Raw genomic sequence first — 72,089 nt, forward strand, 5'->3', positions numbered from 1 at the left:
ATAGTCATTCTCACCGGTGTAAAGTGTTATCTCATTGTGGTTTTAATTTGCATCTCTCCGATAGCTAGTGATATCAAGCATCTCTTCATGTGTCTCTGTATCTTGTATATGTCCTCCTTGGTGAAGTGTCTGTTCAAGTCCTTTCCCCATTTTTTAATTGGGTTAGTTGTCTTCTTAGAGTGGAGTTGTGTGAGTTCTTTGTATATTTGGGAGATTAAACCTTAGTCTGAGGTATCATTGGCAAATATGTTTTCACATACATTTGGCTGTCTTTTATTTTAATGCTGTTTTCTTTAACCACACAGAAGCTTTTTATTTTGATGAGATCCCATTTATTTATTCTTTCCTTTATGTCCCTTGCTCAAGGGGACATATCAGTAAAAATGTTGCTGCATGAAATATCTGATATTTTTCTGCCAATGTTCTCCTCTAGGACTTTAATGGTGTCACAGCTTATATTTAAGTCTTTTACCCACCTTGAATTTATTTTGGTGTATGGTGTAAGTTGGTGCTTGAATTTCATTTTTTTTTTTTTTGCATGTAGCTGTCCAGTTCTCCCAACACCCTTTGTTGAAGAGGCTATCTTTACCCCATTTTATATTACTGTCCCCTTTGTCAAATATTAATTGACTGCAGAGAGTTGGGTTTATTTCTAGGCTCTCTGTTCTGTTCCATTGGTCTATGTGCCAGTTTTTATGCCAGTACCAGGCTGTTTTGATTGCAGTTGCCTTGTAATACAGTTTGATATCAGGTATTATAATCCCTCCTACTTTGCTCTTCTTTCTCAAAATTGCAGCTGCTATTTGGGGTCATTTATGGTTCCATATAAATTTTTGAAGTGTTTGTTCTATGTCTGTGAAATATGCCATTGGCACTTTAATAGTTATTGCATTGAATCTGTAAATTGCTTTGGGTAGTATGGACATTTTGATGATATTAATTCTTCCAATCCACAAACACGGTATATGTTTCCATTTGTTTGTGTCTCCATTGATTTCTTTCGTCAGTGTTGTGTAATTTTCTGCATACAGGTCTTTTACCTTCTTGGCTAGATTTATTCCCAGATTTTCTTTTTTGTTTTTGCTATATCGAATGGGAATCTTCTTGATTTCTGGGTCTGCTGATTCATTGTTAGTATACAAAAATGCCTTTGATTTCTGGATATTGACTTTGTATCCCACTGTTTTGCCAAATTCGTTTATTAGTTCAGCGGTTTTTTGGTTGAGTCTATAGGATTTTCCATGTACACTATCATGTCATCTGCAAACAATGACAGTTTTGTTTCCTCCTTTCCAACTTGAATGCGTTTTATTTCCTTTTCTTGCCTAATTCCGGAGGCTAAAACTTCCAATACTATATTAAATAGAAGTGGTGAAAGTGGACAACCTTGTCTTATTCCTGATCTTAATGGAAAAGCTTTTAGCTTTTGCCCATTGAGTATGATGTTGGCTGTAGGTCTTTCATATATGGCCTTTTATTATATTGAGGAATGCTCCCTCTATTCCCACTTTGCTGAGTACCTTTATCATAAATGGGTGTTGTACCTTATCAAAAGCTTTTTCCGCATCTATTGATCTGACCATGTGGTTCTTGTGTTTGCTTTTGTTTATGTGGTGTATTACATTTACTGATTTTCGGTATTGAACCATCCTTGCATCCCTGGGATGAATCCCACTTGGTTGTGGTGTATGATCTTTTTGATGTATTGTTGGATGCAATTTGCCAATATTTTGTTGAGGATTTTAGCATCTATGTTCATCAGCGATATTGGCCTGAGGTTTTCTTTCTTTGTTGTGTGTCTATCTGGTTTTGAAATTAGGATGATGCTGGCTTCATAAAAAGAGTTTGGGAGTTTCCCATCATTTTGGACTTTTTGGAATAGTCTCTGAAGAATAGGGGTTAGTTCTTCCTTAAATGCTTTGTAGAATTCTCCTCTGAAACCATCTGGTCTGGAGCTTTTGAGTGATGCGAATTTTTTGATTACTTCTTTAATTTCATTTGCTGTTATTGGTCTGTTCAGGTTTTTGGCTTCTTTTTCATTGAGTTTTGGAAGATAATATTTTTCTAGAAATTTGTCCATTTTATCCAGGTTTTCAAATTTATTGGCATACACTTCTTCATAGTAATTCCTTACGATCCCTTCCATTTCTGTGGTATCAGTTGTAATCTCTCCTCTTTCATTTCTGATTGTGTTTATTTGTGTCCTCTCTCTTCTTTTCTTAATGAGCCTACTTAAAGGTTTGTCTATTTTGTTTATCTTTTCAAAAAACCAACTCCTGGATTCATTGATCTTTAGAATTGTGCTTTTAGTCTCTATGTCATTTAATTCTGCTCTGATCTTGCTTATTTCCTTCCTTGTACTTGCTCTGGGCTGTCTTTGTTGTTGTTCTTCAAGTTCTTGCAGGCATCGGGTTAGATTGTTTGAAATGTTTCTATTTTTTTTAGGTAATCCTTTATTGCTATGAACTTCCCTCTCAGAACTGCCTTGGCCGTGTCCCATAAGTCTTGGATTGTTGTGAGTTCATTTTCATTTGTTTCCAGAATCTTTTTGATTTCTTCCCTAGTTTCAATCTTGACCCGTTCGTTGTTTAATAGCATACCATTCAGTCTCCATGATTTTGGCTGTGTTGGTTTTTTTCCTGTGGGGTTGGTTTCTAATTTCAGTCCCTTGTGGTCAGAGAAAATGCTTGGTAGGATTTCAATTTTCTTGAATTTGTTGAGGCTCGTTTTCTGTCCTATCATGTGGTCTATCTTTGAAAATGTTCCATGTGCATTTGAAAAGAATGTGTATTTAGCTTCTTTGGGATGAGAGCTCTATACATATCAATCAAGTCCATTTCATCTAGGGTGTTGTTTAGTGCAGCTATATCTTTGTTGATATTTTGTTTGGAAGTTCTGTCCATTTTTGAAAGTGGGGTGTTAAAATCCCCTACTATAATTGTGTTGCTGTCAATATCTTTCTTAAAGTTTTCTAGAATTTTTCTTATATATTTGGATGCTCCTATGTTGGGTGCATATATATGTATGATGTTAATATCTTCTTGGTGGATTCTTCCCTTGAGTATGATGAAGTGACCTTCTGGGTCTCTCTTTATGGCCCTTTTTTTGAAGTCTATTTTGTCTAATATTAGAATTGCTACCCCAGCTTTTTTTTCTTAACCATTTTCTTGGAAAATTTGTTTCTAGCCTTTCACTTTTAGTCTGTGGTGGTCTTTTGTCCTGATGTGGGTCTCCTGTAGGCAGCATATGTGTGGGTCATGCTTTCTTATCCATTCAGCTATTCTATGTCTTTTGATTGGAATATTTATTCCATTTACATTTAATATTATTATTGAGAAGTACTTATTCATTGTCATTTTTGTACCACAGTTCCTCTCTGTCTCTCTCTTTTCCTTCCTTTCCTTAAAGCATTCCTTTTAGTATTTCTTGTAGAGCTGGTTTGGTGGAGGCATATTCTTTTAGAGTTCTTTTTTCTTGGAAGCTTTTTATTTGGCCTTCTATCTTGATTGAGAACCTTGCTGTGTAAAGTAGCCTTGGTTGTAGGCCTCGGGTTCTCATTACTTGAAATATTTCTTGCCATTTTCTTCTTGCTTGGAGTGTTTCCATTTAGAAGTCAGTAGCTAAACCTTATTGGGGCTCCTTTGTATCTTACTTCCTTTTTCTCCCTTGCTGCCTTTAATATTGTCTCTTTGTCTTGGAATTTTGCCATTTTAATGATGATATGTCTTGAAGTGGACCTCTTTGGCTTCCTCTTGAATGGGACTCTCTGTGATTCCTGGATTCATGTAACTTTTTTTCTCATCAAATTAGGAAAATTTTCCATCATTACTCTTTCAAATAGGTTTTCTATCCCTTGTTCGTCTTCTTCTCCTCCTGGTATTCCCATTACTCACATATTATTTCGTTTCCTATTATCTTGCATTTGTCTTAATCCCTCTTCATTCTTTTGGAGCCTCTTTTCCCTTTCTTGCTCTTTCTGGGAGATTCTTTCTACTGTGTCCTCCAACTCGGTGATCTGATCTTCTGCCTCATTGATCCTGCTTTTCATTCCTCTACTGTGTTCTTCAGTTCCAAAATTGTATTTTTCATTTTGTCTTGGCCCTTGCTGATAGTTTCTATTTCCTTTTTCATGTTGATAGAGTTTCCGGAGAGCTCATTGTAGCTCCCCTCTAGTTTCTGGTAGCTCCCCTCTAGTTCCTGGTAGCTGATTGTGAGCTCTTTGAATTTCCTGATAACTAGTGCTTTGAATTCAATATCTGATAGCTGACTTGCCTCTCTTTCATCTGACATTATTTCTGAGACTTCCACCTTTTCTTTCATTGGGGCATTGTTTCTTTGTCTTCCCATTGCTTATGAGACTCTTCTTGTGAGCTTCATCTTCTTAAATTGATCTGTTCTGACTCCCTGGGTTTTTGGTGTGAACTTCTGTGGTAGAATATCTGTGAAATTCAGTGGTGTGGTCTCCTGCAGGTATCTTGATGTTCTCCGCTTCCACCTACTCTTTTCTTTGTGTGTGTGTGATCAGCTGGAAGGGGAGACAAAATGGTTTATGGCAGCAGGAGAGTACTTTATGATATTTATATTCACAGCCGGCAGAGAAGAGATAGAAGATCTTTAGGCTCTATATAGTGTTAACTGTAATCTTCAACCCAATTTGCCACTTTTAAGAAAGGATAGACCAAAGATATGTCTCTTGTTGGGGAGGGAAGGCTTGTGAGTTGTATCTAGAAAGCAGTGAGGTTGTGGGTGGTCAGATTTTGAGGTAAGGTAAGAGTAAAGACTAGTAAATAGACATAGCATGTGAGCAAGTAGAGTTAATCACTACAGTAATAGAATTCAGGAACGTGTAAAGTGGGCTAAGACCCTAGAGATGTGTTGTGAAGTATTTACAGTCGCATAGAAGGCAACAAACAAACAAACAAACAGAGAAAAAAAGGGCAAGAGAAGTGAGGAAAAAGCAATAAGTTTGGGGTGAAAGGAAGAAGGACTAAAATAGGAAAAAGGAAAGGAGAGGAACAGAGTACTGAAAGATACAGCAACAATAAAATAAAAAAATATATATGATTCCTGAAAAAAGTTTTTAAAAAAGTTTTAAAAATAGTTAAAAGAAAAAAAAAAACCTCCTTCCTTGTTGTTTTCAAAGTGTCCAATCCGATTTTTCTGGTTTCGGCAGGACCCCTCTGTGGGCTCGGTTGTATGCCCAGGTGAACACCCGCCCTCCTGCCAGGCAGACTGAGGTGCAGGCACCCGCTCACCTGACAGGCTCCCTGGGTCCCAGGGGCTCTGGTACTGGTCCTTCTCAGTCCTGTGGCTGGGTGAGAAGCAAGTCAAGCTGCCTTCGCAGGAGAACACCTCAGTCCACTTTCCAGTAAAAACTTCTCCAGAAAGCGTGCCTCTCAGCCCAGCCCAATCCCCAACCTGACTGGTTAGGACAATGCTCCTCTCAAATTTCCTGGGCTGGCAGGCTGGTGGGCTGGTGACCACAGAGATCGCAACTGAACACGGCCCCAGTCCTTGCCACCCTCCCTGCACACCTAGCCAGACAGGTCTCTGCCACCCAGCCCTGCCTAGATGGTGAGGGAGGGAGCCAGCTCTTCCAAGGACCCCGCAGCTGGCCCAATGCTCTACTGGGTGCTGGGCTCCCTATGAGTCCTCCATGGAACTGGCCGTAGACAGAAGCCTCTGGGCCCTGGAAGCTGTGGCAGCAGCAGCTCTGACATCTTTATGCGCCGGCCAATGGCTGCTGGTCTGGCTGCTGCTGCTTTAGACTTTACTCAGGGGTACCTGGCTCCCAAGGGCAGCTGGCCCTGCCGCTGCTGATTTTGTCTTTACTCACAGGTGCCGGGGTCCGATGAGTCCTCTGTGGCAGATGCCCCTGTCGCTGGGCGCAGGTGGAAGCATCTGGGCCCCGACTGCTGTGGCAGACGCGGCTCCAAGGTCTTTACTCGCCAGCCAATGGCTGCCGTCCCGCCACTGCTGCTGCTGTCACCTCTACCACCACTGCCGCTACCCTTAACTTTACTAGGGTTGCCGGGCTTCCAATGAGTTCTCCGTGGCAGACGCCCCTGTCGCTGGGCACAGATGGAAGGAAGCCTCTGGGCTCTGACCACTGTGGCAACCGTGGCTCCGAGGTCTTTTACCTGCTGGCCAATGGCTGCCACGGATCTGGCCTCCTCCGTCCTTACTCGCATCCCTGAGACCCCAACGACCTGTAGCTGTCTGGTTCGTCACTATCTCTGGTCTCTTATTTTCATAAATGCTGGGGAATTGTTGGTTGGGGAATTGATTATGCTGTTCTTCAGTAATTCTGTCAGGATTTTCTCCCAGGGGAACGAGAACTGGAGTCGCTCCGTCCTACTCCACCGCCATTTTCCTCTCCACACCCCATTTTTCAATTTGGTCATTTTTCTTCCTGGTGTGGAGTTGTGTGAGTTCTTAATATATTTTGGAGATGAAACCCTTGTCTGAGGTATCACTAGAAAATATATTTTCCTACACAGTTGGTTCCCTTTTCATTTTGCTGATGTTTTCTTTAGCTGTGCAGAAGTTTTAGATTTTGATGAAGTCCCATTTGTTTATTTTTTCCTTTATGTCCTTTACTCTAGAGGACGTATCACTACATGGAATATTTTAGATTTTCCTGCTATATTCTCCTTTAGGGCTTCTATGTTGTCCTGACTTATGTTTAACTCTTCTATTCATCTGGAGTTTATTTTTGTGTATGGTGTAAGTTGGTGGTTGAGTTCCATTTTCTTGCATGTAGCTGTTTAGATCTCCTATACCATTTTTTGAAAAATTTTCAACAAAGTCTTACTCCACTTGATGTGTCTGTCCCCTTTGTTAAATATCAATTGACCATGGAGTCTTGGGTTTCTTTCTGGTCTCTCTATTCTGTTCCATTGGTCTATGTGTCTGTTCTTATGCCAGTACCAGACCATTTTGATTACGGTGGCCTTGTAATAGAGTATAATATCAGATATTGTGATCCCTTCTACTTTGTTCTTCTTTCTCAGAAATGCTACAGGTATTCACGGTTATTTATGGTTTTATATAGATTTCTGAAATATTTGTTGTATATATGGTAAATATGTCATTGGTATTTTAATAGGGATTGTGTTGAATCTATAAATTACTTTGGGTAGTATGCACATTTTGATGGTGTTAATTCTTCTAATCCATGAACAAGGTACACACTTTCATTTGTTTGTATCTTCCTTGATTTCTTTCTTCAGTTTTTTGTAGTTTTACATCCTTGGTTAAGTTTGTTCCTAGGTACTTTATTTTTCTTGTTGTTATAGTAAGTGGTATTTTTCCCTGATATCTGTTTCTGATATTTCATTGCTGGTTTACAAAAATGCTTTTGATTTCTGAATATTGACTTTGTATATTGGTGTTTTGCTAAATTCATTCATTAGGCTGAGTAGTTTTTTGGTGGAATCTATAGGATTTTCTAGGTACTCTATCACGTCACCTGCAAACAATGACAGTTTTACTTCATCCTTTCCAATTTGGATGCCTTTTACTTCTTCTTCTTGTCTGATTGCTGTGTCTAGGACTCCCAATACTATGTTGAGTAAGAGTGATGAAGGCAGACATCCTTGTCTTCTTCCTGATCTTAGTGGGAAGGCTTTTAGTTTTTGCCCACTGAGTATGATTTTGGCTGTACATCTCTCATATAATATGGCCTTTATTATGTTGAGGAATGCACCCTCTATTTCCAGTTCAGCCCTCACTCTTTTGGCCCAGATTGAAGAGGGGGCTGTTCTACTCCATGCCCATCTTGGGAATGAGACACAAGCACCCTAGCCCTGATGCAGAAGAGTGGGAACCCCACAGTGTTGTCTGGTCATAAGATGTGTGGGCTGCAGAGTTCAGCACAACCAGAATCCTCCTGCCTGCAGAAGCAGGAAACAGGGCAGGGTGTGAAGGAGGATGAGTCTGTATGGCCACAGTTCCCTGTATGAGCAACCACTGTCTCAGGATTAGAAGCTCAGCTTGTGGTTTGGCTTCATCATCAGCCTATTTTAGAGCCAGAGGGTTCATTCATAAGATGCTTCTTTCCCTTGATTTCCATAGGCACTGCCAATGCGGTGAGAGTGGCAGCCTGTCCCCTGAAGCTGCCTGTCCATCCACCACAATGCCAGTGGGCCATGCCAGCACACCATTCTAGTCTTCACTCCTCATTCCCTTTGGGCCATGAAGAGGGGATACCCTGGTAGCAGAGCCAGCCACAAAGTCCCAGAGCCACACAGGCCTAACTCCTGTCCTTCCTAATTTTGAGGTGTTGGGCAAAATACTGTCTGTCAGTTTCCTCTTCTACAGAGAGGGGGAAGTAACTCCAGCCTCACAGCCACAAGGGAGTGAGCTGAGATCATGTATGCAAGGTGCCTGCTCAGAGAAAGTACTCAGGGAAGTCTGCTGCTATCATCCCTACCATCAACATCTTGCTGGTGATTATTGCCTTCTATGTCACTTCTGTTGTGTGGCATAGTCTCCTGCTTCTTATTCCTGCTCTCTCCCCCTGCTGTGGAATTATCCAGGAGACTGTTTATAAGAGTGTAGGGTAAGTGGAGGCTGTCTGGCTTCCTCACCTAGGTGTCTGGGTAGCCGAGGGAAGCAGTGTTCCCATAGCCTTGAAGAGGCCTGATAACTAGTGTCCTCATAGCTTTGAGACTGGGTTTGATAAAGTGTTCCCATAACATGAAGTGAGCTCACATGCACAGAATTATGTTATGTTATGTTATGTAATGTCCTGGCAATTTTCTGGCTTTGTTCCCCTCTAGTATTTAAACAGGTAGGGACTCCCTGTTGGAGGTGATGATAATCAGAGACACTCAAGGGGACAGGTGGTGAGATGGGTGGTGCCACGCTGGGGAGGGAGGACCATGGCATGAAACATGCAGATAGACATGCAACTTGCAGCATGTGTGGCTCGTCGACCAGTGACTAACAGCATGCCATACATCCCAATGGCTGCATGAATATTTTTCCATTTGCGTGAATACCATGAATCTACCTGGCCCTGAAGGCAACACAAAGAGATAGCTGGAGAGCAATTGTGTAGAGTACCTGTCAGAGGAGAGGAGGCGAGTATGGCAGGAGACCTGGGGCTTCTTAAAGGTAGGTGTAGGTCTTTAAGTTGGTCAAGCTTAGTACCCTGGGAGTGTGTATGGGTCCTCACTCCTATAAGCCTGGGCTGTGTTCTACCCCCTGATCCTGGAGGGCCTTTGTCCATGCTGAGTCACAAGGATGAGGACGTGAGCCATCTCTGCAGCATCTGCCAACAACAGGAGGGGTCCAGGTTGGGGAGAAAGGCCTATGCTGCTGGGACTCAGCCTTGGAGATGGCATTCAGCCTTTTAGGCAGGTCTTGTCAGGAGGAAAGGGTCCTGTCTGGGTCCTGGATGTGAGGTGCTTACTTACTTGTTTTCAGTTCAACCACAAAGTTCCCAAACACAGAGTGTTTCCCTCTTAACTCTCTCCTAAACATTTATATCCATTTTTAAATAGGGAGGACAAAGGGGCCCTTGGAGTCCCCTGACCCTGGCAGGGGATCTAATTCTGGCATGTGTTTGAAGCTTTGCACAAGACATGAATGCAAGGACTTGGGAGATTCAGGGAAGGCCTGGTGTGAGTCTCTCTGGGTTCTCTGAGTGAGGTCATTGCCTTTTCAAGAAAGACGTAGGATTGGTTCATGGTGTAACAGGCCGCAGCCAAGAGGGGGGCCCCAAAAAAGAATTTGGGATGGGGTCCAGAGAGACCTAATTCTGAGCCACATTAGTGGCCTAATTCTGAGCCACTTCCAGTTTAATCAGGAAACACAGAGTACAAACAATTAAAAGAATAAATAAATATATAAGTCAAAGTAAGTAGAGGTAGAGGTAAGTAGTGCCAATGAAAAGTAAATGCATGTGAATGAGAAAATTAAAGGAGAAAATAATTTTAATTTTTAAAAATTATAAGTATTTTTTATCCTTACCTGAAGACATTTTTTTCTTTGCTTTTAGAGAGAGAAAGAGAGAAAGGGAAAGAGATGGAGAGAGGGAGAGAGAGAGATTGTTGTAAGAGAGAAACATTTATTGGTTGCCTCTGGTACATGTCCTGATTGGGGATTGTACCTGTAACCTAGGCATGTGGCCTGACTGGGAATTGAACCTGTGACCTTTTGGTCCATGGGATGATGCTCTAACTAACTGAGCCACATTGGTCAGTGTTAAAATTATAACAAGTATTGATGAGGAAGTCATCAATACAGCCACATACACTGAACATGGGCATGTAAAATAGTGCAGCCATTTTGGAAAATAACTTGACAGTCCATTAATGTGTTAAACATAGAGTTAATATTTGACTGGCGATTCCACTCCTAGGTATATACCCAAAACAATTGAAAACATGTGTCTACACAAAAACTTTTACACTAATGTTCATAGCAGCCATTATTCATAATAGCCAAAAAGTAAAAACAATTCTAATATTCATCAACTGATGAATGAATAAACAAATGTAATAAATCCATGCAATGGAATCATTCAGTCTTAAAGGGAATTAAATTCTGATATAAGCTATGACATGGGTGAGCATTGAAAACATTATGCTAATTGAAAGTAGCCAAACATAGAAGTTCACATATTGTGTGATTCTATTGACATGAAATGTCCAGACTAGGCATATCTATAGAGATGAAAAGCACATTAGTAGTTGTCCAGTGCTGAGTTGGGAATGGGGAGTGACTGATGGTAGTTGCATAACTTTATAAATATACTAAGACCACTGAATTTTATACTTTAAAAAGTGATTTTTATGTTATTTGAATTACATCTCAATAAAAAATAATAATGAAATGTGCATCCACAAATCCAACTTGACAGATAGGAAGTCATCAGTGTTCAGGAAGGCATGCAGACACAGAAATGACTGTCATGAAGGAAGAAATTTTATAATCACTGGTCCTCAAAAACAAAAGACACAGCAAAGCACACAAGGCCACATGGGGAAGCATCAGTCAGTCAGAAAATGAAGTGAGGAGAAACCATGAGCAAGAGCCTTTATTGAGCTTTTTGTGGAAAGAACAGGAGAAGCAGGAGTTTAGGACTGAGTAACTTGAATAATTTCAATTAGCTCTAGGGGAAAGAGATTGTCCCTATATCTGGTATCTGACCTTAAGGTGATTGGGGCAGGTGGCTAGTGACCCTCAAGTGTGAGAGCTATGAAGGAGGTTTAGGCTCTGGATTGGTTGGTTTACATTTGTAAGGTGCACTTGTGGGTGAGTTGTTGCTACCTAGAAATTAGCTGGCCCAGGAAGTGACCATCCCTCCAGAGTCAGCAAGAATGTCAAAGCATCAGAAATAAAGAAAATAAAAGACATGAGTCATGCTAGGGTTAGAGTCTGACTGCCAGCATTTTGGATACAGTGGGCTGGGGGTTTCCACTTAACCACCTGCTTGGCCCAATATTTACATTCTGACCTGTGCCCGGCACCCCTGCTCCAGCCTTCTACTGAGGTAGGGGAGGAGCGGCCCCCAGAGGCATGGAGTGGAGGGCCTTCTGAACACTGTCATCAACCCATTCTTTTAACCTCAACTTTACCCAAGGTTCAGAGAGCTCTGGTGCTGCTGATGTTTGAGAAGTTTGAGCAGTTAGTGAATGGGGTTGAGAGAGCCATGAATCAGAGGGAGGAGTAGCTTATCAGCAATATTGCTTAAAGTTGCCCATGTATGATGGTAATAGCAGCAGATTTACTTTTATTGTGATAGTTACTAAGAAATATATATTTGAACTTCATCCCCACTTGTGGCTGTGGCACAGAGCTTCTAAATTCCTTATAAATTTCTGAGTATTAAGAGCACCAGGAGCATTTTTTGTTCTATCGAGGTGACTCTGGGTGGCTCACAGCTAGGGATTGGTCATCAGAAAGACCAAATGGTTAGAAGCTTGGAATTTTTAGTTCCCTTCCCTCATCCCCTACTTCTCTAAAGAGGAGACAGAGGCTGAAAATAGTTAAAAATTGGTTATGTCTACATGAGGAACCTCCATAAAATCCCAATAATGCAGTTCTGATAAGCTTCCCAGTTGGTGGAGATTTGTGGAGAATAGGAAATAGAGGTCAAGCTGAAGCCAAGCTGATACTCACCATGGTTAGTGTGAAGTAGCCATTCTGGTGCATGTTGATATGCCTACAGAGGAGACCATGTCTGCATCTGCACAAGTGCAAAGCACCTGGACTGCTCCTCAGTGAGTGCTCTGGTGGTAAGCACCCAGCACTGGGCTAGTGAGGGCTTGGAGCCACCACCAGCAACCAAGAGCACAGGAGAAGTGCCATGGTGTTGGGGTAGGCCAATGCCACTCTGATTTTCAGAAAAGGAAGTGTAATGGACTAAAAAAATGTTTGTGAATTCTCAAAATTGCTATGTTAAATTCTTAATCCCCAATATTAAAATATGGGTGTGGTCTTTGGGAGTTGATTAGTTATGAATGGGATTATTTCCCTCATAAGAAGAGACATGAGGGAACTTGTTCTCTCTCTTTCACATGAGCACACTAAAAAACAGCCATCTGCATGCATCCCAGGGACTGAGCTTGGATCTGCTGGCATCTTCATCTGCCTTTGGAACTGTGGTATCTTCCAGTCTGTGGTACTCTATTATAACATCCTGAGCTGACAGATAGGAAAGAAGGCAGATTTCACATACATAACTCGAGAGCTAAGGTCCACCCTCAGTGAGGCTGTCAAGTAAATGACTCAAACATTTTGGTGCATTTTGGAGGCTCTGGACAGAAAGAAGGATGTGTGCCTAGACAGGTGTGAGGTAAAGATAGACAGGAGGGACTGGCTCTTTTCAGGAAGCCACCAGCACAGCAATTAAGAAACCCAGTGGAGGTTAGCAGACCCAAGTTAATGTGCAGCCCTAGAATGGGAGTGGAGAGCCAGCACCTCCGCACAGAAGTCACACTGAGCACTGGTGTCCCTCCTGGTTTAGTTTGGGGTCTATTTCCTCAGAGATGGAGAGTGGTGTTAGTAGGGGAGCAGGAACTGGTTGAAGGGACCTGGGGAAATGGTGCTGCCATGCTGGAAGCTGAGGCAGAAGATGGCAAATAGACACAGTGCCTGTGACACAAATAAAGACAATGCCACACTTCAACAACCTCTGAGGCTGAGGGCGGCTTATACAACTGGGGGCAGTCTTTTTTCCAGTTTCACCCATCACTTAGCCATGAGCAGCAGGTTTGCCCTGGAATCCTAACACTCTGACTTTTGCTCACAGCTTGGTGTCCTACCCTCCCCAAGAAGCAACTGTGGTGTAGAAGTTCTTGCCCCATCCAAAAGTAGGGTCCAAGTTTCAGCAGTCAGGTGTCCTATTCACAATTCCTTCTCTGAACTTTTTGCATCATTGATGCCATCTGTTTGTATGAATTGAAAAAATGAATTCAAATAACTTATTAGTGCAAAAAGTCAGTAAAATTTATTATTTTTCACATTACTCATTTATTCATTTGCTCAAAAAATAGTAAGTAAACATTTGTTAGGCCTGGTGCTGTGGCTGGGGACAGAAGGAGAGGGAAACAAGAAGGTTCTCACCACACAAAGACTGCATTTCACATTGTATGGGAAGAACACACAACACCCTACAGATCCACTCTTATTGTACTTCAGTGGGGGCTGAGGAAGGCTGTGTCAGGGGTAAGAATAGAAATCATCCACACCTCTGTCTTACTGTCTGTATTACTGTGACTTTACTGTTGGACATTGGGCACTGATACAACTTTACTACTGCATGACATGCTTGCTTAGGAAGACAAAGTTGCAAACAACTTCATGGTTTGTTTCAGAAACTTTCAGAAGATCCATTTATCTGGGTAACAGACTGCCCAACTTTCCATTAAAAGTGCAAGTAGCCCTCTCTAAGAAAACATTTTGAACTCATTAAATGACTGTTTTCACTCCAAGGACTTGTTTCACATTGCACTCCTTGCTGTGCCCACTAATCTTATTGTGTCATGAATTTTTCCCCATGCCACTGAGCCTCCCTGATTTCAAAGATCAACCTTGAACCAGGCCACCCAAACTTTATAATTATCCCACCTTTGCTGTCTCCCCTGATAGGAGTCTAGAAGAATATGGCTACCCTCACTGCAGGGAGCAATAAACCTGGCTTTGTTTGATAAACAGGTTATATTGGCTGGTTTTGGGGGGAGTTGGTAGTAAATGCAGGTTAAGTAACTTGTAAGGGATGAGGCAGCTAGTGACACAGGGAACCAGGGTGGCACCCCATCTCAATCTGGCTGCATTATCTGTGCTTCTAACTGCAATGCCTAAGGTCAGTCAGAAGTAGCTCACAGTCCCCAAGTTCATCCTGCCTCTGCCTGACCATTCCTAGGTAAGCAGTAAGTGTCTTGGAGACAGCTGTCCCATTGCTGGGGAGGCAATGGTAGAAGCAGCTTGGTACAGTAGAAGAAACAAGAGTTCTAGGTTGGCGCAAATCCAGGTCATTCATTGACCAGCTGTGTGGCTTTAAGAAAGTTACCCAGCCTTGCTGAACTTTGTATTTCCCATCGCCAAATTAGAGGCAATGGGCCACAGCTCATATGGTCATGGTAAAGATTGAATAGGGGTAATGTTGATCAAGTATTTGGCACATGGTAGTTTCTCAATAATTATGTTCAATATTGTTTTTTTATAAGTAGTTGATATTTGCTTCCTGGTTTATCTTCTTCCTCCCCTAACATTCAACTAGCTGTTTCAGGCATGGACTGGTCCTCACAAGTTAGAAAGTTCTAGAAATTTAAGGCTCTTTCATGCTTAAGGTTCTTTGTTGATAAAAATGGGCACTCCATTGCTTCTGAAGAAAAGCTCATGGCTCAGTACAAAGACCACTGACAAGGAGCCAACAGACTTGTCCTGTTCCTTACCAATCTGCTATGTGCTGACTTCTCCACATTAATTTCTCTATTGGTAATTTTGAGAACAAACTCAACTTGCTCTTGGAGAAGGCCTCCTATTGCTCCTACCCACCCACCCCAATGCCCCAGACTCAGATACAGATGTCTTGTTCTCTTTGCTCAGCTAGATGGAGATATGACATATCACACTGAAGCCAAGAAATACAAGCCCCAGAAAGGAGGCAGAGCTGGGAAATGGAGGGGAGAGAAAGAGATGCACATTTTCACATAAAATGTAGTTGTGAGGAAATCAGTAATGTAAACCACATGGAAAATATGCAGAATATTGTGTCTGTGGCCAGCAACAGGGAGGGGAGAGAGTGATTTGTCTCTCCTGTGGGCCATTACTGCTCCTTCAAAGGAGCAGCCCACACAGCTCACTTTCCTTGACAGGAGATGTTATGCATTTTCAGAGTATGGGCTCAATCTCTAGGAGTGTCTGGGGTTTTCATCTTCACCTGGGCATTTTGATAAAGGTAGTACTCCTATTTTCCATTCCAAAACTACAAACGAAAGTGAAAGCCATCTGAATTTCTGACATCTGAAAGGCAGAGAAAAATCCAGACCCTTAACTGGTAGCAAATATGATGATATGCCTCTTTCTCTATTTACATATGTTTCATCAAGGAGATGGGTCCTAGTGAAACAGTTAGATGCTGTGGTGTCATCTAAACAGTATCATCTAAGAATTTTTTGCCTAGTCCCAGATTCTGAATATTCTTCTCCTATGTTTTATGTTTAAAATGTTTTAGTTTTATGTTTTACCTTTAACCTCATGATACATTTTGGGTAATTTTTGAAGTGTTAGACTTAAGTTCAGGCTTATTTTTGTCTATGAATGACCAACCAATTCATCTAGTACCTTTGTTGAAAAGTCAACTTAAATGTTTTTGAATGGGTAACATCACCTGTATATAGAGCTGCTGGACTCAGTGGTGCTGCCGAGGTGGTGCTTCAACAGACTTTGAAACCTCTTCAGAACCTTTGCTGTGCTCACTGAGGATGACACTGTTGTTCATGCTATGGACTCAGTGTCCGAAGGCAATGGGTCACTATACCCTCTGTCACCTAGTCCCACCATATACCCTTGAATTTGGCACTCTGCATCAGAATTGGGATACAGCACCCTCCAACTTCCCCCACCCATGGATGATAGTCTTTCTCTACCAACAACAGTCCATACATCTGGAAGGCACAATGGCTTCTTCAAATGAGCAGACTCCTACATAATGCTACAGTATTATAAAGAATCAGAAAAACATGACACTGCCAAAGGAACAAAGTAAACTTCCAGTAACTAACCCCAAGAAATGGAGATCCATGAATTGCCTCACAGAATTCAAAAGAATCATTCTAAAGATGTTCAGAAAAGCTACAAGAGGATACAGACAAATAACTTGGTAAAATCAAGGAAACAGCACAAGAACCCAATGAGAAGTTCAACAAAAAAAGACATTTTTAAAAATCAGAAATTTTGGAGCTGAAGAATAAATAACTGAAGAATTCAATAGAGAGCTTCAATAACAACTACTTAGAAGGACAAAACACAGTGAGATCAATTAAAATTATCCACTCAGATGGTTAAAAATGAAAAGGAGTTAAGAAGACCTATGAAATTTATGAGATACCTTTAAGAGAAACAATGTATACATCATTGGCATTGGAAGGAGAAGACAGGGAAAGAGATAGAAAGCTTATTTAAGGAAATAAGAACTTCCTAAACATGGGAATGATTTGTACATCCAAGATCATAAAGTTAGTGAATCATGCCAAACGTTTAATCTAAATGACTTTCCCCAAAGACATCTAACAAAACTCTCAAAAATCAAAAACACATAATTTTAAAAGCAGCCAGAATTTTTTTTAATATAAGGAATCTCCAAATATCAGCAGATTTCTCAGCAAAAACCTTGAAGGCTAGGGCTGGATGTACTGATATATTCAAAGTGCCAAAAGAAAAGACTGATATCCAAGAATACTTTCCTGGCAAAGTTGTCCTTCAGAAATGAAGGCAAGATAAAGGCTTTCTTTAAAAATCAAAGGCTGAGGGAGATAATCACCACTAGGCCTGCCTTGCAAAAGATGCTGAATGAGATATTACATCACATCTGTTAGGGTAGCTATTATCAAAAAGACAAGAAATAGCATGTTTGTGAAGATGTGGAAAAAAGAGAATACTTATGTATTGTTAGTGGGAATATAAATTAATGCAGCCATTAAGGGAAACAGTATCAAATTCCCTCAAAAAATTAAAAATAGAAATATCATATGATCCAGCAATTACACGTCTGGGAATTTATCAACAAAGTATTAAAATGCAAATGCAGAAAGATTCACTGTGGCATTATTTACAATAACAAAGATATGAAAACAACATAAGTTTCCATTGATGGACAAATACATGAAGAGAATTCGATACATATATGCAATGGATTACTATCCAGTCATAAAAAGAATAAAATCTTGCCATGTGTGACAGTAGGGGTGGACCTTGAGGGCATTATGCTAAGTGACATCAGTCAGAGACAGACAAATACTATAGAGATCACTTACTTGGGGAATCTAAAGAAGCCTAACTCACAGAAACAGAGTTGAATGGTGGGTGTTAGTGGCTAAGAGGTGGAGGAAATGAGGAAGTATCAGTTAAAAGATACAAACTTCTAGTAATAAGATGAATACATTCTGAAGATCTAGTATATAGCATGTTGATTATAGTTAGTACTACTATATTACATTATTGAACACACCTAAAAAGGTAGATCTTACATGTTGTCACTACAAAATATAGGTAATTATGTCACATGTTAGAGATGATAGCTAATACTATGGTGGTAATCATCCTGACATATATAAGTATATAAATTCAACATATTGAACCCCTTAAACTAACATAGTGTTATTTAATTTATCACAATAAAGCTGGAAAATATTTTTGGATGCATTAATTTTAAAATTTATTTTAGATAACATCTTTTAGGTTTGTTTCTACTGTCTAATTTTTCTTTTAATCCTATTTTTGGTATGACTGTTAATATTTGTTTTAATACTGGGTATTGTAAATGAAACATGGGAGTGGCTCTAGAAGACATTATTTTTCTCCAGGAAATATTTACTCTATCTCCTAGCAGTGATCTGGAACAAGAATAGTCATTTTTAATTTTGTCAAGAGTTCTGCCGCTATTAAAAATGACTATTCTTATTCCATATCACCGCTGCAGGATAGAGTGAATATTTTATGGAAAAAAATAAAATCATCTAGATCCACTTCCATGTTTTTAGAGCTCCAAACTTTGTAAGAATTGGTCTGCCTCTGGTGCACCCCTTTTTTAGGCTATTCCCTTTCCAGTCAATAGCCTGTAGTATTTATCAAAGTGTGTCTTCTTATAAGGGTCAAGAACTCCAATTTTTATTTGCCTAGCCTACAGATCTCTAATAAATTGCATTTTGAATCCTTTGCTTAATTTCTTGGTCTAAAGTCCTGCGATGTTAACAATAGGCAGGCATCTTGGAGGATGTGGGTGGAAGCATGCCATGGGTTTGAGTTTTCTGCACTGCGTATTTTCAGGGATTTAGACTCCTCACATTTATTTTTATATTTTATTTACTTATCATTTAGAGAGGAAGGGAAGGAGAGGAGAGAAACATCAATGTATGGTTGTCTCTCATGAGTCCCCTGCTGGGAACTGGCCCTGACTGGGAATAGAACTGCAATCCTGTGGTTCGCAGGCCCATGCTCAATCCACTGAGCTACACCGGCCAGGGCTAGACTCCTCACATTTTGTCTGGCAAGCTAGCACTCCTGTTCTGTCTCCTCAGTGTCATGACATTGCAGAAAGCTCTGTTGGCTTCTCCAAACTTGGAGGTCATCATCCCTACCCCAGTCCACAAGCATGTCAGCCTGTACTCCTGAAGCTCTCCCAGGCAGAGGGGAAGTGTTCTGAGAACACTAGCTCACCACAGAGAGCTCACCTTTTCCAGGGACCTTGGACACACAGGAACTACTGCTTCACGTGCCAGAAACAAACTTTTTGTTTTGTTTTGCTCTTTTAATTTGTTTTATTTTTAGTTGCCCCTTATAAGAGTCATTTCCACTATAAGCCCCTCTGTCATAGCCAAAGCAGAAGTCCTACAGAGCCTATATTTTGGCACACAATGTTTTAATTTTTCTACTCTAACAGAACTCAATATCTAGTTTTCATTTAAATATTCTAATAGTAATAAAAATATTCCAATAGTAATAAAATTGTCGATGAGAGATGCACACATACAGACACACACAAACTCATGTTCAGGGTTTCTTATTTTTATTGTGTGAATCAGAATAGTGTTGCTCTGCAACAAACAGCAAATGTTGGACAGGTTGTAGAGAAAAGGGAACCCTAGTGCACTGTTGGTGGGAATGCAGACTGGCACAACCACTGTGGAAAACAGTATAGAACTTCCTTGGAAAACTAAAAATGGAACTGCCTTTTGACCCAGCAATTCCACTGCTAGGATTATATCCTAAGAACTCTGAAACACCAATCCAAGAGAACTTACGCACCCCCAATGTTCATAGCAGCACAATTTACAACAGCCAAGTGTTGGAAACAACCTAGATGCCCATCAGTAAATGAATGGATCAAAAAACTATGGTACATTTACACATGGAATTCTATGCAGCAGAAAGAAGGAGCTACTACCCTTTGCAACATCATGGATGGAACTGGAAAGCATTATGCTGAGTGGAACAAACCAGGCGGTAAAAGACAAATACCATATGATATCACCTTTAACAGGATTCTAAACAACAAAACAAACAAGCAAGGAAAATATAACCAAAGACATTGAAATAGAGAACAGGCTGACAGTGATCAGAGGGGAGAGGGGAAGGGATAATGGGGGGAAAGTGGAGAAGGGTTTCCAGGAACAACTATAAAGAATACATGGACAAGACCAGTAGATGATGGTAACAGGGGAGGGAGGTGGATATGCCTGGGGTGGGGAGGAGGGGTGGGGGTAAAAGACAGAAAACTGTACTTGAACAACAATAAAAACGATTACAACTTAAAAAAAGAATAGTGTTGCTCTGGATATTTTTGAAGTAATGGTTTAAATCCAAATTTAACAGGATATTAAGTTAAATAGGAAAATGACATCACTGCTACAAATTCTGACTTTTCCTATGTCTTGGGTGGAAACCAGCTGTCACAAACATGTATAGAGTACCAGGGTCTCCTGAAGGTCCACAACCACTACCTGCCTGGGGTCTGGCCCAGTCACTCAAAGTGGTTGTGAGTATGTCATCACCATATAATTATAGCTATGTCCTTTGAGTGTTCTATGGTTCCCCCAAACACTTTCATCTATAGACCCCTCCCCAGCTCTGTGAGTAAGGGAGAGTCTGTGGAGCTGGGAGAAAGGGGCATCTTAGCTCCCAGCATGTGGAGCTATGTCTGTCCCCAGCACACAGGTCCTTCCCCACCCCATTCCTCTGTCTCCTTTCCTGGAAACTCAGGGCTGTCACTGCCTCTCCCCAAGGCCCCTGCCTATTTGTTGTCCTAGGGTCCTTCTGTCTGGCTTGCTTTGGGCCTTCATAGGCTCGGAGCCTCCATGAACTTCATCTATCACCACCCTTTCACCTGGGCCTCTCCCTAAACCACACCGCATTTCTTGGAGTTGCATGATCCTATAAGTGTCTCTTGTACATCTACTCCTCTGCAAACCTGAACCCTCAATAAAAATGCTTCTTCCCTTCCTGCCATAGTTGAAGACCACCTCAGGGGAGCCCTTTTGGATCTCCATCTGGGTGAACTGGAGATACCCACGGCTGGCACATTTGGCTGCCATTGGCCATGGTATCCCCTGCTGAGGTTGCCATTTGTGGTTTATTTACATCTCAGTTTCCTACAATCCTTCCACCCCTGCCCAAGGAATGACCCTCACTATGAGATGATGCTTCTTCTGGCTCCAAGGGGAGGGCACCAGCAGAGGGCACCTAAGAAGGCAATAGGGGGAGGACACCTAAGAAGGCAATAGACCCGGTTTTAGGAGCTGAGCTGTGGGCCCCAGCAGTATTACAGTGGACTGCAGGAGGAGAAGGGAATGAGGGCACTAAGTTTGAACTGATAGCACAAGCAAATATTGGAAGGCAAACATGAACCCAGTGGGTTCTAGGGTCTTGGTGTACCCTGGTGAAAGAATTGCATCCCTCCTCTGTGTTCAGCTTGGACAATGGAAATTCACTTGGGGAAACTGAACCCAAACTTAACATCTGAGCCATGATTTGAGTCTAGGTTCTGGGCCACCTGTCTGCAGCTCTGGCCTCAGCCCCCAGGATTTGACCTTCGAGCAGGGCCCTGGTCTTGGCAGTAGCCTCAAGGTTTTAGAGTCTGGGTAAAAGCTGAGAGACCTGAAGAATCAATGAAGGGGGCACAGGGCTGAGGCAAAGTGGCAGAATTAGGCCACAGGGACACAGGTTTCCATTTAACCCAGAAGCCTTGGGGTCCAACAAGAAAAGAACATGGAGGAGATGGAGCAGGAGGATACAAAGTTTTTGCACCTGCTGAGCCAGAAAATATTCACTGATGGCAGCACCAGTGATCTGCTGGGGACCTAGGTATCCCTAAAGTATATGTCTTAGCCAGGTATCCCTAAAGTATTTGTCTTAGCCAAATACTGCTGTTAATGTGATTTGGAGCCTGTTTTTTGGTGTTCTTATATAGTCCTTGCTCTTACTGGGCCTTCAGCTGGCCTCTTTCTGCCCCTGTTTCACACCCAGATACTGGCACCCCTCAAGAGATGCAGGCCACCTGTGCCCTCATCTCTGGTGTAGGAATGAGGTGAGGCTGGTGTGAGCCTGTGGAACTGCAAGTGCTGGGACCAGGAGGGTAAGAGATGGGTGTTCATGGAGTGGAAAGGGATGGGCAGGCAGGGGAGTATGTGAGGAGAAGGTCAAGTTCCTGCATGACCACAGGGGGAGGGTCACATTGCTGGCTACATTTACCCAGATGGTGCCATTTATCAGAATACTGGAGAGTGTTTTAATAAAGGAATTTACGGGGTATGGACATAGGGAAACCATGAGAGACTGTGATCTTTCTGTCTTCCAAACTTCAGAGCTGTGGCCCACCCCCACCCCCAGTTCAGAAAGGGTCAGAGGAGGGAGAATTACTAAATCCAAAGATGAGAGAACTTTCTGGCAGTGCTGGGACCTATGTTCAGCTGTGGAAGACAAGCAGCTTGCTAGGTGCCTTTTGAGAATAAAAAAGCAGGGGTTTCCATCCTGTCCTCCCATGGGCCTCACCTCTCATCCTCTCACCCAGGGCACAAGGGCCATCTCGATAGTCTGTGTTGGTCAGGAAGCAGGTGGAGAGTACCCATTGTAGTGGGTACCCCTGTGGAGGGACAATTACAGCTATGGGTAGAGGGCACTATGTGGGAAACTTGGAGCTTTGTTACCTCTGTGTCCTGGGCCCCTGGCCCCTACTGTGTCTGCTCACACTCAGTGGGGGTGGGGGGAGCTAAGGGGTCCAAACTCTAATGGCCCTCTATTCTAGAGAGCAGGCCCTGGGAGACAGAGTTGGATCCTCCAGCCTTGCTACCCCCAGGGCCGACCCAGCATCCCCTACTTGGGAACTCTAGACTCAGGGAGGGGTTTTCTCCCCAGTACATCTTCTGCCTTCTTCATTTTTTTCTTCTCATGCAAGAAACTGTAGCATGTGGGCCAGGAAGTGGGGTGGAAATTGGTTAGTCAAAGAGTAGGTCTGTTTTCTTGGGGGATGCTGGGGCTTGGAAAAGTCACTTATCCACCTCCAGCTATGACTGCCAGGGGCAAAGTGATACCGAGGCTCATGAGCCACAGGAAAGTCCACTAAATCCCATCTGGAATTGCAAAAAGAGGAGCAGGTATTTGTGGAGAAGTCAGGGCCATCTTTGCTCAGAGAGAAAGCCTCTCTCTTTCTTTCCTTACTTTATTCACCTCCTCACTCAATTGTTTGCAAACACTGAGCACCAACTGTGTGCCCTGCGTATACTAAGATGAATGAGACATGGCTGTAGGAGACCATTCTGTGTGGCGTGGGCCCAGCTCCCAATGGAAAGCAAGGTCTTATGCACAGGACCCATGTCCACAGATAAGTTCTCCTGTGGGGAATTAGGCCTGCAATGTACCTAGGATGCTTTGAGTCTTGCTTTTGCTAAAACTCCCTCACCCTGAATTGAGAGAGCAAGTGCTTACTGTAACTTCCTAAAATCCATACTAAAACTCCCCAGTATGGAGTGTAACTAGTTCAACCACTTTTCCCTTTTCATTTGCTAATGTCCTTCTTCTGTAATGTGATGTCATTAGTGGCATCGGCTTCTTTGTTTTCTGTAAAAGGTAACCACTTAAAGCCAACCTGTGCAACAGTAAATGAGGACCACCATGTAAGGTGCTCAGAAAAGAAAAAAAAGGCCTGTCATGGTGGAGGTCGCGGTTTTTACTCCCCTTGAGAGTGAAGCTGCCTACCCTTTTCCTCCCCAGGACTCAGTAGTCCGTGTGAATGTCTCTCCCCTATCCACAATGTCTTGGATTGCACAAGCCAGGGTCCGCATCACATGGCCCCTACTCTCCAGGATGAAGACAAGCAAACATGGTGTATGTCCACAGAAGGCAGGGCAGGACAAGGCACAGTAGGAGTGATCTTAAGTGGGGCTGATGTGCCAGCCTCAGGGGGTTGGAGCTGGTCAGGGAAGGCTTCTTAGAAAACAAGACTTCTACCTGACTTTGTAAGACAAGTAGGAATTTAATCCAGTTAGTCAAGGGACAAAGCTGTTTTCTAGGCAAAGGGCACAGGATGTTCCAGGACAGAAGCATAAAGCTGTCCTGTGTGGTTGGGAAGACAGAGTATTGGGAGGTGAGCAGGGGTTGCTCACACAAGGCCTCATGAGGAGGGTGGACTTTATCTTCAGGGAGCTACTGAAAGTTATAAACAGGGAGTGCCATAGGCAGATTTTCTTCTTGAGAATAAATTCTTTGATAGCTGAGTGAGATGTGATCAGGAAGGTGAGGGAAACCAGGCAGATGTTGTTATAATACAGGTGAGGGATGAGGATACCTGGAGAAGAGTGGTGGATGTTTGAGTAAAAATATGGCAACACATTCAAGAGTAATTTCATAAGACTTGCTGATTACATGTACTGAGTAAGGGGGAGGGTGATTCCTGGTTTAGGAGGTTGAGGCCTTGAGTGGGGCCATTTGCTAAGCAGGGCCCTGAGGAAGGAGCAAATTTGGGGTGTGGAGATGGGTTTTGGCATGTCTCCAGGAATGCTGACTCTTAGGACCTCAGGGAGATGGCCTGGAGGAAGATGGCTGTATGGTTCTGAAGCTGGAATGTGTAATTGAAAAAATCTCAGGAGGTGCTAGACAAATACTATATGATCTCACCTGTAAGTAGAATCTAATGAACAAAACAAACAAATGAGCAAAACAGAACCATAGGCATGGAAATAAGGAACAGACTGACAGTGACCATAGGGGAAGGGAGAGGGGGATAATGGGGGAAAAAAGGAAAGAGTCTAGTCAAGGAACACATATAAAGGACCCATGGACATGAACAACAGGGTGGGGATTGACTATGAGAGTGAGGTGGGGGTGGAGAAGAGGAGACCAATGGGGTAAAAATCGGGACAACTGTAATAGAACAATAAAAACAAAAGAAGAAAAATATCAGGAAGTGCAACCTTCACCAGTGACAATGGAGAGCAAAAAGAGCTCAGAGCTGAACAGAAGAGGAAGACAATCCAGAAAGAGACAACCACAGACCTGAGGGTGGAGTGGGGAGAGGCTGGAGGCCAGATGGACTGCTGGCCACTAATCTGGGCAGAGAGCAGGGTCTTTGCAGATGAGGAGGTGTCTTCTGCAGTTGGCACAATTGATGACCTTCAGTTTTGAGTGTAGGTCTGTGAGAAGGGGTAGGCAGGATTCTTAGAGAGGGCCATGTGCCTCTTTGGGGACCAGTCCAAGCCCAGGCCTGGTCCCCAAAGATACTCACCACAGGAGTTGTTGCAGGCTGCCCAGGAGGGTGAGAAGGTAGAGAAACTGTGGTGCTTGGGAGGCAGACAAAGCCAGAGGGTGTGACCAGGAATAAAGCTGGGAGGTGTGCAGGAAGTGGGGGTCCAAGGGAGGGACATGGGAGGGAGCTCCAAATGGTTGCTGCTCTCTGCCTCAGGTCTCGAGGGAGGTGAATGGCTGAGTGTGGGCAGGGACAGCATAACCTCTCACCCTTTTCCTTCAGCTCCTCAAAAATGCCTGAGAGGCGTTTAGCCTCTCAGCAAACAGCTGCTTCTGGATATGAATCTCTTCTAGAAGTGATGGTTTATCTGGGTGGGGGTGGGAGCGAAAATGTGCTTTGATTACCTACATCTCACAGGTTAAATCAATTACATAGCTTTCTTAAGACTGGGAATTCAAACCAAGTTTTTCAAACATAAAGGCCATAGAGCAGCACACAGATACTGTGACAGCTCTACCCTTCAGAACACCTCCCCACCCTAGGCCAAGTGGATCTTCTGGAAAAAACATGGAGGGCCAGGCTCTGTCAACTCAAACTTGGGGGCCCTGAAGCATTAAGTTTCCTCACCAACTCGAAATTTCCTAATGGCTTTATCTATGTGATTGAATAATTTGGCTGCTTCTTTCTCCAAATGGTCCTGATCTGAGAATGGGATATGAGAGGAAGGCAAGTCATGGGAGTAATATCTCAGACCAGGTAAAAGGGCCAGCTTTGATCCCTGCTCTTCAGGCTGCACCTCACCAAGGTACCAGGGTTTTGGGAAGACATGAGCCTCCAGAAATAGGGAATGAAAATTTTGGGAGAGCTTCCAGGTGGCCCTGGGGTACCCCAAAGAATCTGCAGGTCATAACCTGTCAACGCCAGCAGTTCTGGCCAGCAGCAGAGGCAGTTTTTTCCCACTGGCATCAGTGGCAGGAAGAAGACAGCCAAGCAGGAGAAGAAGCATCTTCTAGGGTTTCCTTCTGTGTTCTTATTACCCTGCTTGGCAGTTCTGAATGAAACACTGGTGCCCTGTCTCCCTGGAAACCACACTCTCCTTGTAGAACAGTTGTAAATTCCAAAGGGTAAGGTGAGGGCCAGCCATGATAAATACCCAGGCTTTGACACCAGACAGTATTCTCCTGTGAAGATGCTCATCTGGGAGGTTCTTATGATCAGAAAGGTGGCCATGCTGCTCGGTGGCTGTTGCTTAGCTCTCCTGATGGCATTTACTATGGATGAAATAGTTCAGTTGTCTGAAATTTGAGAGGTCAAGAGACAGCAGCACAGAGAAAGGGTTAGGTGTACAAAGAACCTAAATCACTTTTCTACATTGGAGAGGTCAGCCATGAGAAAGCGTATGAGCGCTCCTTTTCCATGATGTATATAAACTGGCAGCTGTCTTGTGTTTGGCCAAGACAGAGAGGTTTAGACAGCTATTCCCACTAAGGTGGAGATAGAGTACAGATAGTTTCAGCGAGTGTATGGAAGCACAGAGTAGGAAGCCATCTTTGAGGCAGCAGTTCTTCTGTGCAACATTCATTCAAGAAAAACCAACTCCTTACTCTTCAGAAAAGAAAGGCCAATGGGACCCTTATCCCTCCCCAGCTAAGAAGCTTTGCCCTTCCCTGCCATGCTTCCCAGCTTTTGAATACCTCAGGCTGGATTATAGGCAGCTGAAAGGCATTTGAGGAATACTGCTAATGTGAACAAGAGGCAAAAACCATAGCAAAAATTCAAAACCAAACCCAGTAAAAACCACAGAAAAAATGAATGATACAAAGATACACTGTGAGAAGCAGAAGACTACTTAGAATGCAACTAGACAATTAATAGAACTGCTTTTCCCAGACAAGAAGAGGCTATTATATAAAAGAAAAGCCACACTTAAAAATTCCATAGAAATACTGGAAAATAAAGTTTCAGGTATTTGCCAGATATACGTATAAAAATAAAACAACAACACAGAGTTGAGAAACTGGAATAGAAGATAAAATTGGATCATCGATCTATGTGGCCCTGTGTTGAACAAATAAAAGTTTCAGAAAGAACAGAGAAAATAGAAGGAAGGGAATCATTTATAAAGACTTTGGGTAAGAAGGATATACAGGAATAAATTCTATCATAAAGGGAGAGGGATGTGGAGGATAGGTTGCCAGAAAAAAATAGCAGTGGAGGTAAATTCAGGCTGCAGTAATCGATGGGCTCTGAGTGGAGAGGAGCTGTTGCTTTTCCACTGGCTTTGGACAGTTTTGGGATTAGGGAATTAGCCTGTTTTTTTTTTTCTCCCTACTCAGGCAGTGCTGGAAATGAAAGGTCTGATTCCCTGAAACCAAGGCTGGGAAAGCAGGTGCTCCCTCAATGCAAGCCTACTGCTTACTATGTCTGCCATCACCTCTGAGGTGTCCCCACCCACCTACATGTGAGGGAGGAAAAAACAGGGAACTAATAGAAAGGATATAAGAAAGATTTTAGAACTGAAAGACATGGATTTACAGATTGAAAGGGCCTATTGAGAAGGTAATCCAGTTGTATAAATAAGTACCACACTAAAGCACAGAGGAAAAACAGGCCATATACAATGGACCAGTAATCAGAATGTCTTTTTTTGTACTTAACAGATTTTTTAAAGTATATTTTATTGATTATGCTATTACAGTTGTCCCATTTTTTCTCCTCTTTATTCTCCTCTGCACTGCACCCCCCTCCACCAGCATTCATCCCCTCCCTTAGTTCATGTTTATAGTTTGTACATATATGTTCTTTGCCTTCTCCATTTCCTATACCATTCTTACCCCCTGCACCGTCTATTTTGTACCTACCATTTATGTTTCTTATTCCCTGTATGTTTACCCTGACTTTTCCTCCTCTCCCTCCCTGCCGACAACCCTCTACGTGATCTCCAGTTCTGTGATTCTATTACTGTTCTAGTTGTTTGCTTAGTTTGCTTTTGTTTTTGTTTTTAGGTTCAGTTGTTGACAGTTGTGAGTTTGTTGTCATTTTACTGTTTATGTTTTTTATCATTTTTTTAGGTAAGTCCCTTTAACATTTCATGTAATAAGGGCTGGGTGATGATGAACTCTTTTAACTTAACCTTATCTGGGAAGCACTTGATCTGCCCTTCCATTCTAAATGATAGCTTTGGTGGATAGACTAATCTGGGGTGTAGGTCCTTGCCCTTCATGACTTTGAATACTTCTTTCCAGCCCTTTTTTGCCTTCAAGGTTTCTTTTGAGATATCAGCTGATAGTCTTACAGAATTCCCAGGTAGGTAACTGTTTCCTTTTCTCTTGATGATTTTAAGATTCTCTCCTTATCTTTAATCTTGGGTGATGTAATGATGATGTGCCTTAGTATGTGCTTCCTTGGGTCCAACTTGTTTGGTACTCTCTGAGCTTCCAGGAGTTCCTGGAAGTCTATTTCCTTTTTACAGATTGGGGAAGTTTTTCTTCCTTATGTTTTCAAGTAGGTGTTCCATGTCTTGCTGTTCCTCTTCTCCTTCTGGCACCCTTATGATTCGAATGTTGGAACATTTAACATTGTCCTGAAGGTTCCCCAGGCTTTCCTAATTTTTTGGAATTATTGTTTCTTCATTCTGTTGTAGTTGAATGTTTATTTCTTCCTTCTGCTCCAAATTGTTGATTTGAGTCCTGATTTCCTTCCCTTCATTGTTGATTCCCTGTATATTTTTCTTTATTTCCCTTCTCACCGCCTTCACTTTTTCCTCTATTTTGCAGCCATACTCAATCATTTCTGTGAGCAACCTGATTATTAGTGTTTTGAACTGTGCATCTGATAGGTTGTTTGTCCCTTTGTTGCTTAGTTCTTTTTCTGGAGTTTTGACTTGTCCTTTCATTTGGTTCATATTTCTTTGTCTCAGTGTAACTGTTACTTGGTAAGGGGTGGAGCTTTAGGTAGCCAGGGGATTGCAACCCATGTTGTTGCAACCCACATTGTGGTGCTACATGTGGGGGAGGGGTCAGAGAGGGAACAATGCTGCTTGCTTGGCTTTCATGGTTTTTATTGACTTCCCCTACTACCTACAAGCAAATTGGGCCCTTCTGGTGCTGATTTCCAGGTGTGTGGGTTTGTGTATGCTCTAGGGCCCTGTGAATCTCTTGAAGAGATCCTGTGAGGCTGGGAGTTTCTTCTGCCACTCCAACACCCACAGGATTTTTTACAGCCAGAGATTTTGAGGTTTTATTTCCTGCACTGGGACTCTGGGTTGCATGGTCTGTCCTGCTCTCCAGTTTTTCCTCCCAGTTTATTGGCATGGAAATGTGGGTCCACTAGGCACTGCTTTGCCCAGCTGGTCCTTCAGCTGCCTGGCTGTGCATCCTCTCCATTCTGGCTGCCCATCTCTGTCTCTCCTACCAGTCTGGATGAATGCTCTTTCTTTAACTCCTTGGTGGTCAGACTTCCATACGGTTTGATTTTCTGTCAGTTCTGGTTGTTTTTTTTTTTTGTTTTCAAATTTGTTGTTGTCCTTCTTTTGGTTGTGTGAGGAGGCAAAGTATACCTACCTACACCTCCATCTTGGCCATAAATCTGAGAATGTCTTCAGCCTTCTCAAAAGCAATATAGGAAAGTATTAGATAATGCAGCAATGCTTTTGCACTCTGAGAAGAATGTTTCCATCATAAAATTCTCTACTGAAAGCACCAGTCAAAGAAGAAGAAGGACTAGTTATATTTCAGCCAGGCAAGCTTTAAAATGGACCTCTGTTGCCTTTTCTCTGAAAGCTATTAAATGTTGTACTTCAAGTAAAGGAACAAATCAAGCCAGAAAGATGATGATGTGAAAGTCAGGAAAGGAGAATCTAATTCTGCAGAGTGGTGAAGAGAACATCTATGGTGACACCTAAGAGACACCCCAGGAGGACAAACAGTCCAAATTGTTTGGCCCTCACTGGGAGAAGAAAGGTCTGGAGTGGGTGGCCTGGGTAAGCTGTCTCAGGACATTGGGTTCCTCACTTGGTCTTTTGTTTTGGGATGAAAAGATCAGGTCTTTAAAGTGCTTTGGCATGAATAAGGGCATCAGGAAACCCCTGCTTCAGTAAAGAAAGTATTCTACAGACTGAAGTCATACTTGGTAGAATTCTATCCCAAGATTTGGAGTAAAGCCCTAGAGCATGCAAGAGTCCTCCTTCTAGGGTTATTGTTTTTCTTTGAGAAATTTGAGAAGAGGGCAGAATTCAAATGTCACTTTGTTTGTTACCTAATCCCATTTCATCTCCACATCCTTAGCGTCAATTGGTAAAGGTGGTACCCACTCTTTGAAATGACACTTAAATGTATGGAATTACAGTGACTATGGGCTAGGAAAGATTTTAATCCAACCTAGGGCCAGTGGTTAGTAGCTTTTCACCTATTCATTTTCTAGTCTCAAGCTTTTGTCCTGATTTCTTCTCTTGTTTCTAATTTAATTCACTTGTATGTTGTATACTTGGATTAATGAGGAATTTAGAATAAATTAGGAGTCCCCATAATAAAGGCAGCCTTTTCCATTTTTCTAGGCACTTTGTGGTACTAGGACTGTCATCCTTATATTGAGATTATATCTACCTTCTTGCTTCCAGTCATTTGAGCATGTTCAATACCTCTGACACAAGACAGCTCACTCAGTGTTTAGAGACAGAAATTAATCTTCTTTTGAGGCCAAACATCTTCTCTCCAATCAAAGAGACCTTTAGGTTCCCATCTTAGAATCTAGTTTAACGTCATGAAAAATTCTGATTGTCCTCTTCTCAAACCACCCCTGTCTCCCTTTGGTGGGATGAGAATGGCAGCTGGATTGCCTTTGGCATTGGTAAGATTGGTGTTTGTGTCTTCCTACTTCCTTCACCAGTAATATTTCCTTTCATATTAGGTTTCTGTTGCCGGAAAACTAATTATCACAAACTTAGTGACCTGAAACAATATCATCTATCAACTCATGGTGTCTACACTCATGGGCTTAGCTTAGCTGAGTTCTCTACTCAGGGCCTCACAAGGTTGAAATTGTGATGTTATATATCATAACCTGATCACAGGAGTAAAATTCCTCATATCCCCACAGTGGGGCCTTATGCTTAAGGGAGAGAGGACTCTACTGAGTGTAGACACCAGAGGACAGGAATATTAGAAACCATCTCAGAATTACATTGACCACATCCCCAAACCCCAAATATCTACATTTTGGACTTTTAATGGTGTCACCAGCTCCCCTCCCTTCATAACTAGTCACCAGTTTGGGTTATAAAACTGCCTTCCCATAGCCCCTTACTTTGAAAATGTGTTGGTTAAAGGCACAGCTGCAATGCTATGCTGACACTAACTACCAGGGATTAGTGCATATGCTGTGGGCTAAGGACAAGTCATTCAGAAGACTTGTCTCACTTTCAGAAACCAGCTACAAGCTCTGGAATCCCAGGCCACCTTCACTTCTGACCCACTGGCTATAAATATGTGGGTTCTTATTATCCTCTCAGCTTTAGTGATTCAGTGGAAAGACTCACAAATCTCAGAAAAGTATGACACTTATGATTACAGTTTTACTATAAAGGATACAAATCACAAGCAGCCAAATGAAGAGACAGATAGGAAAAACTCTGGGAGGGTCCCAAGTGTGAAGTATCCGTGCCTGCCGTATGAATCATCTTCTTGGTGCATTCATGTGCATCACCAGCCAGGAAACTTACTTGAACCTCAGTGTCAAGAATTTTTATTGGGTTTCATCATGTAGATGTTATTGTTTGAATCATTGACTATGTGAATGAGCTTAGTCTCCATCTCCTCCCTCCCCCTTCCCTGTAGATTGGGTTGATATCACTTGGCTCAAAATCACAACCCCTTAATCACCTGGTTGGTCTTTCTAGCCTTGCAAGCCCTCATTCTGAGGCATCTCCTTAGCATAAAGGCAGCAACAAGTCCACCAAAAGTATCAAAGATATTTCTATCACTTAGAAATTCCAAGGATTTAGAAATTAAGACTGGAACTGAAGGTGAAGGCCAGTCACATTTTTTTTTTCTTATAAAATAACAACACATAAAGTAATTATCACTCTAACATTTTGGCTTGAATTCACAAGAATCCAGACTCTGTACTGCTTCTGGGGTTTCTTGGAATCTTCTAAGAGGTTTTCAAGTTGCAGGCACAAGTTTTTCATTCACAGGTACCGAGTAGTAGAGGTACTAGAGTAGTAGCAGTGGGAGAATAGGGACAAGTAAAACATTATGGGGGGCGGGGGGGTGTCTAACTGCACAAAGTGCAGGAACAAATTAGTTCACTTGGTTGGCAAAACTGTCTTAGAGATTACTGACCTGTAATTATGTCCTGTTGTTACAAGGAACCTTGGTAGAAAGAGTGTTTGATAAATCCAAGAAGCTGGTATCTGCTTAATCCCCTTACAAGAGTTTAGATTTAATTGTTTGTTTTTTAATAAAAAATTAGAAAAAATTGTCATCAGTTGACTCACAATAAATGAAATATTCATTTCATTTTCCTTCTGGTTAAAACTCATGTTTTGAAATGCTTTCTTGTATCTACTTAGAATGATCAACAGAAGCACCTGGGGGGATTTCTTCTGCAATATTTTTTGGAGAGAATGTTAAAATTGCATAAAGCCATTGATATAATTTTAATAACATTAAAAAGAATTTTAACTGGAATTAGAAGGAATTTAAAGTGAGGTGCTTCTTCTGGGAAAGGCTGAAGCAATTATCCTTTTGTATTCAAGGAGGCAAGATAAAGCATCTATAAGACACTCTCCCATTTGCCCCCATTGCTGGGCAGAGTCCTTCTCCGCACACAATCAGGGGCCACACTCAAAGGGTCTGTGAACAGGGAGCTCCTGGCCATCTCCTTGGTGCTCCTAGAGAATCATGTAGGTCTACAGATGAGCACGGCTTTAGTAGAACTCAGTGCAGCCCATGCATTCCTCCCAGGAGGAGTGGGACTCTGCCAGGGTTCAAGTTCAGACCTATGCCTTCCAGACAAGTGCTCACTGCTCCACTTCTCACAGTCCCTATATATTCAATTTTCCCCCTATTGTATGGTTACTGAGCTCAACTTCTGCATCTATAAAGCCTACACAGCTTTCTCCATCCCACAGCAATTTCCACGTCTTCTGATTTCTGTGATGGCAGTGCTTGTTTCTAATTAAATAATTAGTTGCATACTAACTTAGGACACATTTTCTGTTGTTGGTTTGAAATATTAAAACTCAGTGTAGGCTGTGTTTTCCTCAGACTTACCCGACTGCTTTTAAATATGGGGTCACAATTTATAATAACATATCTTTTTTCTTTTTTAAAATATATTTTATTGATTATGCTATTACAGTTGCCCCAATTTTTGCCCCTTTGCCTCCCTCCACCTGGTACCCCCATTCCCTCCAGCAATCTCCCCCTTAGTTCAAGTCCATGGGTCATGCATATAGGTTCTTTGGCTTCACATTTCCTATACTATTCTTAACATCCTCTGGCTATTTTATACCTACCAATTATGCTTCTTAATCCCTTCACCTTCCCATTTCCCCCTTTCTCCCTTCCAGCTAATAACTCTCCAAATAATCTTGATATCTATGAGTCTGTTCTTGTTTTGATTGTTTGCTTGGTTTGTTTTTTGGATTCAATTGTTGATAGTTGTGAATTTGTTGCCTGACTTCTCAAAAAAAACTTTGCTGGCTAGAAGGGACTGGCAAGAAGTATTAAAAATGATAGAAAGCAAGGACCTGCAACCTAGATTACCCAGTAAAGCTATCATTTGGATTGAAGGGCAGATAAGGTGTTCCTAGACAAGGTAAAGTTAAAGGAGTTCATTATTGCCAAGCCCTCATATGAAATGTCAAAATGACTAGTTTACAAAAAAGAAGATCAGCCCTGGCTGGTGTGGCTCAGTGGATTGATCACTGGCCTGGAACCAAAGGGTTGTGGGTTCAATTTCCAGTCATGGAAAATGACTGGGTACATGCCTGGGTTGCAGGCCACATCCCTAGTAGGGGGAAGATGAGAGGCAACCACACAGTGATGTTTCTCTCCCTCTCTTTCTCCCTTCCTTTCCCTCTGTCTAAAAATAAAATGAATAAATTTTTTTAAAAAAGATCAAAACTGTGGACACAGTAGCATTTCTTAAGATCATCTTTTCACAGGGGCTCAGCTCTTTTTCCTCTTCTGCCATTAGTCATTTGGGCCATCCTCAGGGCATATCTCCTTTGTGGCCCGAGCACAGCTTATGCAGCTGACTTGGGATGTCTGCTCCTCTTTGTGAAGTAAGCTCTGTGTCACCATTCCCCACATACCACATTCTCAGCTTCTTTTTGCCTGTTTTTAGTGCAGGGGGGATCTGGCCACTGGCTGAGAGAGCAGAACTCTCCTGATTGTCCTTATGAAACCTGGACCCCAACCATTGACCTGAGAAAAAGGGAAAATGGTTCTCATTCAGCCACAAGTTCAAAGCAGGATGCCTGTGTTCTAAGGCTCTGGGTGACTCTGATGTCACTTGCTCTCTTATGATGGAGATGTGCAGTGGCCCTTGAAGCAAACTTGATTATCTCCTCTCTTTCTTCTTTATAGGAAGTATTCTATCCTGAAGATTCTTATGTAGAAGGATGGGGTCTTCACAGAATACTTAAAGATAGGTTTGACATTTTAAGATAAATATGACAGGCAGAGACAATGGCTACATACTGGTCAGAGGTGGTCTTGGAACATGCAAAAGTTCTCAAGTGGTGTTGCAGACCCCTCTGCCTGGTTTTAGGAATTGTATCTCTACCCTTTGTGGCTAAGAGCAAGAGACAGCCTCTGGAATTCAAGCTGCAGGAGACAAAGCTTGTCTGTGGTAGTAAATGCTGCCTCAGTTTCCTCTCTCTACCCCCAAAGCTTGGTTGGAAGTCAATAACGGGTAAGACCCCTCACAGCGGGGGGCAACCTACGCCAGACTCGATCACTTGTGAGGCCATCATGGAAGGACTCGGTGTGGGGGCTGCAACAAAGAGGGAGCAATGGATTCTCGCCCCCCCGCCCCCCCCCACTTTGGCAAAGCCTGAGTCCCCAAGTTCTCTGGGAAAAGTGCTTCCTGGCTCTAATCCCCTTAAGCCTGAATACCTGTTGGGGAGAGGTGCAGCTCCTTGCCTTGCTAGAGCTGTCCTGGGGAAAAATCTGGCACAACAAAGATTTCCTGATAAACCTGTGAAATTTACTCTGCTAAGAGTGCTTTCATTCATATGTTAAGAGTTCGAGCAGGAAACCCTAAAACTCTGTTCCTGACAGACTGACTCATAGTAAGCCCTCAAATTTCTTTGAAATGTTATCTACGGTTTGATCCTTGCTTCCCTGTATTCCTGTGTATTAGAACCCAATAAAAGGTCCTGAAAGAGGGAGCTTGAGGCCTTTTTCTCCTTGGAGAAACTGGCCGCTGCTGGCCTTTTTCCCCTGAGAAACTGGCCACTGCTTACTTCTTCTCCCCATGCAGATAACATCATGTCTCAGTCATATTTACTTTCCATCTGTGGCACTTGGGGGGACTTGCAAGAGAAGTTGCCCCCACAAAGTGGGTATTTGTTTTCCCAGGAGAAGCAGAAGAAAAGATGAAGGACCCCCAGGCTTGGGATACTTCTACCTTTCCATGAGATAGCTTTGATTTTTGGTATTTGTTTGGGGAAGACCAGGGCCCTTGGTTGCTGGAAGGCCATGGCTGTGCTAAGAACTAGAGCACCTTTCCTCTGACCAACTGGCCATTGAAGCTGCGCGAGAGTGCGCCTGAAGTCAGGAGCATGTGCCATTGCCAGGACAATAGGAGCTCTCTGCCCAGGCTTGCTGACATTTTGGTTGCCAGAATGCATTTCCCTTGTCTGTGAAGAATGAGGCTCCAACCTTCTAACACATACTTCAGATGACACTTTAGAAAGTCTGGAGCCTACTGGTCCAGCTGATGGCTGCCCCTCTGTCTGGGTGAGGGAGGGTAGTGAAGCCATTATAAACAGTGTCTTAGAAGTGACAGTGGCTTCTGTCCCTACATCTTAATAGTTATATGTCTTGAGTTATAGGGAATTTTTCCAAAGAAGGTAGGGCCTTATCTCTCATCCACGTATTCTTAGACAATGAGAACCAGCCACTCCCCCGTGAGAGGTGAGCTTAATTCTCCTCCCTTTAACCTGGGCTGGCCTTAGTGACTTGCTGGTTATGACCACTGACTTTCTGTGACTTCCAAGGCTAGTTTCAGAAATGGCCATGCAGCTTTTCTGGTTTTGTTGGGAAGCTTAGTCTCTCTCTTGAAACACTTTTTGGAATGCAGCCTCTATGCTGGGAGATACTACACTGCGTGAAGAGGCCACACTTGGATGTCCCAGGGGAAAGTCCCAACTGAGTTCACTTAGAGTTGTCTCAGCCAAGACACCAACATTTGAGTGAAAAAAACTCCAGATGACTGACTCTGGCCACTTGAGTATTTCCAGTTAAGGCTCATGGAGCAGAGAAAAGCTATTCTCTGGCCTATGCTCTTTTATGCAACATGAGCTAGTAGGAACACAGGTCTATGTTTTAGTTACAACACACAGACTTGTTCATGAACAGGGAAGGGTTCAGCCCTGTGGCCCAATGGTATATATAGTTGAGGGCTATGCAGAGTGGAATTGGAGGGCCCAGTAGGGGCAGAAACCAAAATGGTGGCAGCCTCCTCCTCCTGGTGAGTCTCCACTCCTGGGAACTTGAGTGTAGAGAAGTTTTGGGTTTCTGAGTGGACTCTGATTCTTCAAACCCTATCAACCATACAGTGGGTCACAGTCCTAGGTTCCTAGGTGAATGTGTGCTGTGGTCACCATCATCCAGCCACCTACTCTTCCCTTCCCCATCCAAGAAACAATGGACACAGGGCAAATAGGCAGACCGGACTCACTTGTACACTTTGTCCTTGTAAAATTGAGGAGATGGGAGAATAGGTGCATGCAGTCTTTGCTGAGCAGAATCTGGGTTTGGAATCTTGCTCTGACATTTCTTTCCTGTGTAACCTCAGAACAGTTTCTTCATGTGTCTGAGTTTTAGGGTCCTCATCCTTAAAATAGGAATAATTAGAGTGCCATCTTTTGGGGGTTTTGTGAAAATATGTGTCAAGTTCTTAACATAGTGGAGACACTCAATTCTTAATTCCTTTCCCTTCTGCCTGGAAGGAACTGGATGCACTGAACCAGTTACTAAATCATAATCACTAAAAGTTGTGAAGTACATACAGAGTACCAGGCATGATGCTTACGTTCCAGGTACCTTCAGATAGGCATAATTAATGAGACTCCTCCTGCTAGAGAAAACCTGTGCCAGGAGACCAAGCTTGGCTCCTTAAGAAACCTCTTTGTGACAGCCCAGAGCAAGTAGAAGGAAGGAAATGACCAAGATCAGAGCAGAATTAAATGACATAGAGACTAAAAGCACAATTCTAAAGATCAATGAATCCAGGAGTTGGTTTTTTGAAAAGATAAACAAAATAGACAAACCTTTAAGTAGGCTCATTAAGAAAAGAAGAGAGAGGACACAAATAAAAACAATCAGAAATGAAAGAGGAGAGATTACAACTGATACCACAGAAATAGAAAGGATTGTAAGAAATTACTATGCAGAACTGTATGCCAAGAAATTTGAAAACCTGGGTGAAATGGACAAATTTCTAGAAAAATATAATCTTCCAAAACTCAATGAAAAAGAAGCAGAAAACCTGAACAGGCCAATAACAGCAAATGAAATTGAAGAAGTAATCAAAAAACTCCCATCACACAAAAGCCCTGGGCCAGATGGTTTCACAGGAGAATTCTACAAAGCTTTTAAGGAAGAGCTAACCCCTATTCTTCACAGACTATTCCAAAAAATCCAAAAGGAGGGAAAACTCCCCAACTCTTTCTATGAAGCCAGCATCACCCTAATCCCAAAGCCAGATAGAGACACAACAAAGAAAGAAAATTACAGGCCAATATCACTGATGAACATAGATGCTAAAATCCTCAACAAAATATTGGCAAATCGCATCCAACAATACATCAAAAAGATCATACACCACGACCAAGTGGGATTCATCCCGGGGATGCAAGGATGGTTCAATATACGCAAATCAATAAATGTAATACACCAAATAAACAAAAGCAAAGACAAAAACCACATGGTCATATCAATAGATGCGGAAAAAGCTTTTGATAAGGTACAACACCCATTTATGATAAAGGTACTCAGCAAGGTGGGAATAGAGGGAACATTCCTCAATATAATAAAGGCCATATATGAAAGACCTACAGCCAACATCATACTCAATGGGCAAAAACTAAAAGCTTTTCCACTAAGATCAGGTACAAGACAAGGTTGCCCACTTTCACCACTTCTATTCAATATAGTATTAGAAGTTCTAGCTGCAGCGATCAGACAAGAAAAGGAAATAAAAGGCATCCAAATCGGAAAGGAGGAAACAAAACTGGCATTGTTTGCAGATGACATGATAGTGTACATGGAAAACCCTATAGCCTCTACCAAAAAACTGCTGGAACTAATAAATGAATTTGGCATAACAGCGGGATACAAAGTTAATATCCAGAAATCAAAGGCATTTTTGTATACCAACAATGAAGCAGCAGAAGCAGAAATCAGGAAAAAAATCCCATTCGATATAGCAAAAAGAAAAATAAAATATCTGGGAATAAACCTAACCAAGGAGGTAAAAGACCTGTATGCAGAAAACTACACAACACTGAAGAAAGAAATCAAGGAAGACACAAATAAATGGAAACATATACCGTGTTCATGGATTGGAAGAATTAACATCATCAAAATGTCCATACTACCCAAAGCAATTTACAGATTCAATGCAATACCTATTAAAGTACCAATGGCGTATTTCACAGACATAGAACAAACACTTCAAAAATTTATATGGAACCAGAAAAGACCCCGAATAGCTGCTGCAATTTTGAGAAAGAAGAACAAAGTAGGAGGGATCACAATACCTGATATCAAACTGTATTACAAGGCCACTGTAATCAAAACAGCCTGGTACTGGCACAAAAACAGGCACATAGACCAATGGAATAGAACAGAGAGCCCAGAAATAAACCCAACTCTCTACAGTCAATTAATATTCGACAAAGGGGGCAATAACATAAAATGGAGTAAAGACAGCCTTTTCAACAAATGGTGTTGGGAGAACTGGACAGCTACATGCAAAAAAATGAAACTTGAGCACCAACTTACACCATACACCAAAATAAATTCAAGGTGGATAAAAGACTTAAATATAAGCCGTGAAACCATTAAAACCCTAGAGGAGAGCCTTGGCAAGAAAATCTCAGATATTCTACGCAGCAATATTTTTACTGATACGTCCCCTAGAGCAAGGAACATAAAGGAAAGAATAAACAAATGGGATCTCATCAAAATTAAAAGCTTCTGCATGGCTAAGGAAAACAGTATCAAGATACAAAGAGAAGCAACAGCTTGGGAAAACATATTTGCCAATGATACCTCAGATAAGGGTTTAATCTCCAAAATATACAAAGAACTCATTCGGCTCCACTCAAAGAAGACAAGCAACCCAATCAAAAAATGGGCAGAGGACTTGAACAGACATTTCTCCAAGGAGGACATACAGAGAATCCAGAGACACATGAAAAGATGCTCGATATCACTAGCTATCAGAGAGATGCAAATTAAAACCGCAATGAGATACCACTTAACACCAGTCAGATTGGCTATCATAAACAAAGAAACAAACAACAAGTGCTGGAGAGGTTGTGGGGAAAAGGGGACTCTAGTTCACTGTTGGTGGGATTGCAGACTGGTACAACCACTATGGAAAACAGTATGGAATTTTCTAAGAAAACTAAAAATGAACGTACCTTTTGACCCAGCAATTCCACTCTTGGGAGTATATCCTAAGAACCCTGAAACACCAATCCAAAAGAACCTATGCACCCCGATGTTCATAGCAGCACAATTTACGATAGCCAAGAGTTGGAAGCAGCCTAGATGCCCATCGGTAAATGACTGGATCAAAAAACTATGGTACATTTACACAATGGAATTCTATGCTGCAGAAAGGAAGAAGGAACTACTACCCTTTGCAACATCATGGATGGAACTGGAAAGCATTATGCTGAGCGAAATAAGCCAGGCGGTGAAAGACAAATATCATATGATCTCACCATTAACAGGAATCTAAACAAACCAAACAAGCAAGCAAAATACAACCAATGACACTCAAATATGGAACAGGCTGTCAGGGCCCAGAGGGGAGAGGGGAGAGAATCATAGGGGAAAAGGGAATGGACTCACATGAACAAGTATAAAAGACACATGGACAATAACTAAGGGTGGGGGGTGGAAAGGGGAGGGAGGCGGGGAGCATGGGGTGGGGGGCGGGCAGGGTTGGGAATATAAGACAGAAACCTGTACTTGAACAAGAATTAAATAAAAATTATATTAAAAAAATAAAATAAAACAGGAAAAAAAAAGAAACCTCTTTGTAACATTACAAAATATGAGGTACCTGACATAGTGCTTTTGGTTTTCCTCCTGTTGAGAGCTGCAACAGCCTTGTGCTGGTACCCCAGGAACACACATATACACACACATATGTACACACTAGGGGCTAGAGTGTGGTTCTTTCATACCAGCTAGCCAGCACAAATCAATAGCTGATTGTTATTGGCATTTGCATCTGAGAAACGGTCAGTTAAGCATACATGTCAGGAGGACACTGGGAATCAATCCCTCTGGGGATTGAGCCAACAGTGATCTTTGTAGCACTGCAGGCTGTGAATGGTGGGGCTGCACTGGGTGGGGTTCTGGCAGAGACTTCTCTAGTGACTAAGGTGAAGCCTCATGACAGAGGAGGAGCCCAAGCTCATGTTTGCTGGGTGAGCTTTCCCAGCCTTCTCCTGTGTCACGTGCAGAATGAGGCCTTTACCACCTGTCTGTGAAACATCATTCCTTACCTGACTGCACTTGTCAAGGGGCATGCTAAAAACCCTACAGAGATAATAGGTTGAAGAGGCTTCTACCAGGCCTGGGAGGAGGAGGGTGGTCCTTCCCTCAGGGCTTTTTACTTTGCTGGAAAGATAAGGAGTGAACAGTAATGGATATGGACCATGGAGCCGAGGCTCTTGTATCCAGGATCTGCTTAGTAGGGCCGGCTGTTGTGGTTAGATGTGTATCACTGGCACAAGCCAGTGGAAGAGCCTTCAAGGGGCTTACTGAGGGTTTGCTTCCTTTGCCCAGTGCTAAGCTGTGCTGCCAGACACCTGCTCCTCGCTCCATGCTTCTTGGTTAACTTCTCCCTCCCATTTCTCATCCTCCCCATCCACAGCCACAGTCAGGAATTCCATAGTTTTGTAGTTTGTTTTCTGGTGTGAAGTCTCCACAAGCCCTGGGCACCTCCATGAAGGAGGCAGTGACAAAAATCTTCTCTCTTCACTTAACATCTCATATGCACCAGCGTGCGTCCTTTCTTCTCAGGGTATTTGATGTCCTTGCTGTGGATGGAGGGGATTTATGCTCTGAATTTTAAGCTTCAGGGGGACATAGCTATCATTTCAGAACCTGCTATGAGCCAGGTGATTTATGCACACAATCACATTTTATCTTTATAATAATATCAGCCCAGGTAGGCAAGTTTGGCCCTGGCCATATACCCCCTACCTCCATTTTAAGTGACCTAAGAAAACAAGAGTTTTTGTCTTTTGTGTTACTTATCCATATGAGTTTACTGGGAGTTTGTTGATCAGAGCAGCTCAGAGATCTAGGCAGATAGAGAAGTCCTTGTCTTGAAACCTGTGGGCCACCAGGTCAAAAGGAGGAGAGAACTTGGAAGGCTGTTGTGTGGTCACTTACAAGCTCTCATCAACAGACAGTAGACAACACTTCTACTGATAACTCATGGGCAGATCTAGTCATATGTCCTTTCTCGTCAATGATGTGGTCACCTTACAAGGATGTGGACATCTTAAAAATATGTTGTTACCTTACAAAGATGTGGTCATTTCACAAAGATGTTACCTTGCAAAGGGGCGGTCACCTTAAAAAATGTTACCTTACAAAGGGTCTGGAAAGAGCACTTCTGCTAAGGACCCTACCCCCCCCAGAGGAGAGGTGGCAATGCTTGCTGAGCAGCTAAGAGGAAGCAAGCAGGAGCTCCCCATGTGATGGCACTGAGTAGCTATGAGTCATTCCTGACACAAAGTGATAAAGGTCTAAGAGTTATGATCTGAGTGAATAGTTTTATCTTTCCATGTTATTAATCTTTATTACCAAAAGTCATTTATAGAAATTTAAAAGGGTTTTTAACTTGCACAAAGCTCCAGCCTAGAAAAATGTCACATCCTCAGGAAATCCAAAGAGGCAATCAACGTTTAGGAGCAGTCAATGACATTGGTCACTGTCCTTCCCACATAGCTCTGTAGCCCAGTTGAAGGGCTGCTGAGGCAGGAAAAGGAAGGGGTTTGGGTGCATACTCTGTAAATGGAGCTCATTATATTTACATGTGAGGAGACATTGCTATTCTGCAGGACTCAGAGAAGGTTAGGGACCTGCAAGGCCCAAACAGTGAGGAACTGTGAGGTGAGGCCATCTGAGCCCCATCCTAACCCCTGCTCTGAGTAGAGCCCCACACAACCCTTTGAGATACCTTACTTTCTCAGGAATGCTCAGCTGACCTTGGCTGGAGAGATTGTATCTCAGAAAGGCCCTAGGAGGAACTCAGTGTCCAGTTAGGACTGCTGGCTGTGTCTGGCACTTTCTGTTCTAAGTGCTGTGGTGTAAGGTCAACTGCCCTGAGACTTAGTGCTCCCCTGGAGCCCAGGGAGGCAGAGGACAGGGCCAAAAGGAAGACTCTATGTTTTGCAAAGGCACTGAGGATCTGAGCCCAGAAGGAGAGGGTGCAGGCTGTCGTGGAAGTCTGGCTCCTTTAAGTCTCTCCCCACAAGTTGTGCAGAGTTCTTCTCTTGACATTTTGCCTAGTTTTTAGCCCCAGTTAGGCTTTGTAGAGACAAAGAGCTAACTGTTTGGAGTGAGGCTCCATCCCATTGTTCCCTTAACTTTCCTTAGCCCCTCTCAGACCCTGGCATGGGGAGGAAGTTTGGCAATGGATAAGGATCAAACCATGTACACATGGTAGCTCTTGGTCTTTCCAGTTACCATTTGTGGCAGCCTTTCTATGACTTCTGTTTCCACTTTAAAGATGGAGAAACCCAGACTTTGGGAGATTAGAATGATTTACCCAAGGTGGCTCAGTTGGTAAGGGGCAGAGCAAGGCACTGACCCCAGTCTCTGACCTTGAGGCCAGTGACACATGCACGCTCACGACTAAGAGGGAAGACCCAGGGGTATGTGGGCTGTGTGGAGTTCAAGGCAATTTCATGCCCAGGTTATGGATGACCATCTTGCTGATGCAGTTGTGAGGGGAGTAAGGCTCAGTGAGGAACCAAGGCCTTCACAGGTAGGGTAGGTGATTCATGAGCCTGCCTTTTGGGGGAAGTGGGGCTGGACTCTGGGGTGGGATGGGAGGCCCCTAAAATGCATGAAGTGGGGAGAATTGCCATAGGGGATGAGGAGGCTCCCCAGGCTTGAGGGAACATCATTGTTGGGTAGATTTTGGATCACTCACATCTTTATATAGAACAACTTTCTGACATCTGGAAATTCAAACAGAGACTTGGCACAGTTCCTAACCAGCCACATGACCCAAGCCATTTACCCTCTAGGGATAATAATGCCTATCTTGTAGAGCTGTAATGGGAATTATTTGAAATTTAATGTAAAGAGATTATCATATATTAAACTCTGCAGATAATAATAAAAATAATAGTAATAATAATGTCAGCTGCTAGCATTGTGGCTCAATGAACTGCTTGGTCCCAACTCATTGAGCTGTGATTGCATAGGGGTCTGGCTTTGGTATAGAAGAGACCTCTGCAATGGCAGAAGATTAAACCTCACTGCATTTAGGTTTCTTCATTTGACTTTGATTCTGTCTTTGACAAACTGATTGATCTTGGACAGGATACATCATGATGACCTCTTGGGACCCTGATTTCTTTCTACTTTTTTTTGTATACTCTGATCTCTTATCATGACAGTTGGATGGCAATTTAATCCAAAAAAAAGTGTTGTGTGGGTGATGAAGCAGTTAGTGTAAGGGAGAGAATAAAAAATGGCTTTGTTCTGCAAAACTAAGGGGTCTGGAGCATGTCCAGGGACATGGCTGTTCTGCAGAGGTTTCCCTGGGGCTTTGGTATAGGGCAGTGGCTTGAGGCCTGAGTCTTCTATGCATGCATTCCTTTAATGCGCCCTGGTCTCACTGAAGCCAAGTGCAGAAAACTCCCTGTGAGTGCCTGATAATGTGGCTCAGAATTAGGCCCTGCGGGATTATTAGAGCCATCCATCTTAATTATACTGAAGTCACTTATGCACTTTACATAATAAACCTGAATTTACAATTTACTAACACTGAGCCAAGCCTGGTAGGGCTTTTCCACTCTCACACCACATTTCCTTGTTCTGCATTCCTGGATGGGATGATGGCTGGGTGTTTATCTAACTTCCCTTTTCCTATGGGCTATGGGCTCTGTGAGACCTGAACCCTCCTGGTGCCAGGCACTGCCTAGATTCTTTACACTAGCATCTTACTTAATGCTTAGCATGATCCTGTGAGGTCTGCACACTTATCACTATTCACAGATGAGAAAACAGAGACTCAGAGAAGCTAATTAACTTGCTCAAAGCAACACAGCTGATAAATGATGGCTCCAAGAAGAAAAGCTCTTCTGCTTTCCACTGGTGTGTCTGCAGATGCCTCCCTTCTGGCCTCAGTTGCAGTGCCAGTTTCAATTCTGTAGTGTTTTGGAAGCTGTGATGAGAAGAAATTATGTCCTCATCTAAGGCAGCCCTCCCCATACAGCCCCAGAAAACATACACACACCACCACCACCACACATACACCATGTGCATGTGTGTGCACACAGACACCACACACACATATGCATACACACATCACTCACATCACACACCACCACAAACATCATGTTCATGCATGCATGTGCAAAAATACTGTACCCTTATGTACACACATGCACAAAAGCTCAAACATACACACATGACACATTTGCATATTAACACATTTGTCTCCCACTCATAAGCCCTTCCCAGTCCAGTGCTGACCTGGTTGGTCTCTTAACTAGAGTGTCATTAGGCAAGGTGAAGCTGGGTTCTCCATGTCCTGTGCACCCATGATTACCCTGAATGTAACAGCTGGACTGTGGTTGCTTGAAAAGGAAATGTGTTTTGGAGTCAGTCTTGGCAGTCTGACCTCCCCTGTGAGACAGAAACTGAAGGAGGTCTGGGAATGGCACAGACATATGGGTGAGCACGTCTGGAGAATAGCGTATGGCTGTTGGGGATTCAGGCCTGGTGGGAGGGCTCCTCCTAAGGATTTTGAGATGACTGGGGACTTAAGGTAGAAGCCAAGGGCCAAATATTGGGCATCGTGAAACAGTACAGACTTAGTATCTGCTGGCCATGGCCACAGCCTTATGCATTTTGCCCACAGCCTTATGCATTATGCTTCTGAACAAGGAGGACTTGGGCAAAGAAACATGAGGGAAAGTGAGGGGTTGTGGATTGAGGAGGAAAGTCCAAAGGAGGAATGATAAGAACCAGGGTCTGCCTGAAAAGATCAGCAGGGCATTGGGCATTCTTCAGGGTAAGGTGGGGTGTGGAGGCAAGGAGAAAGGGGAGGCTGACAGGGGTTTTATATTGAAGCTGAAGCACTATCTGATTCTGGTGATGGGAGGGTCCCCTAATGAGGATCTCATGGGAGAGATATGGGCAGCTCAGACCCTGCTATGACAGGGGTCAGGAAGAGACTCTTGTACCTGTGATCTAAGGAAGGGCAGATGAAGCCCAGCCATGCAGGAGCTGTGAGACAGACTAAATGGTCTGCCAGGTCACCACCACTGGATTGAGGAATTGGGAAGGGGCAGGAGGGGCTCTTAGTGATGGTCCCAGCAGGCACTAGACAGTGAATCAAGCCTGAGATGATCAGTGACTTGTGGTAGGGCCAGGCCATGCCTGGGTGCAGGCCTTTGTTGGTGCTTGCTCACTTGCAGCTGGGCTTGAGTCAGGGCAGTGTGGGCTCTCAGGTAAGGACAGGCCACTGGGTTATCTAAAAATACTTACCCTCTGAGGCCTTAGCCTTGGCCTTGCTCTTGAGTTCAGTGAAGGGTCCATGGATTGCACGACTGTGGAAGCACTCTTCAGCATAAGCACAATGGGCCAGAAGTAGCAGTGTCTGAAGTCCTGCAGAGCATTCCCCGCCCCAAGAAGCCAGCTTTGAAAGAGCACCAGGAACAGTGGACTGATGAATGAGTTTTCACTTAGACCCTTCCCTGCTGACACAGTGCAGGGAAATCTGCTGAGGCTGAAATGTTTCTAAGAGGAGAAAATAATGTGTAAGTCTTAAGGCCTAATCTGATAGTGTAGGATAGAGTAAGGAGATAAGTATGAAAGAATCACTGAACTCCCACCCCGCCCTCAGGATAAGGGGTGAGGGTGACAACTTAAGGGTTGAGAACCCAGGAGGGGCCTGCAGCTACCATCACAACCAGGTCTTCAAAGTCACTGAAGGAAGCTGGAGACAACTTAAGGAAATAAACTCAAGGAGGTGGTGGATTTGGATTCTGGCTTGAAGGCTAGGGAGGGCTTTGTGGGTATGTCCCATTCCACTGGAGACCAGAAGATAGACAACTGCTAAGATGTGGGGCTCCCTGGGCCTGTCCTTTCTCCAGCTCAAGGGTTTCAGGCTCTTACCCTTTGGTGTCCAGAGGGAACTCCCTAGGGAACTGAGAAGCTTTGTAGGCTCCCCTCTCTGGAGGGTTTGAGGTGACACATGTAACCCTACCTTGACGAGGAGTTCTGTTCCTCGGATTTCAGTACCTGTACACCTCTCTATCACCTTAAGTGTCTCTGTTCATTAATCAAGGCACTCTCAATAGTGGCCTGTCTTTCCACTAGGTGTGCCTGCCCAGTTGATCTGTTGTGCACAAGTCATTTTGGTGTTTGAACTGTTGATGGAATCCCAGCACAGGTGAGCACCAGAGATAACATTGAGTCCAGGAGGCCAGGACCAAGCAGAGGAAGAACTAATTCAATCTTTCAGGGCTCAAGTGGGGGCTTTCTGTGTTTAGCTACTGATAAGTGAGGCTCCAAGAAAAAAAGCTCAATCCATAAACCAATCATTTATGTAGCATGTTTGGACTTTCTTCTGCTCTCTCCACTGTCAAATACCAAGTGAATCAGCCATTTAGAGTCACTTGTTTTGGTGATGAAAAGGGAGCAAGATTGAATTGGGTGGGTTTTGTGAACAGCTGCACAAGGAGGACACCATCCACTCTAGCAATGGCCAGGTGTGGAGTCCTGGGGCATGTAGGAAAGAACAGAGGCTTTGTGGTCAGACATACCTGGCTCATAACCCACCTCTACCAATGCCTTGAGTGTCACCTTGGATATATCACTTAACTTTTGGGGGTCTCAGTTTTCTTACCTGTAAAATGGAAATGACATGTGTCTAGGTGTTTTTACTAAGGACTGACAATGTATTTTATACGAAACAATTCTAGCACATGGTAAGCTCCCAGAAACAACTATTAACTACTGTTTTCTCAATGCAAGTCATTTCTGGGAAATATACCTCTATTTCCCAAGCATTTCCATGTTACAGAACAAACAACATGGTACTGTTTGTATGGCATGCAGGGGTAAGTGAAGGCAGAGGTGTTATGATGGGGTGTTTGTGGTAGACATTCTTCTTTATATTCCCTGGGAGCTGCTTCTGGCAGACCCAAGCTCCTTCTGGGGCAATTCTGAGCTGGATTCTAGACAGCGCCTTTGAGGATGAGGCAGGGATTCCTCCTTCCTACTGTGACTTCACTTTTGTGCACATATCAGGGCCACAAAGGGGGCAGTTTACTGTATTAATCATTGGTAAATATCTCCTCTGTTCCATGCAATGTGTAAGGCAGTTTATGTGTGTCATCATTAAAAATTCTCAAAATAGAGGTGCCCTACAAATTGAATAAATAACTAGAAAGATTAAACTAATTCTCCCAAATGCATGTAGCTAGGAAGTGGCAGATGTAGATTTTTTTAAAAATCAGATTTTAAAAATTATTGTAAAATAGCCCTAGCTAATGTGGCTCAGTGGATTGGGTGCCAGCCTACAAGCCAAAGGGTCACTGCTTCAATTCCAAGTCAGGGCACATGCCTCAGTTGCAGGCCAGTACCCCAGTGGTGCATGCACGAGAAGCAACCACAAATTGATGTTTCTCTCCCTCTCTTTCGCCCTTCCTTCCCCTCTCTCTAAAAATAAAAAAATAAAATATTTAAAAAAATAAAAAATGTGGTAAAAATTAACATAAAATTTATCATCTTAATCATTTTTAAGTGTACAGTTCAATGGCATTATATACATTCACATTGTTGTGCCACTATCACCACCACCCATCTCCACTCCATGAAACATCCTTGCAAACTGAAACTCTCATTAAATGTTAACTTCTTATTCCTTACTCCCCCAGCTCCTGGCAGCCACAATTCCACTTTCTAACTCTAAGAATGTGACTGCTCTAGGTGCTTCATGTAAGTGGAATCATCCAGTATTTGTTCTTTTGTAACTGACTTATTTCACCTACCATAGAGTTCATAAAGTTCACCCATGTTGACCATGTGTCAGAATTTCCTTATTTTATTTTTTTGCTGAATAATATTACATTGCATGTGTGTATCACATTTTGTTTGTCCACTCATCTGTCAAAGGACAGTTAGGTCGCTTCTCTTTGGCTATTGTGAAAAATGCTGCTGTGAATGTGGATGTATGAGTATCTTTTTAAGACTCTGCTTTCAATTATTTTGGATATATACCCAGAACTTACACACTGTGCAGCACACAAAGGTTCCAATTTTTCTACATACTCACCGACACTTGTTATTTTCTGTTTGAGTGTGTCTGTGACATAGTAGGCATTCTACTATCCTTTTAAAAATATATTTTGATTATGCTATTACAGTTGTCCATTTTTTCTCCCATTTATTTTCCTTCACCCTATTTCTACTCTCCCACCATCATTCCTCCATCTAGTTCATGTCCATTGGCCATACATATAAGTTCTTTGGCTTTTCCATTTTCCATATTATTGTTAACCTTCCTTTTTCTATTTTGTACCTACCATTTATGCTTCTTGTCTTAATGGGTGTGAGGTGGCATCTAATTGTGGCTTTGATTTGCATTTTCCTAATAATGCACACTTGGAGCATGTAATGCAAATTAGATGCTGGTTTTTCTATTTGAGCTTCCAAGTTGTGTATGAGCTGTACATGCACTGAGCAGTGGGCTGGGTGTGGAAGGTCTGAGCTAGGAGGCATGGCACGCAGCACTGCTGTGCAGAGGCATAGCAGGTAGTGAAATGAATCTTGTTATTCTACTTGTTTGTGCTTCTGGGTGCTCAATCACCTCTTTCATGATGTGCACTGTAGAGAAGATAAATATTATCGCCTTGTTCCCATGGCAGCTTGCTGTGCAGCCACTATGGAGTTGGGGGCTTCTTCCACTCTGCTGCCTTCTGGGATGTGCCCTGAGACCACTCTAGGCCCAGCTTGCTGAGTCACAAAATGGGATCAGAAAAAATACTAGTCTTATTCCAAAGATTGAGAAAGGTCAGAGTGGAAGTACTTTGAAAGCAGAGCAGTGAGGAAGCAACTCTCCTATGTCTTAACTCTGAACAGTCAGTCATGTCTTATCTGTCTGTTGGCCCTCTGCACTGGTTCTCACTCCTGCCAGGCTGGGACTGTTGTCCATGCTCTTGTGATCACCCAAAATAGAAATAAAAAAAGATCACCAGAAATTGATGTAGGCAAAGATTTATTTAGCTTGTGCACAAGGAAGCCAGCAGGGTAAAGGAAAAGATATAGGCTGCTTCTCAAACAAAAGCTGGAGAGATTTTTAAAGAGGCTTCATTGGGAAAAGTGATGACTAAGTATGTAGAAGTGGAGGTTTCTTGGACTTGCACAGTGTGACTACATGCTTTTCAAATGTCTCATGTCTCATGAGCATATTAAATCCACCCATGGATACGTTTTGGAATTTAAATGAAGGAAAGTCACCAAAAGGTCAGTCTTTCTTGTTGACATGCATGCATGAGCAAATGAAAGACCCTGTATCCCCTGAAGTAAGTCTTATAGACAGCAGCATCCTTCAGTCTATTTGCTGATTGGGTGTTTGGCCTAAGGAGTAAGGAAAGCACTAGAGGCAGTTAAGCAAGTCTTGGCTTCCAGTCTGCTGAGCTCAGGGAGTAGCCTGCCTGTCTCAGGAACACAATACTCCCCAACTGTTGCCTGCCTGGGTTCTCATCCACCCTCTGAACAGTGTAATTGTTCTTCCCATCACATAATTGTCCAGCTCAAGTCATTGTTCTTCCCATCACATAATTGTCCAGCTCAAGGCCCTGTACCTCAAAGGAAAGTCTTTTGAAAACTCCAAGGCACGCCACTCCAGTTAGTTACATTGAAGTGGTGGCTCCTGTCAGGTCTTACCTGCCCACCTCCCCCTGAGCTATACTCTCCACTGCTCACTTTGGGCCTGATTAGCACACCTAACATATGGAGAAGACTAACATTTTTTATTTTGCTGTTCCTATGCCTGGCCTGTTCCAGCCCCATTTTTCATTACGTGAGTACCCAACACACTGCAATGTATGGCCTCCAGACAGAGAGCTCCTGAGTGATGGGATCTGTGTACTCAAGGTTGTGGGTGTGACTTTGCCTGCAAAGTCCCACTGTCTGCTACATATGAAAGTAACACTACCAAGACACGATCTGCTTGGGGAGGAGAGGTGGCCAATCTCAGAGGAGAAAGGCCAAGAGCCCCTTCCTCCAGGGGCTTTTATTGGGTTCTAATACACAGGAATACAGGCAGCAAGGATAAAACAGTAGATAACATTTCAAGGAGATCTGAGGGCTTAGCTTGTGTCAGTGTCTGTCAGGAAAGGGGGTTGCAGAAACTTTGGGAGACATACTCATTTTCTGCTTGGACCTTTATCATATGAATGAAAGCACTCTTACCAAAGCAGCCTTCTCAGGACTTTTAGGAATTCTTTCTTATGCCCAATCACCCCAGATCCTGCTCTGGCCAGCAAGGGGCTGCACCACTCCCCCATCACAGGTTTTCAGGCTTAAGTGGATTAGAGCCAGGAAGTATTTCTCCCAGAGGACATGGGTACTTGGGCTATGTCAGAATAGCTGGGGGGCGAGGGTCCATCATTCCCTTTTTGTTGTAGCAACGCCCAATCCTTCCATGATGGCCTCCCAAGTTATTGTGTCTGGCTTAGGTTGCCCCCTCTCTGAAAGGTCGTACCTGTCATCGACTATCCAACCATGCATTGGGGGCTGGGGAGAAAGCAGAAGCAGCTCTTGCTGTGAGAGACAAGCTTTGTCTCCTTGTGACTCGCATTACAGAGGTCGCTCACTCAGTCTTAGCCATGGGAGGCAGTTACAACTCCTGAAACCAGGCAGAGAGGTTTCCAACACAAGGCTCCAGCGAGTCTTTGAAATGTTGATGGAATATGAGGGCAAAAGAACACGGGGAGAGAGAGAGATGACTAAGTGAATGGGTAGTGGAACTGTGGTATTACATCTATTGCTGTTAATATATGGATAAGGTAGTTTTATACAACTTAATAAAAAAGATTCTAAAAAAAACAAAGCAAAAAGATTGCCTGGTGGTTTTCACCCCAAGGAAGGAGTTTAAGCACATTTATATTGTCACATATTGTTTTGTTAGTGCAGAGACTGTAATTTACTCATCTCTCTTCCCTGCAGCCTAGCACAGAAACCTGAATTTGTTGATGCTAAACATTCCTGCCAAGTAGTCCCATGTGTGAAAGGGTGTGGGTGTAAAATTGTGATATAAGAATTGTAGTAAAAAATTTATATTTGATCTTCCATTCCTGGCACTAGAACTGCTTAAAAAACAAACAAAGAAACAAAAAAACCTTGTAATTTTCTGAGTGATAGGGGTGATTGGATTATTTTTGTTATTCATAACAAGCCCTTTCAATCAGACCAGAATTTGTGCTAATGAGGTGACTCTTGGAGGATGGGGACTAATGATCAGAGGAATCAACCATAAGATTAGAAGGTTGGATCTTTCAACACTAACTCCAGACTTTCATGGAGGGGAGAGTGGGCTGGAGGTCTAATTAATCACCAGTGGCCAATAATTTAATCAATCCTGTCTCTGTAAATGAACCTCCATAAAAACACTAAACATAAGGGTTTAGAGAGCTTCCAGTTTGATAAACACACATATGCTGAGAAGATGGCACACCCCAAACTTTTTGAGGATAGACGCTCTTGCACTTGGGTCTGCTGGACCTCAATCTAAGAAGTACCTCTTCATCTGGCTGATCATCTGTATTCTTTATAATAAACCAGTAATTGTCAGTAAAGTGTTTTCCTGAGTTCTGTGATCTGTTAAAGCAAATTATCCAAACTGAAGAATGGAAGTGGGGATCCCCAATTTATAGTCAAGTCAGACAAAAGTGTGGGTAACCTCTAGGCCCACTAATTGTAACTGGCATCTGAAGTAGGGGTAGCCTTGTGAGACTGAGCCTCTAATCTTCTGGGTCTGTGCTATATCCAGGTAGTTAGTTCAGAATTGAATTGAACTGTAAGACATCCAGTTGGTGTTTACAGATAACTGGAAAGTCAATTGATATGGGAAAACTACACATTGGGTATTAGAAGTGTTGTGAGTAGAGAAACAGATTCTACAATGAAGTTATAGATGTATGTGTGGGGCTTTTAGATGTGCAGTGTATATGTGTGGGGTTGTAGAAAAATGTGCTATGTGTGTGGCCAGCTTATGCTTTATCACATTCCTCAGTGGCTTGACTTACACAACAAGGATTTAATGTTCCTTATAATGAAGGTTGGCAGGAGTCTCCATATGGGACCCATTTAGACCCAGACTAATGGAGGCCCCATTCCAACATGAATTCCTTCATCACGAAGACAGATGGAAAAATGCGATAAATGTGCACTTCCTCTTAACACTTCTTTCCTGGAACGTCACCCATTATTTTATCTCATTTTTTCATTTTTCAGGGCACGTCAAACAGTCTCACTTAATTCAAAGTGGGGAGGCTATAAAAGTCCTTCAAGAAGGAATGGGGAGTAGAATACTGTGAACAGGTGATGGAAGACCCCCCAGAAACTTGAGTCTTTGGGACCATTTAGAAGAATTATCTTTTCTTTCTCCACAGCTGGGCACTGAGGCAGGATCCATGATCCCGAGATTGGCTGGGAAGCACAGTTTGAAAAGGCTAAACACTCCACAAGCCTTTGACATGCTGCCAATCTCTCTTTTTTGGTAGAAATGTGGAAGTTTAGATGAAATAGATTAAATAAAATGTCAATTTGAAAAATACCAATTTTTTATGTATATTCCAAAAGGAGAGATTCCATTATCCATATTTGTCTTGGGCGCATCTCTTGGGGCAGATGTGGCATACTAATGGGGGCAGTAAGGGCTGTGGAGGGGGGGACCCACAGTCCTTAGGTCAGACAGGTCAGCCACTGTCCAACTCTGTGGACTTGGGTAGCTACTTCACCTCTCCTCCTCATTTGTAGACTGGGGCTGATAACCATCCCCACCATTCATGTGGCTGTGGAGACTGAAAGAGACTGTGCCTGGACCACACTTAGCACCAGACCTGGGCCAAAGCAGGTGCTCACCATGACAATGATGTTTGCTGTTCATCATCATCACAGGCAGCCTCATTATGGCATAACCAGTCCTGTGTGAGTGTGCACAGGTTACTAAATGTTTTACCTGTTCTCAGTTTTCTTAGGTGAAAAATGAAGAAAACTATACCTACATCCCAGAGTTGTTGTATGTCCTAGGCCCATAATGAGTAGATGATCCATGGGTATAGGGAAGGTGTGTGGGGTGGTGGAGGGGAGAACAAGCAAGGATGACTGGGGGACAGCCCTGGAGATGTGGCCTCTTAACATTCCACATCTGTGCTGGTGCCAACTCAAAATTGCTTTTACACTTTTCCTTAATTAGGACAGTGCTTTCACTTCCTACTTTTAACAATAACAACAAAAATCTCCGTGGGGTGCCAACCAGCAGTAACTGGCCGTTTATTTATAGATAGCCACATCTCTCTCCTCAGTGTCTTTCATGGATGATGCTCCAGCTGGAAATGACACAGGATAGTAAGAAGGAAGAAACTAGGGAAATTCCTTGACTAGTAGAATAAGGAAAACTGAGGGAAAATAGTTGAATAAAGGCAAATAATTTGAATAATTTATAGCTCACATAACCCGTGCAAGAGATATTCCTGGAGCACCCTGCTCAGATGACCAAAGAGACTGCACCACTGTGTCCCACAACATACCTACTACACCACACTACCAAGACCACACCACCAAGATTGAGACATAGCAGATCTACCTAACACATAGAAACAAATACAAAAAAGCAGCCAATGAATCACAAGGTTTTATCTTTCCTAACCAACCACACCTAGGAGCAAATTCACATCTCAGACTGTCCCCAGGCAGACCAGACTTGGTCCCAGTCCCTCTTCCATGATGCCCTTTGAAAATAAAACTAACCAGAAAAATAGCTCTGACCCTTCTGTATGTACATTTTGATAAATTAACACATTGAAGGACACACTTGGAAAGCAATAAATATTCTGTTAAGACCTCTCTGAAAACTCCCCTAGGATACCTGCCCACTGAAGAAAGTTAAAAAGCCCCCAGACAAAGGACCCACAGAGTACTCTTGCTAGAGCATGTCCATGCTTTATATCTCTATTAAACTCAAAGGGACCCCGGGACACTTGCAAACAGGGAACAGCAGGTGGCAGCAACTCATCCTGGGCTTATCCCTTGAACCTGTCTCCAAGGCCCTCCCTTTTTGTCCGACTTCCCAGTGAGTTAATAGCAGCCCTGCCATAGCTCACTTCTGTTACTATGACTTTTATTTCTCAGTGAGCCAAAGCAGCCTCTCCTAGGCTCACTTTTTTCCTATAACATTTCTAGAAAGCCAAAACACACCACCTTGTCTCTCTCCTGTTGCTTCTTCTACCTTAAGCCCTTTCTTTCTTTCACTGTCCCCAGCTTTAATATGTATATTCTCAAAATCATCTGTATTCTCAAAATCATCTGAACTTGTGTTGTGAAATCCTCCCTACACAAAGTCAAGAATCCACACACTACAGGCTGACCTGAGGCTGACTTGGTCTGGGCCTGGTTTCTGTCTTGTAACAGAACAACCCAGGAAGCACTGGCTATTCACACAGTGGCATCTTTCTTCTTCCTCCAGTTGGCATGGAACTAAAATGTTCTCACCAAAGAAGGTTGGGGAGAGAGGCCATTAATTTTAGAGTGGGAAGCCAAGGTGTGTGCCTTCATTAGAAAATTCAAAATTACACTTTATTTTCATTTTCATGAGATTTTTAGGAGTTAAAAAGGATAAAGTTACAATAACCAGAGGGAAGGGGAAAGAAGGCATTGGGGGGAAGGGTTTTCAGGAACTACTGTAAAGGACACAGGAACAAAACCAAAGGGGAGGGTGGAAGCAAGGGAGGGAGGTGGGTTTGGTTGGGGTGGGGTGGGGGGAGTTGTGGGGGGGAAATGCAGACAACTGAAATTAAACAATAATAAAATATTTTTTTTAAAAAAGGATAAAGTTGAATCCAATGATTTCAATGGACCCAAAATATCTTAGATACAAGGAGAGATCCAGGATGACAGTGGAGTAGGTAGATGGTACACTCACTTCCTCCCAAGACCAAACTGAAATTACAACTAACAATATAGAGCAATCAACCTACATAACCAACTGAAGACTAACTGTAGAGAAGTCTTATAATCAAGGATTTACAGAACAAGACACAATAAGACTGGTATAAAAGTCAGAGACCCCAANTAATAAAATAATTTTTTTTAAAAAAGGATAAAGTTGAATCCAATGATTTCAATGGACCCAAAATATCTTAGATACAAGGAGAGATCCAGGATGACAGTGGAGTAAGTAGATGGTACACTCACTTCCTCCCAAGACCAAACTGAAATTACAACTAACAATATAGAGCAATCAACCTACATAACCAACTGAAGACTAACTGTAGAGAAGTCTTATAATCAAGGATTTACAGAACAAGACACAATAAGACTGGTATAAAAGTCAGAGACCCCAAAAGGGCTGACCTCTCTCCAGTGGGCAGCTGAGTTTCTAGAGGGATATCTCAGTTGCAGAGGCCCCTTCTGAGGAGAGTGGGGTCTGAACTTCATGCAGGACTTCCTAGCCCAGAGCACCAGAGCCAGGAAGAGGTGCCCATATAATACCTGACTGTGAAAATCAGCAGGGATTTTGTCTGCCAGAGAGAGACAGGTGTCCTATTAAATGGTCTATGCACAAAATCTGATCTGTAGCCACTCAGCCTGAGTTCCTGTGAAGGGAAGGTGGAGCAGACTAGAATCTTGTAAGGAGAACCTGGGATTAGTGGCTCTGGGGAGAAAACTGAAGGAAAAGTCACTTCAATAACTGTGTGGGTCAGAGATGCCATCTTTCTTTGGTGGAGCATTCCCTTCCATATGGCATGAGCCCAGGAGAAAGCAACAGCTTTACCCTCTGGACTCCCTGTAGCTCCACACTGTGGAGCTTGTGCTCTGCTGAGGAGTCAGCTGCCTGAGCCAAGGTATAGAGGTCTGGGCAAAATCAGGCAGTTCCAGTGACTGAATTGTATGGCTTTGTGGTGGGGGCCATTTTCTCCACTTTTCCATGATGCTGACTGGTGACCCCCTCACAGGAAAGTCACTAGGTTCATCCTTCAACCCCAGGTGGCCCCATCCTTCTTAGATCAGGCTTCTGGCAGAATCTGGGACAGACTGAGTTGTGTGACTCTAGGACAGTGAACATTTTTTCTGTGCATGCACAATCATTGCAAAGCCCTCCCTTCACACAGCTAATTTTTGGTCTGTTTGGGCCTAATAACCCCCTGAGATACTGCCTCCCCAGAAAGATGAGTGAGCAACCAGCAGGTGGCAGCAAAATTTGGTATACTCTGGGACATTTGCCGAGTACCAAAGATCCAGAACTCGGGTCTGAGCCTAGGAGGGTCATAGAGTTTGAACTTATGTCAATCTGGTCAACACTACTTGCCTGTACATGTAACAAGGTGCAGCCAAGGGGGGGGGGGCAAATAGGGATTTGGAATGGGGTCCAGAACTCAAGGTGTCCAGGAAATATTTGAAAAATATACATGATATCCTCATCCACCCCACCCCCCACCACAAGGCTAAGCTGGGGGATGGGACATATGGAACAGGGCCATTGGGAACTGTATTGTATAGCAACAGCTTGGTAGCTAACCTCTGGCATGGTCATTTAACATATCTATAACCTTTAACTGGTTTCATAGATATGTTAAATAGTTGTGGCTGTGCTTTGAGCCAGGGGGATGGAAGTCACTTCCACCCACTTTCCTTGGATACAGTGCCTGCATGAGAGCTTGGAGAAGATTGGCTCCATGCCATGGGGCCACACCTATCCAGACTTACGATGGCAGCCCAGTAAAACCAGAAGAATACAGGAATACTGGCAAGTATAACTGATTGCAGGAGTGTTACCGAACAAGGGTGGGGGGGGAGGGGGGCAATATTTGACCCACCCAGGGATGCCAAAAACTGCTTCAGAAAACAGGGGCCCCTCCCAAGGATGGCATACTAATATCTATTGGGCTCTTCTGTCTGCTGCCAATTGGAAAGACATCTCTCAATGCCAGAGATTTGTGAAAAGGAAACAAAATGTTTATTTAATGCTATTCAGGCCTAATGCCTTCCTTAAAATATTAAAGTATTTAAGGGTATATACCTACACACACACACACAGCACTCCCTTCTCCCACTGTCCCAACTCTGGGTACCGTAAATCAGGAAAAGAGCACACGTCCGTTTTTTTCAGGTTGCTGGCACTGTGAGCTGTGTCGCCTGCCTGTCCAGGCAAGATCTCCAATTAATCCAAAGTCATGTGGCACCTTTCACTGGCAAGAGTTCTTTGTACCAACTTCCAGTCAAAGTCTTTCCTGCTTTCCAGGCCACTCAGCCAAAGGGAGCACCCCAAAGCCGCGTGGGCCTCTTCTACCAAAGCCGCACTCCACCAAAAGCGCACATCTTTCTTCTTCATCTAGCTGCAGGGATCTCCATTCTGGCAAAGCTGCGTGGTCTTCCCTTTCACCTGGCCAAGAGGGGGTCTGCACTCTGCTAAAACCACATGGCTCTCCCACAGGCACTCTCTCAGAGAAGCAGCCCCCAATTACATCCTGGGTAGCCGCCACTCATTTCTCCCTTACCCAAAACTTGGCCACAGCTATTTAACATATCTATGAAACCAGTTAAAGGTTATAGATATGTTAAATGACCATTCCAGAGGTTAGCTGCAAAACTGTTGCTATGCAAAACAGCTCTCAATGGCCCTGCTCCATTAGTCCCTTCCCCCAACTGACACCTGGGTGGGGTGAGGACATCTTAATAATATTTCCTCCAATATTCCTGTACACTTTGAGTTCTGGACACCATTCCAAATATTTTCTGCCCNTGTCCCCCCCCCCCCCCCCCCCCTTGGCTGCACCCTGTATCAGGAAGAGTTGGTAATGGGGCTGCAGAGGAAGAATGGCTCGGGGATTTAAACCCAGGCACAGCAGTCATAGGAGAGAGAATCATGTGGCTTTGTCAGAGTGGATCACCATGGCTTTGGAGTACTCCCTTTGCCATGTGGCTTAGGAAGTAGGAGAGGCTTTGCCTGGAAGAAAAAGGGTGAAAGGACTCTTGCTGTTGGGACACAAGAAGGTGCCACATGGCTTTGGATTAACTGGAGATCATGGCGGCAACACAGCTGATGGTGCTGGGAACCGAAATCAAGGACTTCTACTACTTTTCCTGAGATACAGTACTGCAGATTAGGGCAAAGGGAGAAGAAAGGACTGTGTGCATCTGTGGGTATTCTAAAGGACATTAGTATTTTAATGAAGACATTTAGTCACTACTCTAAGTCTGTATAGCTTCTAAATAAATATTTCCTTTCCTTTTCACAAATCTCTGGCATTGAGAGATGTCTTTCCTCTGGCAGTGGGCATAGCAAACCTAGTGGGGGGTCCTGTCAGTAGTAGTATATCTTATACCCACCTTGGGCCTGTTTTGTAACGTACATATTGACTCAATGAGAACCTACTTCATAAAACACAAGTACCTCCAAAAGTTCTTTCAGTGACTGAGCCTAACAGGCAGCTGACAAGCAGAGGCTGGCTGAAACAGATCTTGTGGTACATTTGGACTTTTGCTGACTTGCCCCCAGGACTGGTGCTGCTAAAACTTGGCCTTGGTGTGCACTTTGGTCCATCTTGCACACATCCAGGCCTTGCAGAAGTATCCAGTGACTATGATTAATTCTTTGAATGAATAAACATTCAATAATGTCGCCTGAGACCAGTCATAAGCGATGTCTGATATGGTCTAGAGCCAGTCCCTCCTAAGAGGTACTGGAACCAACCAGTCCCAGAACCAACACACACAGTGATTAGCTTCAAGCACCATCAGAGCAAGATCAGATTAGCTTCATGAGCAGCATATCCTAAAGTATATCTTGGCAGACACCAGACCCTGCTGAGGCAAATTCTGCTTTGTGTGTTTAGTACCTGCACAGCTACACTGAAGTACAGGTCAGTCTTTATAGTCAGCCAGCCTGAGCTTTGACTCCATGTATAAATTGACCAGTAGAAATCAAGACTCAGTTATAACAGGAGGGCTCACATAACTCACACAAGAGATATTCCTGGGGCACCCTGCTCAGATGATTAAAGAGACTGCACCACTGTGTCCCACAACATACCTACTACACCACACTACCAAGGCCACACCACCAAGATTGAAACATAGCAGATCTACCTAACACATTGAAACAAACACAAAGAAGCAGCCAAAATGGGAAAACAAAGGACCATACCCCATATGAAGAATAGGAGAAATCTCTAGAAAAAGACATAAACAAAATGGAGGCAAGCAATTTACCAGGTATGGCATTAAAAAAATGGTTATAATAATGCTCAAAGTCTTAGAAAAAACTCCAACAAAGAGATAGCAAGCCTAAAAAAGGACATAGTAACCATGGAAAATAACCAGTCAGACATAAAGAATACAATATGTGAAATGAAGAATGTACAAGAAGGAATAAATAGTAGGTTGGATGAAGCAGAGGACTGAATCATACATTTGCAAGACAAGGTAGCAGAAAATAATCAAAGCAGCAAAAACAAACAAACAAAGAATTTAAAAAATAAAGATAGTTTAAGGAACCAAGAACCTATAACCAAGACTACTTTGCCCAGTAAGGATATCATTGAAAATTGAAGGAGAAATTAAGAGCTTCCCAGACCCCTCTCCCCATCTCCTGAAAGAACTAAGGGAATTTGTTACCACCAAATCAGTTTTACAAGAAATATTAAAGAGTTTTTATCAGGAGAAGAAAAAGGAGGAGGAGGAAGGGCAGAGAAGAGGAAGAAAGAAGAAGAAAGGAACAAATTAAAAGAATAAAATGGCAATAAATATGTACCTATCAATAATCCTTTAAATGTAAGTGGTTTAAATGCTCCAATCAAAAGACATAGGGTAGCTGAATAAGTAAGAAAACAAGCCCCATATGTACATGCTCTCTATAAGAGGCCCACCACAGAATGAAAGATACACAGACTAAGTAAAGGGGTGAAAAGATACAGACTAAAATAAAAGAGTGAAAAAAGATATTTTATGCAAATGGAAATGAAAGGAAGGCTGGGGTAGCAATACTTATATCTGATAAAATAGACTTTAAAACAAAGGCTGTAGTAAGAGATGAAGGACACTATGTGATGGAAATGGGAGGAATTCAATAGGAGTATATAACCCTTGTGAACATTTATCCACCCAACACAGGAGCACCAAAATATATAAAGTAAATCTGAATGGACATAAAAGGAAAGATTGACAGTAATATAGTCATAGTAGAGGGTTTTAACACCCCACTGACATCTTTAACTGAAATACTAGATCAGATGGATTTAAATAATATAATTATGACATTTCACTTCAAAATAGCAGAATATACATACTTTTCAAGTGCACATGGAACATTTACTGGGATAGACCACATATTAGGCCACAACATAAGTCTCAACAAATTTAAGAAGATTACAAACATATCAAGTATGTTCTCTAATCACAATGGTATGAACTAGAAATCAATTACACACACACAAAATACAGACAAACACACAAAACACGAAGGCTTAATACATGTTACTTAACCATGAATGGTGCCTTAGCTGGTGTGGCTCAGTTGGTTGGAGTGTCATGTGGTAACTGAAGAGTTGTGGGTTCAATTCCTGGTCACGTCACATACTTAGGTTGCAGGTCTGATCCCAGTTTTGGCATGTGTCATCCCCAGTCTGGGACTGTATGGGAGACAACCAATCAGTGTCTGTCTTCACATGTATGTTTCTCCCTCTCTCTTTCTCTCTTTCTAAAAAGGCAAGGAAAAAAATGTTCAGAAGTGAGTATAAACAAAAAAAAAATGAATGGGTTAACAAATGACATTAGGAAGAAGTCAAAAAGATATCTTGGAACAAATAAAAATGAGAACACAACAATGCAAAAATCTATGGGACAAGTGAAATCAGTTCTAAGAGGAAAATTCATAGCATTACAGTGCGACCTCAAGAAACAAGAAAAATCTCAAATAAATTATCTATATTTAACTTAAAGAAACTAGAGAGAGAACAACAAAAAAGTCCAAAGTGACTAAAAAATCATAAAAATCAGAGTAGAAAATAAGCAATAGAATTTTAAAAATGCAAAAGACCCATGAAACCAAGAGTTGGTTTTATGACAGGATAAATAAGATTGACAAACTTTTAACAATACTCATCAAGAAAAAAAGGAAGAGGACACAAATAAATAAAATTAGAAATGAAAGAAGAAAAATGTCAACTGAAACCACAAAAATATAAAGGATTGTTAAAAAAAGAAACAGTTATTTGCTGAACAATTTTTTGCCGAACAATTAAACAATCTGAATGAAATGGATAAATTCCTAAAACAAATAATCTTCCAAAACTGAATCAGGAAGAATCAGAAAATCTGAATAGACTGATTAAAACTAATTAAATCGAAGCAGTAATTTAAAAAAATCCTCGCAAGAAATGAATTTCTTGGACTGGAAGCCTTCACAGGTGAACTCACAACAAGCAAAAGCCCCAGATCAGGTGGTTTCACTGGTGAATTTAACCAAATATTCAAAAAAGAATGAACAGTTCTCCTTCACAAAGTATTTCAAAAAATTCAAGAAGAGGAAAGACTCTCATGCTCATTTTACAAGGTCACCACTATCCTAATTCCAAAACCAGATAAATACACTACAAAGAAAGAAAATCATAGGCCAATATTCCTGATGAACATAGATGCTAAATCCCGAACAAAATATTAGCAGACCATATTTGCCAATACATTAAAAACATCATATGCCATGATTAAATTGAATTTATTCCAGAGATGCAAGGTTGGTACAATCTCCTCAAATTAATGAATGTGATACATTACATAAACCAAATGAAGGATAAAAATCACCCTTTATGGTCAATTAACATTTGACAAAGGAGACAAAAACATACAATGGGGCAATGACACTCTACTCAATAAATAGTGTTAAAAAAATTGGACAGGTATGTTTTAAAAAATGAAAGTAGGCCACTTTTTTACACCATATGCAAAAATAAACTCAAAATGGATTAAAGACTTAAATGATAGATTTCAAACCATAAAAATTCTAGAAGAAAACATAAGCAGTAAAATCTCAGATATTTCTCATAGCAATATATTTTTTAAATATATTGCTAGGGGCTAGGGCTAGGGGTTGGTGGGCAGGGCTAGGGGTTGGTCTGGGATGGGGGTAAAGGGCAGAAAACTGTACTTGAATAACAATTAAAATAAAATTAAAAAATATATATTGCCTTGGGCAAGGAAAACAAAACAAAACAAAAAAACCCAAATAGGACTACATCAGACTAAAAGCTTTTGCACAGCAAAGGAAACTATTAACATAATGAAAAGACAACTCACTGGAGACTTCTGCCAAGATGGAGGCATAGGTGGAAACACTGTGCCTTCTCCCACAACCAAGTTTGAATACAACAAAGGTTTGGAGAACAAAGACACAGCCACAAAACAGAAAACTGAATTATACGGAAGTCCGACAACCACTAACCGTTCAACGGGGATGGTAAGAGGGGCGGGGCCAGCAGCAAACTCACAGTTATTAACAACCACACCTAAAACAAAAGCAAACCAAGAGGACAGCTAGATCAGGAGTGGAACCATAGAAATGAAGAACACATGGAGGATTAGCAACAGGGGAGTGGGAGGAAGAGAAGGGGGAAGAAGGTACAGAAAATAGCATAGACAGTAGGTAGAAAATAGATAGGGGGAGGGCAAGAATAGTGGGGGAAATATAGAATCTAAAGAAGTTGAGACATGTGGTTATAAACTAAGGGGGGGAGAATGGTGGGGGAGGGAGTGTGCGGGTGGAGGGGAATGAAGGGGGGGAATAGAACAACTGTAAAGGTATAATCAATAAAATATATTTTAAAAATAAATAAAATAAAAAAACTATAGTCAGGACAATTCATTCTAAGATTTCAAATGTCAGATGACGTGCTATTCCAAGGTCTTCACAAAAACAGGACAACCTGCCACATCGAGAATAGATTGATAGACTTTAATATATAGACGTTTGGGGAATGTGATTTTTGTTGTTGCAAGTCTTAAAGTTGAATACAAATATACTCTGAAATAAAATTCAAGTTAAATGGTAAAAAAAAAAAAGAAAGAAAAGACAACTCACTGAATGGGAGAACATATTCGCCAACAATACATCTGATAAGGGGTTAATCTTAAAATTTACAAATAACTTATAAAACTCAACACACACACACACAAAAACTATACAATCCAATAAAAATTGGCAGATGGTCTGAATAGACACTTCTTCACAGAGGACATATAGATGGTCAATAGACACATGAAATGATGCTCAACATCATTTAATCATCAGAGAAATGCAAATTAAAACCACAATAAGTCATCACCTTATACCTGTCAGAATGGCTATCATCAGTAAATCAATAAACAATGAGTGTGGGAGAAGATGTGGAGAAAAGGTAACCCTTGTGTACTGTTTGTGGGAATACAGATTGGTATAGCAACTGTGGGAAGTAGTATGGTGTTTCCTCAAAAAATTAGAAATGGAACTTCTTTATGACCCAGTGACTTCACTTCTGGGAATCTATCTAAGGAAACCTAAAACTATAATTTAAAAGAATATATGCATTCCTCCATTCACTGCAGCATTATTTACAATAGCCAAAATTGGAAGCAGTCTAAGTGCCCATCAATAGATGAGTGGAGAAAAAAAGCTGTAAAATATGTACATTATGGTATACTAGTCAGCCATAAAAATGAGAATTTTACTTTTTGTGACAGCATGGGCAGACCTGGACATTATTATGCTTAGTGAAATAAGTCAGTCAGAGGAAGACAATTACCATATGGCTTCACTTATACATGGTATCTAATGAACAAGCAAAATAGAAACAGACTTATGATACAGAGAATAGACTGATAGCTGTCAGAAGGGAGGGGCTTGGGGGATGGGTCAAACAAGTGAAGGGATTAGGAAAAAAACTAATGAGAACATACTACAATATTGTGATTTCTAGAGGGAAAAGGGTTGGGCGGGGGTAAAAGAATGTAAAGGGAGCCTAAATGGTGATGGAAGGATACTTGACTTCAGGTGGTGAACACACAATGATACAGGGTGCAGCCAAGAGTGAGGCCCCAAAAAGAGATTTGGAATGGGGTCCAGAACTCAGGGCGTCTAGGAAATATTGGAGAGACATAGAAGATGTCCTCAGCCCTTCTCCCACAGGTGTGAGTTGGAGAAGGGACACAGAGCAGGAATATGCAGAGCTGTTTTGTACAGCCACAGCCTTGCAGCTAATCCACAGCATGGTCACTTAACATATCTATAGCCTTTGGCTGGTTGCTTAGATATGTTAAATAGCTGTAGCCATGCTTGGAGCCAGTGGGTTAGAAGTCACTTCCACTCAAGATGTAACTGGGGGGCAGGTCCCCCGAGTTACGAGTTACGGTGCCTGTGTGGGAGGTTGGAGAAGACTGGCTCCACACCATGGGGCCACGCATGCCCAGACTCAGGATGGCAGTCCAGTAAACTTAGAATAATACAGGAATGCTGGCAGGTGTAACTGATTGTAGGAAGAGTTGGAAATAGAGGCACAGAGGAAGATTGGTACAGGGATTTAAACCCAGACATGGAAGCCACTGGGGAGAGTACCACGTGGCTTTGCCAGAGTGAGGACCCCCTCTTGGCTTTGCCAGGAAAAGAGATCCATGTGGTTTGGCCAGAGTGCAGACCCCTGCGGCTTTGGTAGAAGAGGACCATATGGCTTTGGGGTGCTCCCTTTGGCGAGTGGCCTGGGAAGCAGGAGAGACTTTGCCTAGAAAATGGCTACAAAGAACTCTTGCCAGTAGACCATGAGAAGGTGCCACATGGCTTTGTATTAATTAGAGATCTTGCCTGGACGGTGACACAGAGGACAGTGGCAGGAGCCTGGATTCTGGACTTGTGCTTTTTTCCTGAGTTACAGCACCCTCAAATTAGGGCAGGGAGATAAGGAAGCATTGTGTGTGTGTGTGTGGGTATCCTAAAGAACTTTGATATTTTAAATGAAGATGGTCACTATTTTAAGTCTGTATAGCGTTAAATAAACGTTCCTTTCCTTTTCACAAATCTCTGGGATTGAGAGATGTCTTTCCTATAGGGTGGCAGACATAATGAACCTTAGCCCCTGTTGTTCTGTAACAACTGCAATATACAGATGATATATTATAGAATTGTACACCTGAAACCTATATAATTTTATTAACCAATATCATCCTAATAAAGTCAATAAAACATTTTTTTAAAGATTTTATTTATTTATTTATCTTTAGAGGGGAAGGAGAGAGGGAGAGAAACATCAATGTATGGTTGCCTTTTTTGTGCGTCCCCTGCTGGGAGTTGGCCTGCAGAGAACTGGACTACAACCCAGGCATGTGCCTTGACTGGGAATCGAACTGCGATCCTCTGGTTCGCAGGCCCGCGCTCAATCCACTGAGCTACACCAGCCAGGGCCAAAATCAATAAAAATTAAAAATATCAATTCCCAATATATTTCGGATGTAAAAGTGAAATATAAAATCATATAATTAACTACCTGAGATATTAAACGTATCATACATTGTTGTAACTCTTCTCACTTCTTCATAGACTTTACCAGCTTCTGTGTATGGTATGCACTTAATAAATATTTGTTAATAGAATAAAAAACAATAAATGCAGGATTGAATCTAAGAAACCATGAGGAATTTTTTTAATTAAAGAAAATAATGATACTTCTTGCCATTACATTATAATTTTAAAAATACCTTAAGAAGGTGATGACAAGGTTCATTCATAGGAAATTATTGTTATACTAACAGTGCCCATGAACTCTTTCTTGTGTCTGTGTTATGAAGCTACATTGGTGAAAACATGTCTGCAGCATGGTTGAGTGGGGATGGGGTGAGGAGAGGTCTTACAAAATGTTCCTACTTGATTCAATCTTAAATTTTCCCCCTGGATCTCACAGGTGCTGGGTCACAGCCTGGCCTCCCAGCACAGTTTAGGAGCATGTATTCAGAACAGTTTTAAGTTGGGATTGGTGTATGAGAAAAGCCAACAGTTATCCAAGAGGTCACAGAAAATTGTTCTTGGGGAAAGTGAATGCAAAAAGCCTAGTTTATAGAGGAGAGGCTTTTTCAGGACCTGTGTTATGAAGCACCCGTATCTGCCTAGAAAGTCACTATCACCTCTGCAGTTCACATCATCCATGCATTTTAGCCCCAGAAGGAAGAAATGACCATAAGTTGTTAGGTTTTTATGTTGAATGAAACTCACTTTGCACTAGACACTTTTTAAATTAATAACCAAACTATGATCTAATTAGGGGCCTGATTATTACCACATTACAGATAAGGAAAAACATACAACTATGTTGTGTCTTTTAAGTTCAGGATCACACTCCTTAAGTCAGGGGTTTCAAACTCATTTTCACCACAAGCCACATCAGCCTCACAGTTGCCTTCAAAGGGCTGAAATAATTTTAGGACTGTATAAATGTAACTACTCCTTAACTGTTAAGGAGTTAAAATTACATTCAGCCCTTTGAAGGCAACTGTGAGGCTGATGTGGCCCCTGGTGAAAAAGAGTTTGACACCCCTGCCTTATGTGAATGCTTAGTTCTGCCCAGCAATCATGTTAGTAGACAAACTTTATTTGTGAAGGGCCCCTTGGTAAATAGTTTAGGCTCTGTGAGCCCTGTGGTTTTTGTGGCAATTACTCAACTCTGTCATTGTTATGATGCAGCAGCCTTAGACAATATTTGAATGAACAGGTGTGGTGGCTGTGTTCCAGTGAAACTTTACATGTGCAAATTAAATGTAAACTACATTTAGTTTGCACATGCAACAAAATGTTATTTTTCTTTTAATCCCCCACAACCATTTAAAAATGTCAAAATTATCCTTATCCCCAAGACCATATAAATGTTACCTGTGGAAGTGGGATTCTTGTGGTGTCACAAGAAAAACTATTTTCAGGGACCCATGAGGGAGGGTGAGGTCTGGTAAGATTAATTTGGGTAAAATTGAAAGCTGCCCCTGGGTATTCAATGTCCCATCTCTGTCCATCCCTCCGTGGAAAATCAGGGCCAGAAATAGAGTCAATGTCCAAAGTTTATGTTTCATATTAAGGCTGAGTCCTTTGGAGCCTGCATGGTGTGCTGTGGGCCCATACAGCTGCTAGACCTGCATGGTTGCATATGTTCCTGGGAAAGAGAGAGAAGGGCTTTGTTCTCTGAGATTATATCATCTTGGGCTTGGGATGGACAAGCAGCTTTTTCAAAAAAGCCAATCAATGTCCCAAGCTTCCAGGGCCTCCTAAATAATTGATCACTTCCCCAGGTTAGACTGACAGGCTTCTACAGTCAAGCACCCCATCTGCACCATTTCAACTTCTGCTGTGCATGTGCTTACTTCTCCGTTTCCCCTCAACAATCCAGCACTGAAGTGGGAAATGGAGAGGTGTTAATCCTTGATGGGGCAATGCTGTGATCCCCTGGGGTGACCTATTCTGTCTGCTCAAGGAAATCACTTCAGCAACTTGCCTGGATCATTCCTGCAAGCATTCAACTGTTCTGTCATTTATCTTAAAGAACAAACAAACAAAATGATCTTCCTAGTACTGGTTGCACCAGTTACTGTCCATTTTCTCTGCTCCTACTTGTAGTAAAACAGTGTGAAAGACTTCTGTACACCCTATCTCCAATATTTCTGTCATTCTCTCTCTTTAAAATGTTTTAAAATACTTACTTTTAAATTGAGGGGGATTTCACAGAGTGAAATAAACAGACCTTCAGTGCCGCGTTCAGTGGTTTTAACAAATGTGCACTTGTGCTAAAAACCACCCAAATCAGGATGCAGAATATTTCCATCATCTCTGAAAGTTCTCTTTAACTCTTTTCAGCCAGGTTAACCAGTTTTGATTTCTATCACTGTAGGTTTGCTGATCTTGAAAGTCTTATGTATAAGTGCGTCCAGTTTCTTTGTCTAAGGAGGCTTTTGAGACTTGATTTATCCATGTATCAGCGGTTCATTCTTCTGGTTTATCTGAGAATTTTCTTATTTAAATATATCAGATTTATTTATCCATTCTCCTATTGATGGACACTTTTCAGTTCTCAGTTATTATTAATAAAGCTGCCATGAACATTATTATGAAAATTTTCTTGGGGGAATATATTTTAGGTTATCTTGGTTAAATATTTAGGTGTGGGTAGGAGTGTGTTTAACTTAAAAAGAAATGACAATCAGTTTATTGAAGCACCATGTACCATTTACATTACCACTAATGTATGAGAATTTCAGTTGTCCCACATCCTTATGGGTATTTGGATTTGTCAGTCATTTTAATGTCAGCCCTTTCCACAGGTGTGTGGTGGCATCATTGTATTTCTATGAACATGATGTTACCTTTTCCTGTGCTTATAGCTATTTGAATGCATTGTTTTTTTCATTTAAAATAATTGGTGAAAAAAGTATACAAAGAATCTCAGGGAAGGGTACCAAATGATAATGGATTATTAAAACCGATGAAGCTTCCTGTCTACAAAAAAATGGCATAAGACAATAAAAGAGTAAGACTTCAGAAGAAGATACCAAATCCTCCATTACCCTTCAAATTGCCACCAGTCCACCCGCTTCACTGGGGCATTGTAAGGGCTTGGTGCCAGCAGTTAAGCCTGGGCACCAAAGGCTTGAATTTGGAAGCGTATAGGAGAATCTGTGAGTATGCTTATTCTAATCAGATGGAAGTTCCTGTAACAGCAAAGGAGGCCAAGATCCTGACAAAATCACAAAGAAAATTAAAGCTGGTAAATGGGGAAGTGACCCTGGAAAATTCTGATCATTCTAAAGTTACTGTTCCCCCTGAGGATGAAGCACCTTCTCTTAAAGGGTCTCTTGTTCTCTTGAGGGAATGGACAATGTTTTGTGATAACTTCTGCCCTGGATGCTGTGTTTGCATCCTGGAGCAGAATTTCAGCCCAGACTGGGAAGATGGAGGCAGTAGAATCATCATAAGAGGACTCTGGTATCAGGTGGTACATGTTCCATGTGCAAAATCTCCCTGCAGACTCAGAGAGTTGGGTTCAGCTACAGTTTTATGCTGGGCAAGACTTGGTACTGGAAAAATAAGGAAGAGTATGTGCATTCTTTTTGCTACCTGCCTGCAATTTTCCACCCCTGCACCTGGAGGACAATGTGTTGGGCCCCAAATGTATTAATAAGAGTAAGGTATTCATGAAAAGCCTCCAGTGAGATTATAACACCAAGAAAATGGGTACAGCTCTGGTTATACTTAATTGTGAAAAAGTGACTACGACCAACTATGTGGTGCCACTGATAGATGAATTACAGGCCTCTCAACACCTTCCATGCTTCCTGCTTACAGGGCCCACAGACTCCTGAGGAGCAGATGTTACTCCCAGAATCCAAAGAGTGCCTACTGCTTTATCTAATAGGGTGAAGAGACTTACGTTTTAAAATGGGAAAAACATGTTATAAATGATCATGCACAGCAGTTATTAAAATGAAAAAGACATTCGTGCCATCAAATGATTACTCTTCTGCAATGGAAGTGACCCTCAGCAGCACTTTTAAAGTGGGGACCTAGGCTGACCATTTGGTGTGAGTGTTGAGTGATGAAACAACAGTGTGTTCCCATGCTGTATTTCCTGCCTCAGAATTCTGTCTCCTTTAGGAGCTGCTGCTTCTAAATTTCATGCCTTCAAACTATTGACTATTTTAAGCCAACGGGAAAGCTGTTATTCTCTTCACTCCAAAAAACACATTGTTAATATACAAAACAACATTTTTTGAAGTTTTCTATGGCGTGTCTGTGGGATAAAAACAGAGAGCACTTTGACAACATTATTTCCACCTGTAACTGTTGATATACATATTTTTCTTTAAAAATATTTGAGGTTACTTCTGAGTCGTAAATACATAATGAATGTATTTATATAAAACAATTCATTCACAGTGTTTAGAAAACTATATTTGTTGTATGCATATTGCTAATGTTCTTAAGTCAGTAAGAGTAAGCCAAAAGTCATAAAGATTAGTTGTCATTTTTTTCTTTTTTTTTAAATATAATTTTTATTTAATTCTTGTTCAAGTACAGGTTTCTGTCTTATATTCCCAACCCTGCCTGCCCCCCGCCCCATACTCCCCGCCTCCCTCCCCTTTCCACCCCCACCCTTAGTTATTGTCCATGTGTCTTTTATACTTGTTCATGTGAGTCCATTCCCTTTTCCCCTATGATTCTCTCCCCTCTCCCCTCTGGGCCCTGACAGCCTGTTCCATATTTGAGTGTCATTGGTTGTATTTTGCTTGCTTGTTTGGTTTGTTTAGATTCCTGTTAATGGTGAGATCATATGATATTTGTCTTTCACCGCCTGGCTTATTTCGCTCAGCATAATGCTTTCCAGTTCCATCCATGATGTTGCAAAGGGTAGTAGTTCCTTCTTCCTTTCTGCAGCATAGAATTCCATTGTGTAAATGTACCATAGTTTTTTGATCCAGTCATTTACCGATGGGCATCTAGGCTGCTTCCAACTCTTGGCTATCGTAAATTGTGCTGCTATGAACATCGGGGTGCATAGGTTCTTTTGGATTGGTGTTTCAGGGTTCTTAGGATATACTCCCAAGAGTGGAATTGCTGGGTCAAAAGGTACGTTCATTTTTAGTTTTCTTAGAAAATTCCATACTGTTTTCCATAGTGGTTGTACCAGTCTGCAATCCCACCAACAGTGAACTAGAGTCCCCTTTTCCCCACAACCTCTCCAGCACTTGTTGTTTGTTTCTTTGTTTATGATAGCCAATCTGACTGGTGTTAAGTGGTATCTCATTGCGGTTTTAATTTGCATCTCTCTGATAGCTAGTGATATCGAGCATCTTTTCATGTGTCTCTGGATTCTCTGTATGTCCTCCTTGGAGAAATGTCTGTTCAAGTCCTCTGCCCATTTTTTGATTGGGTTGCTTGTCTTCTTTGAGTGGAGCCGAATGAGTTCTTTGTATATTTTGGAGATTAAACCCTTATCTGAGGTATCATTGGCAAATATGTTTTCCCAAGCTGTTGCTTCTCTTTGTATCTTGATACTGTTTTCCTTAGCCATGCAGAAGCTTTTAATTTTGATGAGATCCCATTTGTTTATTCTTTCCTTTATGTTCCTTGCTCTAGGGGACGTATCAGTAAAAATATTGCTGCGTGGAATATCTGAGATTTTCTTGCCAAGGCTCTCCTCTAGGGTTTTAATGGTTTCACG

The 72,089-nt window shown here is 42.3% G+C and overlaps 1 protein-coding gene across 1 annotated transcript; it reads right to left on the reverse strand.

The window, feature by feature from the left end:
- Window positions 1-24,771: 24,771 nt before the first annotated feature.
- Window positions 24,772-25,919, reverse strand: TEX51 (testis expressed 51). Its single transcript, XM_037046890.1, is given in 4 exon segments — window positions 24,772-24,860; window positions 25,541-25,615; window positions 25,780-25,870; window positions 25,872-25,919. Coding segments are annotated over 4 exon segments (303 nt in total).
- Window positions 25,920-72,089: the final 46,170 nt, after the last annotated feature.

The sequence above is a fragment of the Sturnira hondurensis genome, unplaced genomic scaffold (assembly GCF_014824575.4).
Source record: "Sturnira hondurensis isolate 20B ecotype Veracruz unplaced genomic scaffold, ASM1482457v3 Scaffold0005309, whole genome shotgun sequence".
NCBI lineage: Eukaryota > Metazoa > Chordata > Mammalia > Chiroptera > Phyllostomidae > Sturnira > Sturnira hondurensis.